The sequence below is a fragment of the Helobdella robusta genome (genome assembly GCF_000326865.2).
Source record: "Helobdella robusta unplaced genomic scaffold HELROscaffold_105, whole genome shotgun sequence".
Lineage (NCBI taxonomy): Eukaryota > Metazoa > Annelida > Clitellata > Rhynchobdellida > Glossiphoniidae > Helobdella > Helobdella robusta.
In genome coordinates this window covers 276357-334557 of record NW_008703595.1, presented here as the reverse complement: position 1 = coordinate 334557, position 58201 = coordinate 276357, and the positions used below count along the sequence as shown (strand labels likewise).

General features: G+C 33.4%; 7 protein-coding genes across 7 annotated transcripts; 5 read left to right on the top strand and 2 right to left on the bottom strand.

Annotated features, from left to right (window-relative positions):
- Positions 1-6424: 6424 nt before the first annotated feature.
- HELRODRAFT_183384 (hypothetical protein) lies at positions 6425-7443 on the bottom strand (the record flags this gene model as incomplete). Its single annotated transcript, XM_009012414.1, has 2 exons — positions 6425-6754; positions 7384-7443. 2 exons carry the CDS (start codon positions 7441-7443, stop codon positions 6425-6427), a joined length of 390 nt encoding a protein of 129 aa, XP_009010662.1.
- A 6749-nt stretch (positions 7444-14192) lies between these two features.
- On the top strand, positions 14193-20686 carry HELRODRAFT_183383 (hypothetical protein; the record flags this gene model as incomplete). The annotated part of the gene is made up of 5 exons (XM_009012413.1): positions 14193-14248; positions 15828-15972; positions 16232-16321; positions 19176-19320; positions 19632-20686. 5 exons carry the CDS (start codon positions 14193-14195, stop codon positions 20684-20686), a joined length of 1491 nt encoding a protein of 496 aa, XP_009010661.1.
- A 6082-nt stretch (positions 20687-26768) lies between these two features.
- HELRODRAFT_183382 (hypothetical protein) lies at positions 26769-27311 on the bottom strand (the record flags this gene model as incomplete). Its single annotated transcript, XM_009012412.1, has 1 exon — positions 26769-27311. The coding sequence occupies one exon, from the start codon at positions 27309-27311 to the stop codon at positions 26769-26771; it is 543 nt and encodes a 180-aa protein (XP_009010660.1).
- Positions 27312-32552: 5241 nt separating this feature from the next.
- Positions 32553-34202, top strand: HELRODRAFT_141185 (hypothetical protein; the record flags this gene model as incomplete). Its single annotated transcript, XM_009012411.1, has 5 exons — positions 32553-32740; positions 33023-33185; positions 33553-33624; positions 33837-33969; positions 34069-34202. Coding segments are annotated over 5 exons (690 nt in total), but the record flags the coding sequence as incomplete, so codon positions are not given.
- A 2693-nt stretch (positions 34203-36895) lies between these two features.
- HELRODRAFT_183380 (hypothetical protein) lies at positions 36896-44231 on the top strand (the record flags this gene model as incomplete). Its single annotated transcript, XM_009012410.1, has 7 exons — positions 36896-38362; positions 38539-39235; positions 39369-40955; positions 41119-41180; positions 41408-41656; positions 41845-43431; positions 43587-44231. The coding sequence occupies 7 exons, from the start codon at positions 36896-36898 to the stop codon at positions 44229-44231; spliced, it is 6294 nt and encodes a 2097-aa protein (XP_009010658.1).
- Positions 44232-47731: 3500 nt separating this feature from the next.
- Positions 47732-48326, top strand: HELRODRAFT_183379 (hypothetical protein; the record flags this gene model as incomplete). The annotated part of the gene is made up of 3 exons (XM_009012409.1): positions 47732-47983; positions 48046-48137; positions 48188-48326. The coding sequence occupies 3 exons, from the start codon at positions 47732-47734 to the stop codon at positions 48324-48326; spliced, it is 483 nt and encodes a 160-aa protein (XP_009010657.1).
- Positions 48327-50467: 2141 nt separating this feature from the next.
- HELRODRAFT_183378 (hypothetical protein) lies at positions 50468-55944 on the top strand (the record flags this gene model as incomplete). The annotated part of the gene is made up of 6 exons (XM_009012408.1): positions 50468-50609; positions 51821-51864; positions 53127-53239; positions 53383-53926; positions 54667-55014; positions 55681-55944. 6 exons carry the CDS (start codon positions 50468-50470, stop codon positions 55942-55944), a joined length of 1455 nt encoding a protein of 484 aa, XP_009010656.1.
- Between the last annotated feature and the right edge of the window lie 2257 nt (positions 55945-58201).

Genomic DNA, 58201 nt, shown 5'->3' with positions numbered 1-58201 from the left:
TTGATGGAGTTCATCATTTTTGCCAAATTTTTTTTGTAATTAATTAATCAGTTATATAATTAAGATTTAATAGAATTATACAAAAAATTAACAGATAAAATTATCTCTCTCCACTCTCTCTCTCTCCTCACTCTCTCTCACTCTTTCTTTCTCTCTCTCTCTCTCTCTCTCTTTTCTCTTTCTCTCTCTCTGAGTAAGCGTGTGTGTCAAGAAGGAATGAAAAAGGTTGAAAAAATTAATGGATGAATGAATGAAAAATGAATGAAAGTTGGATAATTTGTAGAGCATGGATGATTTAATGAGAGATGCAATTTAGGGGAAGGTATCGGTTTCAATGCATTTAGATGGAAGTGTTAATTGATTGTTGGCTGGATGGATGGGTGGTTGGATGGATGGATGGATGAATAAATAAATAAATAATTGATTGAATGAATGAATGATTGAATGAATGAATGAACGAACGAATGGACGAACGAACGAAAGAACAAACGAACAAACGAACGAACGAACAAATGAATAAATATTAAAGAATGAATGAATAGATGAATGAATAAATAATCGAATGGACGGATTGACGTTTTTGAAAAAAATATAAAAGATTGTAAATTTGTTTTTCCCCTAATTACAAACCGGAAATGCAAAAAATTTGGTCGAAAATATTCCATCGGAAGTACGAAATAATCAATTTCAAAATATGCAAAGTGGAAAAACCCAATAATTTGTGTACAAAACACGCACACCTAAATAAACAATATGTAGATATGTAATTGTGCTGGAAATAGAAACAACAGAGAAAAAGAAAAAGAGAGAGAAAGAGAGAGAGAGAAAGAGAGAAATAGAATGATTGGATAAACAATTAAATTAATAAATAAACGGAAGAATGAATGTATGTATGAGCGAATGAATGAATTTATATACAAATTGAACAGAAGAATGTACACAACTGAAATTGAAGGAATGACTGAATGAAAAAGTGAACGAATGATTCGTCCTTCCAGTTTTTCATCTTAAAATTAGACACGGAATAAGACAATTATTCTCCTTAATCTGCTGCTGAAACTTTTCAAAACTAATGATGACATCACTCCCTCTCTTGGAATTTTGTTGCTGTCGCTTGTTTTTCGTTTTATTTTGGTTTCAATTTTTCCACTCACTCATGTTTGATGTTTATTCCTATTTTGTTGTTGCTCATAGAGTTGCTGCTGTTGTTGTTGATGTTGTTGATGCTGTTGGTATTAATGATGATGTTGTTGTTGTTGTTGTTGTTGTTGTAGATGTTGTTGTTCATGTTATTGATGGAGTTGTTGTTGATGTTGTTGTTGATGATGTTGTTGTTGTTGATGATGGTGTTGTGGCTGTTAATGCTGTTGATGTTGTTGCTTTGAAAGTTGTGTTTGTTGAAGATAATGTCAATGTTCTATCATGCATTAAATAAACAAAAATTTTGGTTCTGAACTAAAGAAACTTGAAAATGATTTACAATCAACCGTTAGAAAAATCGAAAAACTAAATAGGAAGTTAACTAACGCCGAACATGCTGTGATTTGCATTAATAATAGCATTTCTGACAGTCTTAATCCAATTTAGTCCAATGCATATTAATCCAATGCATATTTAGATATATATGTAAATTAAAAAATAGCATCCGGGTTTGTTGTTAATCAGCTTCTGGATGATAACAATCTGGCTGGTTGTAGCGAGGTTTGATTGATCAGTCGGTGTCATTCCACAAGCCTCAACACGAATGACTGACTGAAACATCAGAGCCACACCGTGCATTAGCGTCTCCATAATAACAACAACAACAGTAATAATAATAATAATTATAATAACAGCATTAATAATAACAATAATAATAACCAAGCACCTCCCACCAACCAATCAATCATAGTTGAAGTTGCCATGACGACCGTTATTTATTAGGTCAGCTGAGCGATAATTAAAGGTTTCTAGTGGCGACGACGACGAGTAGCGATAATGCAGAGAAACAAAGAAACAGAGGCCCCACGATACGTTAATGTGTGCGCTATGATGTCTTTGCTCCTGGCTGGCGATTGATTGGCCGATTGCGTGTTTGATGTTTTTTAATGGTTCATTTTTGTATACTTTTTTGTTTGCTTGTATGTTTGTTTGCACTTTGGTATATATGTATGTATTCTTAATTGTATGTTTGAACGTTGTTTTGTATGTATATTTGTATATTCGTATGCTCGCGTATGTTTGTATGTGATTTTGTATATATATGTTTGTAAATGTTTATCAATTGTATGTGTTGTAATAATTTTGTATGCAAAATTAAATTATTTTTTTGTCTCGTTTGTATCAGCGTTTGTATAAAATATTCTGTTTAGTTCTTCATAGACCAAAATTATAATTATTAAGTTATGCACTTCTCGTTATTGTAAAATTTCAGTTACGTTCTAGTAATAATTTATGTCAAATTTTCAATACCTTCAAGTTATTTTAAAATTTTTCAGGCAAATTTTATGGATTCTACGCTTTACAAATGATTTGAATGGTTGTTATTGTTATGGCCTGCTTCTATTGCTGTCATTATCAGTATTGTTGTTGTTACTGATGTTATCAAATAAGTACTATTGCTGCTATGAGAACGACGCTGTAAGGGCAATTATGAATTTTATTGACCTACCATGCAATGAGATGCAATTTTATTATTTCCTATATATATACATACCCTTGATGCTCTGTTAATTTTGCATTAAGTCTTCGATTTTATGTAGACATGGATTTTATTTGGAAATTTTTTTAATATTTAAAAAAAAAATAAATATTTGATTGTTGTCTGCGGTGTATTAAGCTGACAAGGCAGACGTTGTGTTATTCGTGTTATTCTCACTTGGGTAATAATTATCTTCTTTTTAATTATTCTTTAAAAATCTTAATCACTTTAATCATCATTATAGTTGTAGTAGTCATCATCTTTATCATCGGCTCAATCATCTTAATCTCCGTGAACCTAATTGCAATCAGTATACAAACATACATTTTTTTGGTATTAAGTTGACAAGACAGACGTTGTGTTATTCGTTTTATTGTTCTTCGTGTTATTCGTTGTGTTAATCATCTCATTGCATACAATCATCGCAACCACCAACATTTACCACGGTCGTCACCATCGTCGGCGCTATTACCACTATTGATTTCAAATTAGGGGTGGGCTTTATTGCAGGAAGGCAGTGAAAAAGTCATTCAATGCATGTACCCTGACAACATCATAAGAAATCATACTTACACACACACAAACATGCAAACTTACATACAAACATACATATATACAAACATACATGATACATATATACATTGATACAAACATACATACATCAATACATACATATATATATATATATATATATATATATATATATATATATATATATTAATATATCAATATATAAAATTTACATACATATTACATACATACAATTTACATAAATATATAAAAACATACAAGCATACATTGATACACACACACACACACATAAATACACACATACATACATGCATACTGTTGGTCTGGTCTGTCGTTTGTGTGGCGGTCATCAGTTGCTCCATTCCGCATTAAATGATTACAACCCCCGGTTCTTCTCCAAGGCTTCAGTACCCGTTCTTAAAGAGCCCTCGGAAATTTCCGCACTGGATGGAAACGCCCGGATGGCTGCACATTGAATCCTTGGAGAACCGCTAGGTGCCTGGAGTGGGACGTTCCGGGCACGTGCGCTCAACCAGCAAGGAAGGTGGTTTGGCCGGATGAGAAGATTAAAAATATGAAGGTGCCCTGCCCTCGATGGATTTTTTACCTGTTTGCATCGAGGTTTTTGGCCCGATGGACAACAACACTTCCAAATTTTTTTTAAATATTTGCAAAATGATAAGTGTCAGGTCCGGCGACAACAGAGAGTTATTTTTCGCCATGGATCATATCTCTTGTTTGCTGCAAAGGTTCTTGCGCACCTGTGTTACCGAAATTGTTCAATTAAACGCCGACGTGAGCGAATGACGAGCGAATTTCGCTACGTCCAAATTATGAATAATTATATTATGAAAAAATATTCTTGTAAATTATTATGGACAATAGTATTATGCGTAATTAAGATAATTTATTTATATTCCGTGAGGTGTTGTTGTGTGAGCACGTGCGGACGTGTTAACATTTGATCAGCACGGGGCATATTTATGGTCAGACAACAAGCTGCGATTATTTTGATCTATATATGCATGTATATACGTGTGTGTGTGTGTGTGTTTTCATGTTTGCTTGTATGTGTATATTGTATGTCCGTTTTGTTGTGTTTTCTTTGCTTGTACGATTGTACTGTACGTTTTTATGATTGCTTGTATGTTTGTTTTGTTGCGTTTTGTTTGTATGTTTGTACGTACGCATGTATATGCGTGCGTGCATAATTCTTTCGCTTATATATATGTTTATATGTATGTGTGTGTGTGTGTGTCTCTGTTTGTTTTATGTATTTTTATAAAAATCTAGTTATTATTTGTTATTTTGATAAGATATTTGAACTAAGAAGTATGTGTGAGCGTTTGTGTGCAGGCTTATATACTTGTTTGTGTTTTTCATGTTAATTTTTGTGTGGTTATATCTACACGTACGTACATACTTTAAGAATGTTTAACTTCTCTTGTGTTGTTCATCTCGGCATAATGTTTTATGTGGTATAGTCTTTTGTTGCCAAAAGCAGCAGTGTATTGCATTTATGTATGTATATATGAATGTATGTTTGTTTGTATGTATGTTTGTTTGTTTGTATGTATGTATGTATGTATGTATGTATGTATGTATGTATGTATGTATGTATGTATGTATGTATGTAAGTATGTATGTATGTATGTATGTATGTATGTATGTATGTATGTATGTATGTATGTATGTATGTATGTATGTATGTATGTATGTATGTATGTATGTATGTATGTATGTATGTATGTTGTATGTGTGTGTTTGTGTGTATAATTCTTATTTTGCAGGTTTGTTTGTTTACATAAGGGTTATTTACCGGCTTCCGTTGCTGAACTTCAGAAATGTTGGACGATGTTTTTGCTAAAATGTAACTTGAGGCCATCAAACTAAGTTAAATTCGAAATGTTGGAAATAGAAGAATGAATGAATGGACAAATGGATAGATGAACATTTTAACAAATTTATGGATGTATTAACAAATAAAAATATGAATGAACGAACAGCAAAAAGATTGAATGAATGAATGAATAAATGAATGAATTAATTAATTAATTATTTAATGAATGAATGAATTAATTAATTAATCATTGAATTAATGAATGGCTGGATGAATGAATGAAAGAACGAACGAACGAACGAACAAAAGAACGAACGAACGAACGAATGAACGAATGAATAAATGAATGAATACTGTTGTTGTTGTTGTTGTTAATGTTATCATATATGGTGTAGCACACTAGATGTGAAAAAAATAATTTAATGGTCATTGTTAGTGTAGTATTTTTCCGTTGTTTATGTGCGATTTGTGACTGCTTGTTCATGTTTGTGTGTGTTTGTTTATGTCTGTGTGTGTTTGTGTGTCTGTTTATATTTGCTTGTGTTCTTGTCTGCTTGTTTATGCATTCAATTAAGTCCTTTGTTTATTCATTCATTCATTCATTCATTCATTCATTCATTCATTCATTCGTTCGTTCGTTCGTTCGTTCGTTCGTTCGTTCGTTCGTTCGTTCGTTCGTTCGTTCGTTCGTTCGTTCGTTCATTCATTCATTTATTCATTCATTCATTCAATAATTTTTTTTCATCCGTAAATATAATTCCATCATTAAATCATTAGTTACCTTATTGAAAAAACTATCTATATCTTAATTTTAGAAAGAAAACTAGATATATTTATTTGTATTATATATTCATATGTGTGAGTGTCTGTGCGTTCCTTTGTGGGTGTGTGTGTGTTACGTGTGTGTGTGTTTGTGTGTGTTTGTGTGTTTGAGATCCGTGCAGTTAGTTTTAAAACATTCAAAACCATCTCACAGAACTTTTCGTTCATTCGGTAGTTTGATAACACTGGGCAACAAAAAAAATATTTTTTTTTGTATCCTTAACTTTTTTAGTCAAATTATACTAATTTTGGGATAAGAAAAACAAAAATGCAAACGAAAATTTTTTATTAGCTCTAGTTTCTGAGATATACAACAACAAAAAAATTTTTGGTTTTGCTTATTCACAACATAGCAATATGACATATAATTTACTTATTTTAATAATATTTAAAGTGCATTTAGTTTTTTCAATAAAGATTACATTCCAACAGTTTTAAACAATGAAAAATAATATATATAAAGAATATTATGGAATATTTTCGCGCGATTGTGCCATTTTTGCTTTCCGCCTGTATGCGAGCTCTGGAGCATCCCTACATATAAACCAACATTAATCTGCAAGCATAGCTTCATTCCAACGACCCTCATATCTTTTTTCCATTACAGAAATATCTTGGTGGGACCTTTCTCTATGTTCATCACTAACAGCTCCACAAAGTGGAAAGAAGTCTAAATGTGAGTTGAGGAAGTGAATCTTCAAGGACATGTTACGTCTTAGTTGATGGCATTTTTGCAGAAGTACTGTTAACAATTGGATGTAGTTATCATCTCTTCTGTGGCCTAAAAATCCACAAATCATTCCCTTGAGAGATTCCCAAGTTTCTTTTTCTTGCCCCTTCAAAACTACATCAAATGCAGGATCTTTCACAAGTTCATGTATCTATGGTCCAACAAAAATACCCTCTTTTACTTTTGCATCACTTAGTTTTGGAAATTTGTTTCTTAAATACTTAAAAGCCTGTCCATCTTTGTTCCTTTGACAAAATTTTTCATTAAACCCAGCTTAATGTGTAAGGATGGAAGAAGTACATCTTTCAGCAACAAAATTTTTGTCACCTTTGTTGAGATTTCTTGCAGGCCAGTCCTTTTGTGTGTAATATGAAATTTTGTCTCTATGTCACACATACACAAGAAGCAGCAGTATTTGGTATAGCCTAATTGCATTCCTAAAAGTGTGGCAATACTTTTAGGAATACTTTTAGGTCACCACAAATTTTCCATTTGTGTTCGTTGTAATTGATTGGGTTAAGAAGAGTTTTCATATTTAGGTAAGTTTCTTTCTTGTGAGCTGCATGGCCAATAGGAACTGATAGAAAATGATTTTCATTGTGCAGTAATACAGCTTTCAAGCTTAGCTTTGATGAATCTATGAATAATCTCCATTCACTTGGATCATAGTTCAAATTGAGACAATACATTAATCCATAGATATCAACGCAAACAACAAGGTTATTTTTCTTCTCAAAAAAAACGAAAAAGATTTTGTTGCCGTTTCCTGAAATAGGAAACTTTAACATCAGATTGGAGAAGATTCCACTGTTTTAATCTAGACCCTAAAAGTTCTGCCATTTCCAGTGACAAGTCAAGATCTCGAACGAGGTCACTTAATTCTGCTTAACTCCATCTGTGTGGTGCATCATCTGTTGACACAAAATCAGAATCATTTGATGTGGAAGGCTGGCTTTCTTTTTCTTCTTCTATTTCATTTGTGCCTCCATAAATGAAGCATTATAGATAGCCAAGAGGCAAAATAAAAAAATTTTTCAAAAAAATAAAAATTTATACTCTCGAGGATAGAGTTTTGCTTTTATCTTTTGAACTAGAGCTAATATGTAATTTTTAATGTCATTTTCGGATTCAGCAGGTGGAAATACATAAGAAACAACTAATTTTGGTTCAGATACAAAAACACTGTTGAGCAGTGTAATCTGTCATGTTTGTTTAATTCATCAGACGCTTTTATGACCTCTATGTGTGACGATAGATGTGTTCTGTACAACATTAGCTAGGTTGATACAAACACCTAAACACACACACAGACCAGCATACAACATCCAACCGAAATGCAACAATACAATTGATACAACAGTTATATACACAGTATATACATACACAGACAAGCTTGCAGTAGCATGCATACATTGAAAAACTTACACAACTGTAATGCAAAAACATACAAACATACGTGGAACGCCGTACAGTATTATGTATACATACAGAAACATACAAACATACCTTAATACCAGACATACAAACATACATACAGTGACATAAAACATCATACAAACATTTGATACCATAGAGAAATGAAAAACACAAGCGCAGGTTATACACTAACGTACGGTAACATACAAACAAACATATATAAATATACAAAAATACGGTAACATACAAACAAACATATAAAAAATACAAACATACAGTAACATACAAACAAACATATATAAATATACAAACATACAGTAACATAAAAACAAACATATAAAAAATACAAACAAACATACAAAAACATACAAGCATACAAAAACATACAAACACACACACACGCCTGCATCCACTTTCATTTACACCATGCTGCAAGAACATCCGCTTAATACCACGTACATAATACTTAGGGTGTTGATAATGATGTTGTTGTTGTTGATGATCATGATGATGACGATGATGATAATGATGATGAAGACGATGATGGTGATGATGGTGATGATGGTGATGATGATGATGACGACCATGATGATGATGATGATGATGATGATGATGATGATGATGATGATGAGGATGATGAGGATGATGATGATGATAATGATGATGAAGACGATGACGATGATGATGATGATGACGATGACCATGATGATGATGATGACGATGATGATGATGGGTATAAAAAATCTCACGTTACATCAAGCTGATTTCTATAAACACAACAAAATCATATACATGTACAAACACACACACACACACATACATAAACACACACACAGACACAATAACAAACTCACACACGCATAAACACACACGCATAAACACACAACAACAACATCGAGCAGAACAAAAGTTACGACATCACGTACACACACACACACCCAGAACCATTATATCGGTGATAGATTTATTGTATTTTTGCTTTGTTTATTCGTTGTATTCTACGTTTGTATGTGTGTTTGTATGTGCGTGTATCTTTGTATTTTGTATGTTTTATGTATGTATAATGTATGTATGTTTGTATGTACGTCTGTATGTATGTTTGCTTATAAAACTATGTATTTGTATTTGTATGTGTGTATGTTTCGTGTGACTATTCTTATGTTAGTTATCTTATAAACGCATTTCAAGGGAAATTTTTTTGTTTCCTGTAACAATGTTTTGCTTTATTGTATATCAGATATACCCTTACCATTAAGCCTTTTATCATTTTAGATTTAATATAAATTATCATTTGTGATTTCATATCAATAAATTGCAATCTTTTTTTGTCATGTTTAGTTACATGTAAGTTTTTTTTACTTTTTTCCGATCTAAATATAAAGGTCTTTCTTCATATTTCATATTTTATTACATCACTCATCATTATTGTTATTGTTTTGTTGTTGCTGTTGTTGCTGTTGTCATTGTTGTTGTTGTTGTCAATTTTAAACTACATTATAGATAAATATATATATCCATGTATACATAAACTACTCCTGCTAACTTCAATTCAGTCCATGTCTAGGTATTGTTATAAAAATGAACAAGAAACGTGTTAAATTGTAGACAGATGAATTTCTTGATACATTTTTAAGTTGTTTGAGTGTTTCGCCTTTTTTAATTTTAAAATATGCCGTACGTACATTTTTTTGTGAATAAATTTGTATGTATGTGCACGTATGCTAATTTGTATGTATGTGTACATATGCTTATTTGTATGCATGTACGTACGTATGCAAATTGCCATATGAACAATTGAAACAGCATAACTCGAAGGAATCGCATTATAAATTAATCTTCTTTCTTTCTCGTGCCTTATCCTTTCAGGACATTGGCGACCATCGACCTCCGCAAAACCCGATCTTTGACACTTTGTAGCAGTTGAAATGTGGTGATATTCAACAAGTGAAACAAGGACTTCACGGATGTTGTTTGTTGTTGACCGCGGTCTCTTCTCTCTGCAATCTTTTCAGTAGTTGTTAGATTATCAATTCTTTTCTTCCGCATGACGTGATGAAAAAAACTTTGAAATATATGTTTATAAATCAATAAATTAACAAATTAAAATTAAAAAACTCACACAAAAATACATAACATACCGAAAACTGAAGGTGAATTACTCCAAAAAAGTTAATTAAAAAAAATTAACAAAAAAATGATCATAAAACATGAGAATATTAATGAATCTTTTAATGAAAACCACGCAAAAATATACATCATCAGTTCACACACACACACACACACACACACACACACACACACACACACACACACACACACACACACACACACACACATACACACACACACACACACACATAAAATTATACAAACAATCATACAAGCAAACATACAAACATCCATTTACAAACATACAAACCTTCATACAAAAACACTGAAGCACTTATACAAAAAACAAAAACATTAATACTAAAACCATAAAAATATTTTGACCGAACATTTATTAGAAACACATATAAACACTCATACAAAAATCATACAAACATTAATATCAAAAACATACAAGCTAAAAACACTAATACAAACATTAATACCAAAAACATACAAGCATACACACAAAAAAACATACAAACATTTATACAAAAAACATACAAACATGCGAATGATAATAACATTGATTTATTGCGGCAAGCCTTCAACCCTGACCAAGGCATTAATCACAATATTTAAGACATTTAATTGGAATGGCCCGCTCGAATTTTGATTAATTTGTTGCTCTTCTATCATTTTTTCCATTTTTCTGCTAAAATTTTAAAATTCATTTTGCGTCAGAATTAATTTTCTCATTCTTTTTAAATTTAAATTATTTTTTTCTTTATTTATTATCTTAAACGAAACTACTACTACTGCTGCTATTGTTGCTGCTACTGCTGCTACTACTACTACTACTGCTATTACTAATACTACTACTACTACTACCACTACTACTACTACTACTACTACTAACAATAATTCTACTACTACTACAACCGCCACTGTTCAGTAGCAGCCTATGTTTTTAATTAGGATGACACTTAACGCGTGGATTGTACGAATGTACGTGTTTGATCGTTGAATTGAAAGTCTATAGGCTTAACGTTGAACGTCTTACTTGAAGGCAACATTTATTTTATTATTTTGAAGTTATTACTATTAAATTACTATCAAATTTACCCTTGAGTTTGTTTTGGTCTAGTTTAGTGAACTTTTTTTATATGGTTTTTAGATGCTAAACCATTAACCTTTTTGTATATTTCAATTAAGAAGATAACGATAATGTTGATGAAGATAGTGAATGATTGTGATGACGAAAGATGATGACGACGACGATGATAACAAAGCCAATGCTGATAACAGTTATAACATAATGCACATCTTTAAAAAGTTTATACCGATGTCATTAACTTGGCTACATAAGTGGATCCAATTGTAAATCGTACTTGTGCTAATTGGAACCTTTTAAAAAAAATATATTTGTCGGAAATTGTCCCAAACTCAAACCTCAACCCACATGATGCAGTTAAAGAAGGACACCGATTATGACGATAATTTTGACGATTAGGTTTTAGTTTTTCATTTATTTTCTTCACATTTTCATTCACTCATATACTCGTCTACTCGGAGATATTTGTATATGAAAATTTATGATGATGAACCCGTGTCAATAATAATCGTCGGAACGATATTGCCACTGAATTAAGTTTCCTAAGTACACATACACTCAAGCACCAACTTTATATTTCTAACAAGTCAGGGCATATACATAAACAAATAAACCCAGAAAAAAAGGGAAAAAGAGAGAGAGAGAAAGAATGATAAAATGTTAGAAAAACAAAATCACTTCTAGAATGAAACTTAACAAACATAATATACACGCACAAACACGCACACATACACACACGCACACATACACACACGCACACATAAATGCACACGTACATCTATTACGAACATACATAACATACCTACCCACAAGCCAAGCCTGCGTCTGTAACATTCCAATACAAATCAATTGAATTGATCGCCAGTAGCATACGGTCATATCCGATCCGATTCGAGACGATACGATACAGAACGATTCTAGATTGATAACATGCAAGGCAGCCATAGACCTTTAACCAGTTATTTATCTACGCTGATTTATCTATGCCGAGGCAGTCGATTTATTCGTCTATGGTATGGTACGCCGAAACGCCGTCTAATGAACTCTGGGATTTATTATTTTGCATAACGAGTTTGGCTTTCTACATTTTTTTTCATCCGTTTTCTTCTAAAATAGAATAAAATTTTTGTTTAATTTTATCTTTTCATGAAATCATAAAAAAGTTGATAATATTTTTTGCAATGGAATAACTTCAGATAAATATTTTCAATAATAAATAGATAATTTCATTTTATTTGTGAACGAACGAACTCATCCAGACATTTAATTTTGCAAGCAATATTATCGATCCGTGATTTATTTTAGATATCTTGTTATAGGAATCAATAAATAATGTACAGTACACACTTCCAATTGACTATAAAGATGTTTTATGTTCACTTGTTGAGATAGGTATACGCATATGAAGATGATGCTGTTTGTACGCATTTGTACAAACACGTGCAAACCTGTTTGATATGTACTTCTTATTTGCTTGAACGCCTCAGTGAAATATTTTACACATCCGTGTGTATAGGTATTCAAGATTAAAAATTTCTTGTATAGTTTGGTTTTAAAATGAACATACCAACCACAGTTACTTCCTTCAGGTCTGAAAATGATCACATTCATATTTATTGATGTGATATTATACATGGAATTGGCACTATTTATGTAAGTGTTTATAAATAAACATCCCATCAGTTAGGTACTTATATCTGGACTACAGTTTATATTTACTATTAAAGTGTACAATACACACGCGTACCTCAAAGTTTGCGTATTTTGTGCCCACACACACCAGGATACTAACCGTATTTACAATAATTAATAGATGCAACGAGAATATATGTCTTCGTATATTTTTGTACACGTTAGCGTGAAAACTGGGTTTATTCTTATTATTAATACGCCAAAAATACGTATTTTGTACGTACATAGGCAGGCTAAACCGTACGCTCGTGTTGGTCGTTAGAGATGGAGATGCTATCTTAATGTTGAATTTATGATCTTGCACGAGTCTCTTCTATGCACGCCTCCGAGAATTATCTACTGTCCCTAAGATTCTGTGTGTATCTTTTTGTATTTTTAGGTTTGTTTATTTCGTCTGCTGTTTGTTTAACTTTTAATTTGTTTATATATTAGTACGTTTATTTGGATTTGACTAACAGTTTTTTGTGTAGCAAAGTTAGATGGAGTTTTCATTATGTTAATGTGGATGTGTGTCTGTTGTTCTCTCTCTCTCTCTCTCTCTCTCTCTCTCTCTCTCTCTCTCTTTCTTTTTCTGTGTTTGTGTGTGTCTTGCTTGGCATTGATCATTTAATTACTTGAATATATACCGGTAGAAAATTGTTTGTTTTTTTACCGTGTGAAAATTTTTATTTGATCGTTGGGTGCGTGATTGCAAACAACAAATTTTTGCTGATTACCAAAAGGAAAAAAGTTGTTGGTGTGTATACAAATACAATTTTTCATGTCAATTTTTGAAGTAAAAGATTCTTTTATAATTTTTTTTCAAATTTGCAAATTTTTGAAAAATAATTTTTCGACTTTGTTTCGTGCACTGTAGCATTGCATGCACGTAGTTTTGTCCATATTTCTAATCAATAGACATCTCCTTCCTTATCTGATTTCTCTAACTCCATAAACAACTTCATGTGCATATATGTTCACGTATACACGCCTGCACTAGATATACAAAAGTAGAAATACAAATACATGCATACACAATAAGCATACATATATATGTTTGTAAAATATTTTCATGATACATATTTAGGTCTATAATATCCAAATTGGTTTCCAGCTTGCGTACGAATCCAGCCACTGCAACACAGAAACGGGCGCCTCTAACCACTACACTATCTCACCGTGCTATACAGATGTGTATCATTGTGTATTCTACACACACACGTATGTTTTGTGCGGGCTCTGATCTGCTCGTCTCATTATCTCCAAAATAGAATTAAGTTTTAAGAAGAAATTCTCTGTGATGGCAGTGCGAATTAAATGTTGTTTATTCGACCTGCCTGGCATATCTGCTAGCAGGTTTATGGACTGTTTAGTTCTCTTGCTTTCCTTTTTTTATCACCTGCTTATAGCTATTAATATTGTTGTTAAAATTATTATTGTTAGTTGTAGTAGTAGTAGTTAGTAGTAGTAGTAGTAGTAGTAGCAGCAGCAACAGCAGCAGCAGTGGTAGTAGTAGTAGTAGAAGTAGTACTAGTAGTAGTAGTAGTAGTAGTAGTAGTAGTAGTAGTAGTAGTAGTAGTAGTAGTAGTAGTAGTAGTAGAAGTAGTAGTAGTAGTTAGTAGTAGTAGTAGTAGTAGTAGTAGTAGTAGTAAAAGTAAAGGGACTATTCAAAAAAAGATCTTCGCGTGTGATTAAAAATTTTTATTTTAAGATCCTAAAATCCGGACGAATGTTCATAGATATCCCATTAACATGAGCGTTAGAATTGGCAAAAAAGAAAGATAACTCACAACAATTAAAACTTTTTGGTCTTTCTCTCTCTTCTTTCTTTTTCTCACACTCTCTTTTTTATCACTCTCTTTTTCCTTCTTCTTCACATGTATTTCTTTTAGAAACATATATTTTTAAGCATATTTACAAATTGAATCGAACGAGCAACCACAAATGACAACACACACACACACACACACACGTACAAGCAGACATAGGCAATGCATATACACGTATTCACACAGAAACAAACAAACACAAATACACACACGCACACAAACACATGAGCACTTTAACGTAAGAAAAATGTGCGCTTGTCTTCCTAACAACATACGTGACGCAAAGTGTTTAAATTGCATTTAAGTAACAAAAACATCTACGTACGTAATTATATCCGTGTGTGTGTGTGTATGCGTGTGTGTATGTGTGCGTGTGTGTTGTTTGTGTGCGTGTGTTGTGTGTGTGTGTGTGGCTGTGTGTGTTGCATGATGTCTCGCTCTATAATAACGAGAAATAATGTAACATAGTGATATTCAATTATAGCATTTTGAGCAATTAAGCATTGAGTTTTTCCTAATGACAAGATGTAACGTTAGCCGTGAGAGGATTGAAGGATATATTTACGGTGGCGGTGTCTGTGTGTGTTTGTTTGTTTGTGACTGTGTGTGTTTGTTTGTGTTTGTGTGTGTTTGTTTGTGTCTGTGTGTGTGTTTCAGTCTGTGTGTTTGTTTGTTTGTTTGTGTGTATGTGTGTTTGTGTGTCTTTGTTTGTGTCATGTTGTTCGTGCTTGCCTCTATTTATTGTTCATTACAAGGAAGCTCTGAGATGTACAGAACTGCTTACATATCATTCTATACTCTACTCATATTTGAACTTTAAGAACACGAAGACTGGATCATCCACACCACACGATACGCACACGGCGCACACACAAATTCAGTTCGTATGCACACTTTGAGAGGATAATTATATATTTAGAAGACAACAAATTCTGAAGATCATGTAGTTAAATGACTAAACTTAATATGGTAGCAGTAAATTTAAATGAATATTATTATTCAATCAATTAGTTAATTAATCAATTAAATAGTTAATTGATTAATTAATTTATTTAATATATATTATTTTTATTAATTAATAAAATTTTACACCCGCCTTGCCACAGGAAGGGCTCAGAAAAGGGGGCAGGAGCTTGGTGCCCCAAGCAGCGGAACGAATCCGACATCGTGGACGACTGGCTGGAAGTTGACCTTCAAGAACTCAAGGTCGTGAACTTAATCGAGACTCAAGGACGATTCGGCAATGGGCAGGTAAGTGATGCTGTTACAAATGATGGCGATGATGTTGATTATGAGGATGATGGCGATGATGATTATGAGGATGATGGCGAGGATGATGATGAATATGTGATGATGATAATGACGATGAGGACGATAATGACAACAAAACAACAACAACATGATCATCATCGTCATCATCATCATCATCATCATGGTCGTCATCTTCACCATCATCGTCTTCATCATCATCATAATCATCATCATCATCGTCATCATCAAAACTTCATAGGGGAAAGAGTACACTGAGAATTACAGGGTTGAGTACAGGCGCATCAAAGGAGGGCCTTTCATAAGATACAAAGATAAGAGTAGGAGGGAGGTGAGTGAATGAATGAATAAATGAATGAGTGAATTGATGATGGAATAAATGAATGAATGAATGGCTAGGTGAATAGATGAATGAATGGATGAATGAATGAATGGATGGATGGATGGATGAATGGATGGGTGATGAATGGTTGGGTGGATGAATGGATGAATAAATTAATAAATAAACGAATGATGAATTATTGAATAAATAAATTGATAGAGAGAGTAGTTAATGAAACGGAGATGGATGAACATTGAATGGCGTATTGATAAACTAATGAATGATTGACTGAATGAATGAACCTGTGAATTTGTAAACAAATAAATAAAAAAATGAATAAATAAATGAATGATTGAATGAATGATTGAATGAATGAATAAATGAATAATGTTTATAAAACTATAAAATGAATAATTAACTAGTTGAACGAGCTTCTTAAAATTAAATTGATCTTACGTATTATTAGATAAAATTGCTTTCTATTCACACGTTTGTCATCATAATCACCATCGTCGCCATCATCATCACCATCATCATCACAACCATCATCATCAACATCATCATGAACATTATCATCAACATCATCATCATCACCATCAACATCATCATCAACATCATCATCACCATAAACATCATCATCAACATCATCATCATCACTATCTACATCATCATCAACATAACCATCATTATCATTTTTGAACACCTCCATTAGTCACTTAGATTAATGATCTCGCTGATGATTGAGCAGATGATTGGTGGAGGAGATGATGACGATGATGATGAAGACGACGGTGATGATGTTTATTATTTTATTATTATTATTGTGTTATTGTTGCTTACAATAATAATAATGATGTCAGCGATGATTATGATGAGGATCCTTGTTATGATGAGGATGATGATGATGATGACAATGATGATGATGAAAATGATGATGATGCTGATATTAGTGATGCTGCTTATCCTGATAATGATGTGAGCACAATGGTGGTAATTATAGTTAAGATGATAATGATAATGATGACGATGATGATGACAATGTAGTTTACAAAGATGTTGATGATGATGATACTTTTAAAGATGATGATGATGACGATGTTTTTGATGATGACCGTAAATAATTGAGCATTCGCATTATCTGGTCTTAATTTTCTAGTAGATAGATAGACGAACGGACTGATTGATTGATGAATGAATGAACGAATGAATGAAGGAATGAACGAACGAAAGAACGAACGAACGAATGAATGAATGAATGAATATGAGGAGGGGGAAAATAGTGAATGAATGAGTGAGTGATGGGTGGAGAATATGAGCTGAAGATGGATTGAATGTAGATAACTTAATACCATGAGGTGCAATGAAGCAGTAAATGAATGGATACAAAAATGAATAAAATAAACAGAACGAATGATTGAAGAAATGAATGAAAAATTGAATGAGTGAACGAACGAACAAACGAATGAATTAACGAGTGAATAAATGGATGAACAAATGTATGAACAAATAAATAAACGAAGAAATGAAAAAAAAATCATGAACGAAAGAACGAACGAATAGTATGAATTAATGAACAGACGACAAATTTGAAAAAAAATTATACCAGAGAAGCATTCAGATATCTTCAACAATCATTAATTACCAATTCTTACCCTAACACTAAGCTTCCATAATTTAAAAAATTGAGTTTATTTTAGACAAGGAAAAAATTTTAATTTAAAAAAATTGTCAAATTTATCTCGGAAAAATAATTAAAGTGAAGCCAAACAGGCAACCGAAACTCAAAATTGAAAAGAAAAAAATTAAATGCATCAGTAAAGCGTCGTAAAATGTCTTCCAATAAAATCGCCTTTCTGAAAAATTAATTAAAATAAAATAGAATTAGTACTTATTTGTGTGTGTGTGCTGTGTGCGTGCGTGCGTGTGTCTGTGTGTGTGCTTGTGTGTGTGTTTGTGAGAAAAATTTTGTGAGAGAAAATTATAATTCTTTTCTCTTACCCTGAAACTAGATAGGTAGGTAGGTAGGTAGGTAGGTAGGTAGGTAGGTAGGTAGGTAGGTAGGTAGGTAAGTAGAGATTGCTATGTTGCAACGATGAAATATTGCATCTGATAAATGCAGGCTGGGTTGTAAGGTCAGCTATAATTGATTAATATTCTGGTCTGCATATAAATCATACGTCATCTTGTGCGTATATACCATACGCATAGGTCCTACGTACAAACATTCTTATAGTCTATGTGATGCTACAATCTTCGCGAAAACAAACAACCACATTTGCATGAATGAAAAATTATCTTACAAACATAGCTACTCCTTACCTAAATACAGAGCTAGGTATTTAAAAGCTGGATCAACATACAAACATCAACATACACATGAAAAATTATCTTACAAAGATAGCTACTCCTTAGCTAAATACAGAGCTACGTATTTTATAGCTGGATCACCATAGCTATTTACAGAAGCAAAAGCTAAACAAAATAATGATTGTACATAAACATAGCCTTAGCTCTATTTTAAAAGATAGTCATAATGTGAAAATATTTGTGAAAGATTTTATAACTTAAAAATACTTACTCAAAATATATTAATTATATTAATAATATAAATATTATTGTAATTATTATATTATTATGTACAAATTATTCTGAGAAGGTATTCGAACCACGTCACCGCCATAATTGGAACAGGCCCCATTACCATTACACCACCATGCCAGCCATGTCTATCCGTTGTAATTGATAAAATATTTCTGGACATTAAACTCGAAATTTAATTTTTAAAAAATTCAAACAACTGAAATTTTTGTTATTTATAAAAATATCCTTAAAAAAACTTTCAAAAAAAATCCACATTCACCAGTTATTCAAAGGAAACAGGGACACACACACTGCGGAAATCAACGAGCTGGACCCCCCTATTATTGCCAGGTGGGTACGAATTCTGGTCGTCAAGACCCACATCACACCCTGCCTGCGATTGGAGTTGCATGGTTGCGTCTGGAGAGGTAGTGTCAAGCAGTTCATTATTATTTTTAAAATTTTTTTGTTTTTTTTTTGTTTTTGAGAATTATTTATATTTTCATTTGAAATGTGTTTTATTCATGAGAATTTATCTCTTCCATTATTTTCATTTCACTTTTTCATTCATGCAACATTTTCATTTTATGAAGCATTTAAAAAATTTGAAAAAGTTGACAAATTTGAAGTGTTGGACTATACCGCGTGGCGTGATTTTTTTTAGTAAATTATTTAACCTTTTTGTTATATTTTATATGGGCTCAATAGATTTACCATCAAGCACTTTTGAAATTTTCAGACGGCCTCCTCTCGTACAGTATGCCTCAGGGCGACAAGAGAAGCCCCGACAACGACTTTTCCGACCTCACTTACGACGGCAAACTGACGATGATTGTTGTCAACAATCTCAACAATAACAACAACAACAACATTAGCAGCAGCTACAACAGCAGCAGCAATAACAACAAACTCAACGTTGTACTTGGCAGCTGGAGTGCCGATGCAAAAAACAACATTTTGTTTATAAACAACAACAACAACAACAACAAACTGAACAGCAGTAACATCTACAACGAAGATTTTGCAGACGATTCCACACACAATCGCCACCATCACCATAACCAATATTTCAAACATCATCACCACAGCTCCCAGAAATCAAAACAAATGACAAACAACATCGTCTCAAGCAACAACGCACCATCAGCCACTACGACCAACAACAATAACGCGCAAAACAGCAGCGCCAGTTTTGTATACCTCTCTGGAGGGTTGGGCCAATTAACCGACGGAGCGGAGGGCCACACGAACTTCAGAGCGGACGTCGACAACAGCGGTCGCAAGGGTTACGAGTGGGTCGCCTGGCGCAACGACACCGCTTCCGCCATCATAGGCCAACTTGGTAGCCATGGTCGACCAGTCGTCACCCTAATATTCGAATTCGAGAAACCGAGAAATTTTACATCCGTTCGAATGCACTGCGGCAATAGATTCAACATGGACGTGCGAGTTTTCCAGAAGGCCATCCTGACATTCAGCTTCGACCGCTTCGACGATTTCACCACATCGGATTCGACTCAGAAGACGAGTTCCGTATCGAGTAATCCGTCTGATGGGAGTGCGGGAGAAGTGATTTTTGATAAGAGAGAATCGTTAACCTACATATACAACAGGGATATTCTACTAGATTTCCCGAGAAATGTTATCATCAATATCGGATGCAAGATCGGTCGGTTCGTCAAAGTGGAATTATTTTTCGACGCCAGGTGGATTATGATCAGTGAGATACGCTTTGAGTCAGGTTGGGGTTTTTTCCATTGCTTTTTACAAGCACTTTTCGAAGAGTTATTATGAATAAAAAGTTCTTCATGTTTTGTTTATTCCGTATTTTCTTATCTAGTAGTTTTTGTTCAATTTCATTTTGATCAAATTCACCAATTTTTATTGCAAAAAAGTAAAAGTTTATCATTTCTGATATGTATCTTGTTTGTTTAGACCAAGCATTAAAGAATATTTAAAAAAATATAATAGGATAGTACAAGGTAAGACGACAGAAATACCACTCATTATTAATTTTTATTTCGTAGCAGTTTTTCAGTTTTGCGAAAATAACTTTCTAGTATGAAACTGAAAGTCAAATTGGAGGAAATATTTCTAAAAAGTTAAAATTATTTTTGTGAAACACAACATGGAATTTGTTTTCTACCGCGAACATCCGCTTATACAAAATGAAAGTTTCACATTTAAATTTAACACTCTCATTAATCTCTTCTTCTTCTCTCTCTCTCTCTCTCTCTCTCTCCTTCTCTACTTCTTTAAGAAGATTACTTTGTTTTTTTAGTTTTTCAGTGTTAAATTTGTTTTTCTGTCATTTCGTTCGTGCAATTAAACGTTTTTTGTTTCCAATTTTAAAAAAATGTTTTCACAATTTTTCACGATAGCCGCGAGTTAAAGTATCAATACTAAAGTTTTAACAAATTTCAAATCCGAATAAACTACAACTTCATACGCATCTACATTTAGACCATTTTTTCAAACCAACTGGAAAAAAATTATCTGAAAAACATTTGGTCAAAAGAAAACTAGTAGTGATGCAATATTTTTTATTTCAGTGAAATATCACACGTACATTAGCGCTGGATTGTACATGCCAAGCAAGAAAGCTGGCATATTTAATGGGGCTATAAATGGAATGCCAATCACCCAACAAACAAACTTTAAATAAATCTTCTCGTTAGAGTGCGAAGAATGAATATCTAATGATACAAATGACACCACATTATTATTATTATTATTGGTGTGTTTGTAAGCACCCTTCAAAAAGATCTCAGAGGCGCTAACGATTATTGCAGTACAATGCGTAGCACATCACTAAAGCAATGCAATGAATGGAGAGAAAAAAACATTAGCACGGGTAAGCTCGGACAAAAGATGGAGCTTCAGCCTTTTAAGAAATTGAATAACAGACAACGCAAGATCACGGAGGTCTCAAGGCAAACCATTCCGGACAGCAGGACCCACTGCGGAGAAACTCCTTCGACCAAGAGCCAAGTTTGTGTCAGGTACAAACAGTAAACCTGAATTGTCAGAGCGCAATGTTTGACTTAACAGTGGCATTGTTCGAGGAATGACTCTGTCAGTTAGATATTTAGGGGCAACTCCCTTATTACATTTAAAAACCATTAAACATATCTTGAAAATAACTCTTTGATAAACCGGAAGCCAGTGAAGAGCAAACAGAATTGGCTTTTCAATTGCTGTCTAGTGCCAACTGGTAAAAACTGAGTTATTGAATAATTCAATTTAAGCCCATGTAGGGAACCAGAGGAACAGAGTAGACCGGGACTCCTACTAGAAATATGAAATTAAGATTTATCACACTAATTTAACTTAATGAAATGTTGGAAGATGTAGGTAGGATAACCAATGGCAAATGTTTGGAAAATATTTTTGGAGAGAAATATTTTCAAGCTTTTATTAATAAATCTGTAGAATTGAACTATAACATCATCAAGCAACACATACATTCTCATGCAGAAAAATTTTATTGGAATGTAATACATTTCAATTTGGCGGATAGAAAAAATGTACATTTAGAGAAAAAGTCAAAAAACAACACGCTAATTAAACGGGTTTTTACTTGAAAACTGGAAAAACTGACGAGATAGAGTCATAGAGATTTGATGTTCAGTTGGGACCAGGAAAGACGACAAGTGCTGTTGCATGGTTAGAAAAATATGAAAAAAAATTCCTCTTTGGAAAAAAAATTTGAGAAAAACAATTTCTAAAAGTTGTGTTAATTTACATGCGGCTGGGTTTTTTCGTTTGCATGCTGACATGCAAACGAATGTGCTCATCATAAGCACCTAAAATATTTTTAAACACTTAAGAGAAACTTCTTAAGTTACTTTAAAAAATGTTATTTCATCTATGCAGTCGTACGTTAGCAAGCTAAAACACACAGACGAATGAAAACTAAAAAGTAAACATAAAAACGAACGTATGAAAATGCGAAAACTGATGAACGTAAGATGATGAACATACATAACAAAGAACACAGGCAAGCATGCACCCTCACACGTATACAAACGAACAGACAAAGAACAAAGTGACGAACACACTTAGAAATTTTCCATTTGAACATTTCTTCAGAATAAAAACTTAATTTCGTGAGCTATCATTTGGATGAAATTATTACCACTAATGCGAAAATTTTTTTGAAGGAGGAAAAGAAATTTGAAGAAGAAAATACTTTTCCCCTTTGTCGTAAAATTCCACTATTTAGAGTTCTATATTATTTTGTTTGACAGCGATGTCGTTGATTGTCTGTCTCTCTCTCTCTCTCTCTCTCTCATGTTTTATGATTTTGTTAAATATTATTTTAATTATTTAATTTTAATTATAAATAAATTATAAAAAATTATTAATCATTTTAACTGTTCATTGAAATCTGTTATTGAAATTGATAAAATTCACTAATTACATTGAAATCAATGAATGAATGAATGAATGAACAAACGAACGAACAAACGAACGAACGAATAATTTAAGAAACGAGCGAACGAACGAACGAACAAACAAATGAATGAATGAACGAAAGCCGAAAGGAAGTGGATAAAAATTGAGAGCTGAATGGCAGAGTACATTGAAAGAATGACAAGAAAATTTGTTCATTTATTCATGTCAGATAAACGCCATCATTGTCTTAAAATCGAAACATTTGCTTGGCTGTTGTTTCTGCCGTTGGTTTTTCGTTTATATTTTTTGTGTTTCTTTCCGCTTTCTAATTCTTAAGATTAAAATTTTTCCCAGATTTATCTTCATTTTTTTGAAAGTCATTTTCTCGGCAAATAACTTTCGATTTAATTATTCATTAATAATTCAATTCCTTTGTTTAACTTAAATTTATTTCAAATTAATTCATTCATTTTCATTTAGTTATTCATTTTTTTCCTAAAAGCTACAAAACTCCCGTGCTTTATTGCGCAAATTCGTTTTTCATTACTCAAACCTCTAGTCGTAGATATATATACTTTTATTCTTTTATTTATTTACTTTTTCATTTTTTCTGTTATTCATTCACTTTCTCTCTCTCTCTCTCTCTCTCTCTCTCTCTCTCTCTCTCTCTCTCTCTCTCTTTCTGTCTATCTCTCTCTACTCATTCACTCAATCTTCTATTCATCCAGCGGTTGTAATTAAGATTTGTGGTTGCCATAGAAACGAGTGATGTTGCGTCACTTGTTTGATTTTTCTTTTTTTTTAACTTTTTTCTTCTTTTTTAAAATTATTTTTTTTATCTCGCCTGGTTCTCAATTCTAGAGAGGTTTTTATTTCAAAAAAATTTCAACCATTTTTTGTAAATTAAATTCAACAGGTGGGATCGTCTGTCTTCTTGTGTCTGAATGTCTTTCGTTGGTTCCTTCATTTTAGAAATTTGAAACACTCGTTTTGTCATGCATTCATTTAATTTTTCATTAATTTATTCGTTTGTTTGTTCGTTCGTTCACTCTGAAAACTTGTGCCGAGCTTAAAATATGGTACTTATAAACGTGTACACGTGTGCTTACATGTGTGTGTGTGTGTGTCCATATGTGTGAGTGTTTTGTGTGGGTTTGTATGCGTGCGTGTATGGGTTTGTGTTTGAGTGTTCGAGTAAGTTTTTCTTTCAAATTGTATAAAAAAAATAAAAAAAGAAATTGTATCAAAAATGTATGTTTTTTGATTAGAAACATGTTTTCTTCGGTGTACGCACAGTTTGGTCACGACATCCAAAGATGAGATCTAAACTCTTTTTCATTAATTTTTAATGGTCGTTAAAAAAAATATACACAAATGACCGCTGTTGATCAGTAGTTCGTACTTTCAAACATACAAATGAATGATGTACAAACAAATACAAACATACATACAAACAAACAAACAAATAAACATACAAACAAATAAACAAACAAACAAACCCAACTGACCAGCTATTATAAGCAAGGCTGGACATTAGAGTTTGAGGCGTTTCTCTTACATGGTATCAATAAGGCTTCAGGAAGATTTAATAAAATTCCATACAAACCTTTACAAATCATTCTCTCATTCATCATTCCTTCATTTATTTCTACTCTCTTTCTTTTGTTTTTATTCATTCAATCTTTAGATTACTCCTTCATTTTCTATCAGTTTTCCCTTCAGTCATTCATTCATTGCTTTTTTATTTTATTAATTCTGTTGTTCATAAGCTAAATTTTATTTGTCCATTCTTAAGTTTTTTTCGTTCGTTAATTCATTAATTTATTTATTTTGTACTCATTCATTCGTTCGTTCGTTCGTTCGTCGTTTGTTCGTTCATTCATTCATTTATTCATTCATTTAATTTTGTACTCATTACTCATTTTGTACTCACTCATTCATTCATTTGTTCGTTCATTAGTTTGTTCGTCCGTTCGTTCGTTCGTTCATTCGCTAGTCGTTCATTCAATTTTTCATTTGTTCAATCTGTTTTTCAGAACTAAATTCAATTTATCTAAAATTTTTAAGTCTTATTTTCAATTATTTTTTTAGACTACATACATTTAAGACGCTTTTCTCTGACGTGTGTAAAAAATTTCACTGCTACCATCAACCACTTTTGGTTTCCCTGTTTTACTCATTCATTCATTCAATTATTCATTCATTCGTTCATTTGTTCATGTAGATAACCATTCATGCATTCAGTCATTCATTCATTTATTCGTTCATGTATTCATTCAACAAAACTTTATTTTAGTCGCGCATTCACAGTTAATATTAAAAAAAATTTTTTCTGAATTTTTTCACTCATTCATCATTCATTCATTCATTCATTCATTCATTCATTCATTCATTCATTCATTCATTCATTCATTCATTCATTCATTCATTCATTCATTCATTCATTCATTCATTCATTCATTCATTCATTCATTCATTCATTCATTCATTCATTCATTCATTCATTCATTCATTCATTCATTCATTCATTCATTCATTCATTCATTCATTCATTCATTCATTCATTCATTCATTCATTCATTCATTCATTCATTCATTCATTCATTCATTCATTCATTCATTCATTCATTCATTCATTCATTCATTCATTCATTCATTCATTCATTCATTCATTCATTCATTCATTCATTCATTCATTCATTCATTCATTCATTCATTCATTCATTCATTCATTCATTCATTCATTCATTCATTCATTCATTCATTCATTCATTCATTCATTCATTCATTCGTCCATTCATGCGGTCACCTTGCATCTATCTTCCATTCAATCGCTCCACTGAGCATACAAAAGTAAACACAAACAGAACGTAACATACCAATTAATTTCTTCTTTTTTATCCTTTATTTTTGTCTTCCTTTTCTTCCTCTCTTTTTGTATATTTCTTCATCTCTCTCTTACTCTCTCGTTCTCTCTCTTTTTCGTCACATCGCATTGAAAATTCAAATCTTACTAGCTAGTTTTTTAGGAGACAAATTTTGAAGTTGAAGCATGCAAACAACGTCAAAAAATACATCATCAACATAACATCAACAGACCAGACCAACACCATCGTCACAACAACAACAACAACAACAACAACAACAACAACAACAACAACAACAACAACAACAACAACAACAACTACATTATTGGCAATATCGAAAAACACTATAAAAAATTACAACAACAACAGCACAACAACAAAATTGGACATCGTCTACAACATACAGCAACAAAACAACATCAACAACAACTAAAACAACAGTAACATAAACATCATTTAAAAATTTAACTTCTAAAACAACACCAGCAACTCTAACGACAACGACAACATCAATAACATTAACAAAAACAACAACTCTATCGATAGAAATAATAACAATAAAGCCTGACTTTCATGTTGGGTTCAATAGTTTCCTTGTGGTTCATTCAAATTTATGATGTAGAAGAGCGCTCATGCGTTGTTCTACGTTCGCTCGAGTTATTGTCGTTGCTGCTACTGCTGCTGCTGTTGTCGTTGTTGCAGCTGTTGTCGTTGCTGTTGTCGTTGTTGCAGCTGCTGTTGTTGCTGCTGTCATTGTTGCAGCTGTTGTCGTTGCTGCTGTCGCTGTTGCAGCTGCTGTCGCTGCTGTTGTTGTCGTTGCAGCTGCTGTCGCTGCTGTTGTCGTTGTTGCAGCTGCTGTCGTTGCGGCTGTCGCTGTTGCAGCTGCTGTCGCTGCTGTTGTTGTTGTTGCAGCTGCTGTCGTTGCTGTTGTCGCTGTTGCAGCTGTTGTCGCTGCTGTTGTTGTTGTTGCAGCTGCTGTCGCTGCTGTTGTTGTTGTTGCAGCTGCTGTCGCTGCTGTTGTCGTTGTTGATGCTATAGCTGTTGGTGTTATATGGTACTGTTGTAGATGTTGCTGTTTGTGGTGCTAGAAACGGCGCTTGTTTATGCTTCGGTTGTTGTTTGTTGTTGTTTGACACTGAAAACGTTATTGCCATTGTTGATGTTTTATTGGTTGTTGTTTTTACTGGGTTGGATTTTTCGCTGGCAAGTTTATGACATTAAGATCCACTTTGTTGTTTCATAGGTCGATAACGTTATTAACCCTTCTTCCCCAGTGCATTTACATACTTTAACTCTCATTCCATGTTGATACAATATGATACATAGACCACAACATGATACATAAATACGTCCAACAATATGATACACAGACCACAACATGATACATAGATACGTCCAACAATATGATACACAGACCACAACATGATACATAGATACGTCCAACAATATGATACACAGACCACAACATAATACATAGATACGTCTAACAGAATGATACACAGACCACAACATGATACATAGATACGTCCATTAATATGACACACAGACCACAACATGATTTCATTCATACGTTCGTTCATTCGTTTGTTCGTTCGTTTGTTTGTTCATTCATTCATTCATTCATTCATTCATTCATTCATTTGTATTTTTTGCAGAACCCTTGTCAGAAAATGTAACACAAGAGTACCTGAACTACTTACTAAGAAGTAGTATTTTACAGTATTTTTTCAATGTAGTTGTAGTTTTAGTATAAATAGTATTATTTTCATTTAGTTGTAGTATGAGTATGAAAAGTTATTAGTTGTGTTAGAGATCTCCGTCTAACAAATTATATGTTAGTGATGCGTGTGTTTCTTGTTGTAGTTGTGGTTGTTGTAGTCGCGAAAGTAGTTATAGTAAAAGTAGTAGTGATAGTGCTTGTAGTAACGATAGAAGCAGCAAAAATTAATCGTGTTATAATAATATACAGAATTTTAAATTTCACTAAAAGTTTTTATTAATTAATATTCTATTTTTTTTTTATAAAAATTTGACATTAGATGTTATTTGCAATGTTTTGTAAATAAGAGAATTCCAAACTCTCTCGACAGATGGACAGAGCCCAACGTCATCGTCGTCGTCATCATTTCTCTCAGATCAGCTGATCGGCATCATCGTCGGCGCCGTCGTCATCCCGGTCATCATCATCGTCGTCGTCATCACCCTCTTCATATCTTGCCGCTGGAAGGTGAGTGAGATGCTACTCGTTGGTTGTTGTTGTTGTTGTTGTTGTTGTTAGTGTTGGTGGTGTTGCTGGCGATGATGATGACGATGCTGATGACGATAATGATGACGATAATGATGATGGTGATGATGGTGGTGATAGTGATGATGAAGATGCTGATGGTGATAATGATGATGATGGTGGTGTGATGATGATGATGTGATGACGATAATGATGATGGTGGTGAGGATGATGATGACGATGCTGATGGTGATAATGATGATGATGGTGGTGGTGATGATGATGGAACTCACGAAATGTTGATTGACAAATAGCGATATTTATGATGACGACGACGACGATGATGGCACAGCCAAAGTGAAGTTTTTCTTTACTCAAAGCTTTCAGACGCGAGCAAATTAAATTCGAAAAGGCATTTGATTGTAATGCATCAAGATAATCACTTGCTCAGCCGACGACTCTCGTAAAATTACTCTTTCAAAATTAATTTTTTTCCTTTCCAAAAACAATTCAAAATCATTAATTATCAATTTTTTTCACTAGAAAATTGCTTTGAGAAAATTTTTTTAAATGAAAAATTTTAATACTTTTAAAAATATAGTTGTCACTTTGTTATATTCACACACACGCACAAACACAAACACACACACCAACACGCACACAAGCACACACACAAACAAACACACAGATATATATATATATATATATATAAATATATGTTAACATTTCTTTCTATAATACGTTGATACGTTATAATAAGATTACGACTACATGATAAAACATTATTGATAAAAGATGCGTCGTTCATCATTATGATACACATAAAAAATTTTAAACTTAAACGACATCTCATCGAAACCACAGCCGACAAAATCATAAACACATTATTAATGTCAACATCATGTTGTTCTAAATATAATTAATTAACTTATCGAAGTTGATGTAATTTTTTTCTCAATGTCATTCTTGTTCATTTGCTAATGGTGTAGTGAATCTGTCACCATATTCTTCATCATTATCTTCTTCATCATCTTCTTCTTCATCATCCTCTTCACCACCATCATCTTCATCATCATTGTCAACTTTAGTAGATTTTAATACTACAATGTATGAAGGAGGTTGAAACGTCAACTTTAATGTTATAATGTTAATGTGATTATTATTATTATTATTATTATTATTAGCAAGTAACATTGTCAACACACTTTTTCATGCGCTTCGTGGAATAAACTTGTTTAGAAAAAAAAATTATTAAAACATTAAATCGGTGTTGATGTAATCAGAGGATTGCCATCAAAGCCATAATATTGGTGTAATAAATCATTGTATCATCACAATCGACATCATTGCTATCATCCTATTAATCGTTCCTCAAAACTGCACATGTGATAAATAAAATTGCTGGAGCTTCTAAATGCGCAATTGAATTGCAAATTTTTCAATACACTCATGATCCATGCAGACCATTAGTTTGTCTACATGGCTCCAGAAACTTTTTGGTAATATTAATCCAAAGTAATTCGTGCACTTCTATCTTTTAAAGTACACTTTTAAGGTTTAAAGTCTGTACGTAAGTTGACGAAGATTTTTTGATCAATCGATCGATCGATCGACCGATCAATCAATCAATCAATCAATCAATCAATCAATCAATCAATCAATCAATCAATCAATCAATCAATCAATCAATCAATCAATCAATCAATCAATCAATCAATCAATCAATCAATCAATCAATCAATCAATCAATCAATCAATCAATCAATCAATCAATCAATCAATTTTTTTTCCATGTAACAAAAATGTTAAACACCTCAGAAACTTTTGTTAATTTAGCTAAAGTTACAGGTTAATTCACAATTTTTTTAATATAATTTTTCTAAAAGGGTCGCTGCCCTACAATCCTTCCACTCATTGCAAGTGGGAAAGCCTTCAATCCTCACACACACACATACACACACACACATGCACACATACAACACACACTTACACACAAACACACACATACACACACAAATTAACAAATATTCATACTCTGTCTGGAAAATAAGCACAATCCATCAAATAGTAAACTAACAATATAAAAATCAGCCAACCGACAAACCCAACAGCAAAGTAGCACATCATTCTGACATACACATATTCACAAACGCAGAATAAAAAAACGTCAGAAAAGTTATCAAACGAAGACGACCCAAAGCTGACCTTTAACCTCAAGGACGAAATCCCACTGACCAAGATGCACAGCAATGGCTACTTTACATACAACAACACCATCTTCAACAACAACAGCAACAGCACTTGCAACAACAACATAATGCGTTTCAGTAATAACAACTACACGACGACTTCATCAACCACATCGACCACCATCGCCACTACGCTCACCTTAAAAAAGTTTGACGACACAAATAGAATACTGAAATATACACTGACCAATCAGAAACCGGAAAATGGAACCAGTGACCCATATTCCATGAGATTGATTGGTCAGAGGGAGTTACCTGAAGTTCCGCTTATTCCCTTTAATGATACAGGTAACATTAATTACTGTCTTGTTGCTAATTGAAAGATGCTACATCAAATTAACTTCATCACGCATTACAACTACATTAATGATTATAATTGACTTGAGTAACAGAGAGAATTATGAAATTTTAACTAATTATTTTCGATGAATGAGTTTGGCTGAATAGACACACTTTCACAAATTAGTTATTGATCGGGTGGGTGTCTGAAATGAATGGATAAAAATGTAAAAATTATTTAATAAACATTATTATTTGATTATTCGGTCAAGTAGTTGTTCAATCAAAATCATCTTTTAAATCAATCAATCAATTTTTTAATCAGTCAATCAATCAATCAACCAAATAACTTTTAAATCAATCAACCAATCAATTATCAAGATTATCAGTCAGATACGAACACCTCCACGTACGCCGTACCAGAGCAATACAGAATTGCTCCACCCCCTTCCTTCTCGACAACCAATAAGAATCGATCCCCGCACCAGCTGACCGATCCGTCGACCAATCTAAGGACACAAAACTGGGTCGAATCGGGTGACGACCTCATGGGAATGGCGGTTCCTGGGGTGCGCCAGTTGGCTAGGAGTCAATTGAGATTGGTCGAGAAACTTGGAGAGGGCTTATTCGGAGAAGTACGTCAACTGATACTAATCAACTCAATTAATATTAATTAACTTAATTAATATTAATTAACCAATTAAACTTATTTTGAATTGTTAATTGAGAAAATTTAATAATGTTTAATTTTGAAACGTAAAGTTTGATCTAAAAAAAAATGTTGACAACACCATATGACGTTGTTTGCGATGGTGTAACGATCACATGATCGTTATAACTTTGAGGATAATTGCAGGATTTAAAAAACCTTCGAAAGATATAAACATAGGCAGATACGTAAACAAACTAACATTTGAATGAAGATAAATGGATTATATGTTTGTGATTTATCACTAGTTACAAGATTTGGTGTGATATAGTATCTCAAAAGTACACTTGTGATTAATTCGAAGGTTCATTTGTGTGACGTAGAGATATATGACCTATATCCAAGCAACCTGATTCGTCCGAAGAAATTAATTGGGGCAGTCAAGATTCTTTCTGGAAACGCATCCATCAAGATGAGGTGAGTCATACATACACTGGGTGGATAATTTGTATGGGTCATTATTTTGAATTTTGGGATTTTCAAGTTGCTAAAAATAACTATGGTTGCGTTTTTAAAATTCATTTTTATTGAATCTTTACACTGCCTCGAATGATAATGTTTAAGGGATGTTTAGAAGGTATTGAAGCGCTCTCTAGCGTTTACGGGCATTCTTCGCATTCAAATTTAAACGCTCTATTTATTAATTGTTGAAAGTGATTTTTTGTATGATAAAATTAATTGATTATTCTAATCAATTAATAAATCATTAAGTTATCAATCAATCAATGAGTTATTGATTAATTTTCTCAATCAACTAACTAACCAACCAATTAGTCACCAATTACTTTCACCAACCAGCCAATCAATACCAATTATTTTCACGGACCAACCAATCAACCAATAAGTCACCAATTTCACGAACCAACCAGGCAATCAATCACCAATTAATTTCACCAACCAACCAACCAATCAGTCACCCACCAACCAACCAATCAGAGACAACTTCCTACAAGAGATCCGCGTCCTTTCTCAGTTGACCAATCCGAACATCGCGGCCATCCTGGGATGCTCCTGCCACAGCGTGGACGACATGACCTACTTCGTTGTTATAGAGTACACGTGTCACGGGGTCATGAACCAATTTCTGAGGTCGCGATCCATCAGCGAATGTTCCCTCATGAAGTCAAAGGTTAAAGCCTGGGGCAGGAAGGGCGGAAGCAGAGGAAGAGGTAGTCGGCGGGTGAAGCCATTGAGGTTTGTTTGAAGTTTGTAAAAAAATTTATCAAAACATTTTTTCAATTTTTCTAATTAATAATGCGCATAAAAGTACTTACTTATGGGCATCATAATGAATAAAATATGAAAAAAAATGCTAATACAAGACAAGGTAATACTACAAGTATGGTACGATACTACGTTAAAACAACACAAACACCACCACCCCTACTACCCAATACCTCACAGCTACGGAAGTTTGATTTACATGGCGACGCAAGTCTCCTCCGGTATGAAGTACCTGGAACAGACGGGCATCGTTCATAGGGACCTTGCCACGAGAAATTGTTTGGTGGGCAGGCACTTGTCTGTTAAGATTTCTGACCTCGGCTCCTATTCTGACCTCTATAAGGTGGGGGTTTTTGTTGGTTATGTCGGTTGGGATGGTGATTTGGATAGTTTTGGTTACTGAGATTTTTATTGTTGCTATTATTACATTATATTTTATTATTATTTCTATTTATTAATTCATCTTTCAATATTTCTGCTCAACAACATTTATTTAATCGGAAATAACATTAATGTTTAGCATTAACTTTTTCAATATTAACATATTCATCATCAAGATTGAACATATTCAACTTTAACATATTCAACATTAACATATTCAACTTTAACATATTCAACATCAACATTTTCAACATTAACGTAATCAACATTAACATAATCAACATTATCATAATCAACATTAACATAATCAACATTAACATATTCAACAGTCCGATTATTACGGAGGCAAAGGTCAAACGCCAATGCCAATCCGTTGGATGGCTTGGGAATCAGTGCTCCTGGTACGACGATAGCTTTGAAATAATTTTTTTCTGATCAGCTAATGAAAAATTTTTTTAAATTGAAAAGAAAATGATCAAGAATAATTATTAATAATAAATTTAATTAAGATTTTTTGATAATATTAACAATTAACAATATAGAAACAAATTTAACCATGAAATTGCAATGAAAAAAAAATCGTATCTATTCACCTTTTCACAAATGCATTCAGGGAGAATTTACATCAAAAAGCGACGTCTGGTCTTTCGGAGTGACCCTCTGGGAGATATTGACCCTGGCAATGTCAAGGCCATTCAATGAACTGACCGACCAGCAAGTCATCGATAACCACGCTCTTCTGATGAGTCAGCCGGAAGTGAACTCGACGGAAAAGCAGGACATCAATCTCGGTCAGGGCGTGCCACACTTAAATGGGTCACAAAATTCAATATCTGCGTCGAGAGGATCCAATCACGTGACGTTGAGTCAGCCGCCATCTTGCCCCCGCGAAATATACGACATGATGGGCATGTGCTGGTGCAGGGACGGCCCTCTGAGGCCCTCCTTCAACGAGATCCACATGTTCCTCAGCCGCAAGAACATGGGCTACAACCCCGACGACGACGCCGACGACGACGATGATGGTGACGTCACGACAAGCGGCGATGATAATGACAGCGGATTTGGGGGTGGGGGTGTGGTTTATGGCACTAGAGTGGGTGGTACGTACAGCAACAGGCAGTCCCTGCAGTGTGTCCAGTACGTTGATGACGTCACGAAACCCAACAACAACAACAACAACAACAACATAGGTGTCGGTCAATCTAATAACAACAACAAAAATAACGATGACGATGATGAGGATGATGATGAGAGTGAAGATGATGAGGACGATGTGAATGGCGGTGCAGATAGTGATGATGCCGAATTGAAACTGAACAGCATGCCCGTGTGATTAGAACGATTGTCACCAACAACATAGCCATCTTCATCATTTTCGTTACGTTAAAATCATTCTGGAATTTTTTCAAACTGTTATCTTTAAATACGTCTGTAATTGGTTTCGTTCAATTTGGTTGAGATTACAAAAATGATAGAAAATCGTCGTCATACGTTTTGTTATTGCCATATCATATTGTTTTCTGAAAAAAAGCTCATCAAAGGCCACTATATATATACATATATATCGCCTGTATATAAAAATGTATCAAGTTAAATATGAATAGAATAATGAAGACACACACACACACACACGCACACTCTCACACAAACAAACACACACAAACAAACACATATTCATCGTCATTGTTCATGTTAATTATTGTCATCATCCAAACATCAGCACACTTAAAATTAACTTGTTCCTAATATATATATATATATATATATATATATATATATATATATATATATATAAATATATATGAATTTGATATTTTAAATGTAAATAAAAATAACAAGTTTTTATATTTTGAAATGTATAATATTATTAACATGTTTTATGTAAAATTTATAAACATGTATTATGTATAGACATTTTTGTTTATATGTGTATTATATATGTATGTCTATAATACATATACATTTTACTAAATTGTTGGCATTAATCAATTTAAAGTTTGTCTTTACGATTTTCCTTACTAGAATCTTCAAGAAATTGTTCAATTTATTGAAAATAGAATTATTATCCATCATCAGTTATCATTTAAGTTATCAGTTTAAATAGATGTAATGCCAACAATTCGGTAGAATTCATACAAAATTGTATAAAATATGGTACCCTTGCTACATTTACATGTGTATATAAATAAGAACAGTAATTTAAGATATCTACCGAATTCTTTGCGTTAAATTCGGTAGCTTTCATAAATTACTGCGTTAATTATGGTCTTATATAGCTATTTATATATCGTTTTGTACTTGTATGTATATGAATGAAAGCTTGTAATTATATATATATATATATATATATATTTGTGCTTAAAACAATTCGTCAGGCTTCAACAATTTAAATGTTTAATTTTTTTTCATTCATTCATACATTTGTTCGTTCTTTCGTTCATCCAGCCACCTATTCACTCATTCATTCATGTTTTCACTCATTCATTCATTCCTTCACTTACTGCATTTATTCATTCATTCATTCACCAATTCATTCATTCATCAATTCATTCATTCACCAATTCATTCATTCATCAATTCATTCATTCACCAATTCATTCATTCATCAATTCATTCGTTCATCAATTCATTCGTTCATCAATTCATTCGTTCATCAATTCATTCGTTCATAATTTTGAACGTTTAATGTATAATTATCGAGTTGTGTTTGTAAATTTGTTAACGCTTTGTGTTTCGAGTTTTTTTTATTTCGAACAGAGACAGACCCTGAGGTGAAACTTCATCTATGTCCTGACACATATTAACTACAATAACTTTTAAACATATAATGATATTAATAAAAATAATAATAATAATACTACATATAAAAATTACCGTTAATTATATTATTAATTTTATTTTAAATATATCATAATTATAATTAAATTTATAAAATTTTTAAATTTAATAATAATAAATATAATAAATTTATATTTTTGTCAACATTATAGTAATTACAAAACACACCACACACACACACACACACATATACGCACAAACACACATACAATCATTTGTATATATATATATATATATATATTTATTCATATAAACATATAATTTGTTTGTTGTAATATTGATGACGAAAGTAATAAATATATAAACAAGTGCTGTGAGAAAAGAGTCAGTAATATAAAGTTGAATTAAAAAAATCAATCCAATGTTGGTATTCATAAAAGAGATTTTTTTCATTCGTTTAATTAATTCATTAATTCATTCATTTAATCTACCAATCATTTATTCATTCACTGCATTTAGTCATTCATTGATTTAGATATTTATGCATTGTTTAACGACTTAACTAACATCTATCAATCTATCAATGATTTTCCTCAGTCTAAACATGTAAAAATATAAATATATAGGTATACAAACTTAAAACATCACGCATTTCGGCAGAGAAAAAATTTAAATGGTTTCTAATTCAATGCTTATGTGACGCAAATGCTAAACAAAACAATGTTTTGGCAAATTTGAAAAAAATTCAATATTTTTCCGTTAAGTTTGGTAGAGTGAAAGTTAAATTTTATACAATCAAATAATTTTCCTTAAAAATTAATTTTGTTAAAAACAATTTTAATAATAGAACTCGATTAAAAACGTTTGAATCGTTGTGAATCACGATCACAAATGACCGCATCCAATAAACTGAACTCGTCCTTTTTAGCTGCTTATGGTTATGACTCGAACGATATCAAAAGACTGTACGATAGTCTAAAAGAAGGTGACAACGATGATGACAGTGATTCACTGTCTGGAGTTGCCCCTGCTCTGATGAAAGTTAAGACATTTTCAAAAAAATGTTTGGTCGACGATCGTGATGAAGACAATGATGTTGGTGATGAAGGTGGTAAAAATGATGACAATGAATATGATTTCGATTTTGAAAAGGATGATGATGATCTGGAAAATGAAAATGACAGTAATGCTGATAAAAATAATGATAACAACAAGATATGTAATAATGAAAATAATGTTGAATATAAAGAAGTTAAAACCAACAATGGAGTCTATGAGAATGAATTTTTCAAACAAAAGAATATCAATAAAAGCGACAATTCTTGTTTCAAAAATGAGAAACACAAAAATTTCCCAATAAATACTAATACTTTCTATAATAATGATGAAAGAAAAAGCAAATCTCAGGCGAAATCTCACAAAAATTCTTTTTTCCAAGTGGAAACAAGTTACATGGGCAAATACAACGTGACTCTGAAAGAGTATAGAAATGTGAATGAGACAACTGAGATACCCAATGGCTACCGATATTATGAGGACAGGTACAACAGCCATCGAAGAATCAACCTCAACAGTAGAAATAAAAGTAACAACATTAACATTTCAAACAACAAGCAGGCCGTATTGAAGGATGTGTTTCGCGAGTACTACAAATTTTACTACAAGATTGATCCAGAACAGCACAGGCAAGAACCTAAAAATTTAAGAGTGAATAAACAGACTGAAGAAAAAAACGCAGTGATCAGTGCCCCACATGAACCTCTCCAAAAAAGTCCGCCTTTCGCTGATCAGTCAGAAATGAAAAAAATCGACATTATTGAAAAAGATTTGGAAACGAAAGAAAAATCCAAAGAGATGGTCGAAGAAGACCAAAAAAAAATTAGTGACCGAGTGAAATTAAGTGAATCGTACTTGAGAAGGAAACTTGCGAGAAGGATCAGCACTCGAACAAAAGGTGGCGAACGCAGTCAAAAAATCAGCAAAGTCAGGCTCGATTCCGTTGAAGCAAAGCATGAAATGGTCATTAAAACTTCCTACTTTCAAGATGATCTGAAAAATCCCTACGTAAGCAAACACTCGATTAAGTCGCATAAGTCGCAGCAGAAGACACATTCCGACTTGACTAAAAGCATAAAAAGTGAACCGAAGCTTATTGCACCAAGTAAGAAGTCCTTACCCGGCGTGAAATCTTCACAGCCACAAAGGGATGAAACGTTAAAGAAATTCTATCGAGACATGATGAACAAAAAATTTGACAAAAGTAAGGAAGAAAAAGTCTTCTATGATTTGTTTGTAGATTTGTTCACTAGGTTGGAAGCTTCGTTCATGCTTCACAAAAGTGATGTGCTAAATGAATTTGTAAGTATTAATATATACTTTTGTATACTTTCTATTCCATGAATATACTCAATATATATTTTTTATATAAACATTTCTAATATTTATTTGTAAATCTGTAACAAACTCAATTACAAACTAACAATCTTTCTACTTAATTTAAACTATTATCTGAAACTAACATAAAAACATTGCAGTCTAAAGCAAAATGGGAAAAACTCTTTAAGCACTGTCAGATCTTTCTGAATAGACTGGACTGCATGGTCAACCGACATGACGAGTGTCAGCCACAAAATTGTTTCCAAATGGCCAATAAGGAAAAAGATTCCAAAGTAGCCGAGCGTAACGTTCCAGAAAATACATCCAAAACGCCTGACCACATTAAACCTAATCCTATGAAATTTAAATATTTGAGATTGAAGCATCAAGCAATAAAAAATTTTTATCGAAGAAAAAAATCATCCAAGAAGATTAAACTGAACCTAAACGCTGAAAACTCAAAAGGTAAATTATTTGATATTCTCTATGCAAAAAGGCTAGAAGAATTGGAAATAAATAAAGGCTGTAGAAAGCGATTGCCACACGAGACACAATCAATAAGAAAACAGTCAAAAATTAAAAGCCTTTCCTATCCACAAACTTCTGTCAAAAGAAACTCAGTAGCAGTTTACAAAGATAACAAACTTCTAGAGCAGTTGGCTGTCCAAACCGTCAATTCATTGTCTCGCCTGTTAATTAAAAATGCCGTCTACGCTATGAACGATTATTTCAACGAGTTCACGAAAGAAGAGCCAGCTACTTATACAAAATATAAAAACGAGAAGTACACCAACCCGCACAGGGAACCCTACAATATGTTTAAACACATGAAACAGATGGATCTGCTTCAAAAAGGTTGAGTCGTTTTACTATTTTTTAAAAATTATTTTAATTGAATTGTTTCAATGATATTAAACAACTTTAACGTTGACAATTTAATTTAGATTAATAAAAATCATCTTCATTTATTTTGTTTTTTTTTCGAAAGGCCTCTCCTTAAAATTTGGGCATCTTGAAGAAGACTTGCTAGAGCTTGCGTATCGACCAAAAAGTGTGCTGGGACTTCTGGTCGACACTTCTGACAGCATATTGGAAGCTTATCCGAAGAAAAAAAATATGCTGGTACGTTTCTCAGATTCCAAGAGTCGAACTGTAGCTCGGCGAAAGCATAAACCATTGACTAATTTTAGTGTTACGCATCATAACCTGCAAATTAAAAATCAATTGGGGAGTGAGTTTCCCATGAAACTTATTTCTAATTTAATTAATATAAAACCACGCAACATGTCTATTGAAAGCACTTTTAAATCTTCACAATTTGAACACGGTCACGTCAATTATGAATTTAAAATTTTTAAATCAGTTCACGGGTTTTGTTCGTTTTTATTAACACATGCAGTTAGAGGAAACATCGATCACCTTCTTCTTTATATACACGACTTTGCGAACTTGGTTCTCAACGTTTCAAAACTACTCTACATATTTCTTGCTCTCAGAAATAAGTCAACAATTGAGGCTCTAATTTCAAAAAAACGTTTGAAGGTATACCCGCGTTTGGCCTGCGTACTGGCAATTCAAATTTTTTGTAAGACTTTTGCCGATTTGGTTTTTTGTTGGAAGGCCGCCGGTCTGAAAAACAACGAACGACACTTTATGCTGATTATGGCTGAAGAGTTTTCTACAAATTTATTTGTCTCCGAGGCTACTAACAACCAGCGCACGCGCGAAAGCGTGTTAAGTCTGCCCAGTTACAAACTACGCCGTCGGTCCAGCGGTCGAACCAACAAGTTCAAACTCTTGAAAAAAAATCACAATAATAACAGTCAAACTCGCGACGCCAACAATAACTCTCGACATGGAGATAACAACAACAAAAATTTTGCTAATGATGGGTTTGAAGATAAGAACGAAAATGTTAGGGTCTTTAAAAAAAAAATTGAAACCATTAACTGCCAAAACCCTTTCATTGAAACAATTTCAACAACTTCCGATAAAACTGATAAAATAGAAAAAAATGTTGATTGTCGTAAAAACTTACAGAAGACTGGCAGGGTTAGTTCATCCAACAAAATCAGAAATAACATTAGGTTGGCTGACAATAGGAAAACTTTAAATTTGAAAAAATCCGGTCAAACTAATGTGAACAACATCAACAATGCAAGAGATGAATATTTGTCAAACAAGAACATTGAACCCGTGAACATTTTTTCTAGATCATCTCAAATATACGAAAAATATTTTAAAGAGACAAACACAAATAGAAATAACGAGAGTTGGAGTAATCTGACTTTTAGCCCAAATCGAAAGCCATCAAGAGCGGACATCCAAAACGAAATAAGCAAAGTGATAGCACATCTTCGGTCAACCATAGCCAGCAGAATGAGTGTTCAGTCGTCAACTGTGAAAGTTTCGATTAACAAAAAAGTACCTACCCCAACTGTAATGTCTACAAATGTTAGCGTCAGACAAAGTTTCCTTCGCAGTTCCAACATGCACAGAAATAAAATTGATTACATGGGATGGAAAGGCCTGGAAGAGAAGATGCTGTCATTTTTTGAAGAGCTCCTTGGCCCAGGTGAATATTTTTATTATCAATCAATCAATCAAACAAACAAACAAATGCTTTATTAAAATTTTCATTAAAATCATTTGAATTTATTTATTACAATTATTTTTTTAAGGGCGACAATTGAATAATAATTTAAAATAAATAATTGTTAAATGTTATTTTCCAAAAGATTTTTCAAAAGCAAGTAATACGACGCTTGAATTTGTGAAAAACGCAAACGATAAAATAAAGGTTAGTTGGCATAAATAAAAGTTCAAGTTTGAGTATCGATATATTTTGTTAATAAATGTTAACAAGTTTTTAATAAATTGCCATCCAAGAATTGCTTTTTGAATAACTAGTAAATTTGTTTGTTCATAAAAGTTGTAGCATTACACTTCAGTCAAATATTCTGCATTCCTAAAGAATTCAAACGAAAAGCATCTTAAATTTAAAATTTTTTATAAATTATCTTACAGCTTGATTTGTCAAAAATAGGCTATCATTATTTGAAGAAGAACAAACACCAGATGCTCGAAGAGTTGGGCATCAAATGCAAACAGAGACACGACTCGCTGACCAACACTCCCGACATCCTGGACCTACAGGGAGAGGAAGCGGACGAAACTCGCTCCGTGTACATTCTGTGTGACGGATCCTACAGGAAGGTTTCTAAGGATGAACCTGCTACAAATAGTAGTGAAGAAAAACTTTCCTTCAATAAAAAAGTAAATATTATTGGATTATGTGTGTTTTTCAAATTTATCCAAAGTACCAAAGTAGTTGAATGAAACAAAATTAACAATGAAAGAAAAATGTTTCGCAACGTTTTATTGGCATTAAATTTAAAAATTAGACACATAGAATATAAAGGTGCTTATAAAAACTTATTTATTTCAAAAATAAATATCTACAGAAAAATGAAAGAGAGGAAGAAGAAATAGAAACTGTTACAAAACCAGAAGAGATAATACAATTTTCGAAGCCTTCAGAGTTTTTCAGAAGTAACTTGCAGCCCAGAGAGAAGCAAGGCAAATCAAGAATTAAATCATTAAAAATTTCAAAACGTTCAAAACAATCGAAGTTTGCAAAATCTTCAAGAGCGGACACAAAAAGCGTTTCACTTAAACATAAACTAAAGTCAGAACGAAAATCTCCTGCGGAAACAAAAACTCATTCAAAATCATCTAAACGTTCTAAAATTTCAAAAGTTTCAAAAACAGACAGTAAGGTAAAAAAAAATGAGAAAGCAAATAATGAAATGTCCGATCAAAAATTGAAGCAAGAGCCCTCAGGGCAACAAGATTTATTACATCAGCAACAGCAACCGCCTTTTCAGCAAGCAGTCTATCAGCCACCTTCTCAGCAGACACTTCAAGTCGATCCATCCACATCTCAGCAACACACGTCCAACAGCAAAATCTTACCATCTGTCTCCTCTTCCATATCACTGGCATCACACCTGGAAGTTTACCCAATACGCAGGCAGCGTCACCATCCTTCCATCGTCATTTTCAATGCGATTGAAGATGTATACAAGCTCTACACGGAAAAGTCCGTTGAAGAAATTTCAGAGAATGAACTGAACGAAATCAAAAATATCTTACAACAGTTGAATTACAATAAAATCAAACTTTTATTCTTGTCAAAGGGGTTTGAGAAAAACTACGTCGATGAAGTATTGAAAGAAAAAATGCGAAACGTTAGACCTTATATAGATTATTCAACATTTTCAAATATTTCCGTTGTGAGTAAGGCAGAAGTGAAAGAAATAGTTGAAGAAGATAATATATCCAGCACCTACAACAGAGATTACGTAAATCATCTATTCGAAACATACTGGATCCCGAAGCTCAAAGAAATAGCTAAGAAACAAAATTTCATTGAAAGCATTCTCAGGACACAATTGATTATGTACAAAGATAAAGTAAATTTACTTGATCTTCTCACCGATCTTAAAAAGATATTAAAAAATTATCTCTACGTTGATGAAATGTCTAAAATTTATGAAACAGACGCCATTACAACTTCCTTGCAAAAAATTACTTCCTTCAGGAACATGCCTCACATCGATCGTACGAGAAAAGTTTCGGAGCATCGAGAAGAAGAAATCTCCAAAAAGAATGACGATGAGAAGAATGTTAGGATCTCTATATCGGTAACTGAACCGGAAAAAAAAGGCGAATTATTGCCGGGTATGACTGATTTTGGAAAATTACCAGAGAGATTATCGTCTTCCCCAGATGGCACGATAATTCCCTCTGCCGTAGCCAGTTCAATAAGAACACCCAATCAAATTATGAAATTTCATAAGAATATTGAGCTTACAAACAAACAGCTAATCCCACTTTCCATTAGACCATTCTTTGAAAAAATTCCACTCACTATCGATCCGAATTTGGTGGCCCTTTCACTGCAGACGATATCCTTGAGAGATGCTAATGAATTGTTTCTTGGCAGAAGGATATCTTATAGGAATCTTTACAGGCCTGATTTATCAGCGGTCAGTGTTTGCAGTTTTGAAATCTAATTCAATCATAAATATAACATCAATAATGTTTAATTCTTTTTATTGTTTTTTTTTTATTTTTATAAATTGATTTGAAAGTTGATTGAGCGTCAAGATGTTAAAATATTAACATAAAAACAATTTCGTAGGTCCGAAAATTTACTACGGTGGACACAGACGCGGCTAAGTTTTTAGAGCAGCGGAGAAAAACGAGTTTGAAATTAAGTTTACTTTCGTCACACGTGGACAAACAGCAAATAAAAGCCGTATTTGATAAACATTACAAAAAATCAGGACGTAAACCGGATGCTCTACTTTTAAAACCGTCATACTCGCAAAAATATATGCCGACAAAATCAAAACAATCATCCATTCAGGATTACTTAACGATGGGGTCTTCATCCTCTTTGGCGACAATGACCAAATTCTCAGAAATGGACAAATCTCTAAATGAAGTTTCTGATAAAAAACCATGGTTGAGTAATCTATCGAAAGAAAACGAACTCAAATCACCGGCCGGAAGCTCAAATATTGCAAATCCATCTTTATTAGACAAAGTGGAAAGCTCGGAAATGATCCTGACTTTGATAGACCTTCACACTCCCGAGAAACTGGATCAATTGAAAATCCTAACAAAGGAGATGTACCCAACGGAATCCAAGTTGATTCTTCTCGATGAGATTGAAGCCAATGCCGGTGTAAGATTCTACGCTGATGACTATGATACAGATGAAACTACTTTACCCAACACACCCAGGCAAACGATTTCGTCAAAATTATTTAATAACTATTAAAAAAAAGGATAGTGCTTGCATAATTTAAAGTTGGCTCATCAGTTTTAAAATTACATGAAAGTTCGAGAAATTTTTTAATTTTTGGAAATATTTAAGATATCTAGTTACTTATAATTTAATTCAAAAAATAGTTTCTGCTTCTTAAACATTTAAAAAATTTTAGAAAATATGTTAACTATTTTATACTTTTTATATAATTTTAGTTAAAAATTAAAAAATTTCAATATAATAATTGCATTTTTTGTCGTTCATAATAAAATTTGAAAAGATTGAATTTAGAGGTGATACCATGAAATTGAAAATCAAAAATTCCACAAATGACGCCTAATTACCTTCATACTCCATAACCGCACTTTACAATGGTAAACATCAGCATTCCTATTGGACTGAGTACAAACACATCTACAAAATTATTAATAAAACACGAAAGTTACCATATTTAGAAAGCAAGCTGGCGAATCTTCATTCAACATTCTCTAACGGCTTTGCAACTTTAAAAATTTAAAATGGAAAAGAAATTTAATTGGCATTATTAACTTTATTAGGACAGTAGTAATAGCAGTAGCTGTCTGGTGTAGACAACAATGACCAAACCCGTGTTGCAGATGCAGTGTTGAAAATTGCAACAGAAAAAAAGGAGTCATAAAAAATACATAAACCATAAAAAAAATCCGACAAAACGAACGCAAATTACAGGACAACTTACACGTGCCTGCTCTGTTTGTCGCACTATCTTCTTATCTATTACGCTCCTCTCTTTCCTCTAATTTTTTGTTTTCTCCCTCTTTCCCTCTTTTTTTCTCTTTCTGTCTCATTTTTTTCAATTCTTTTATCTATTTATTTTGTTCGTAGCTTTTGTTCGTAGCAAGAAAGAAACGCCTTGAAAATTAATAATACATGATACCACCAAAAAACATTTGCGCTAACACATTCATACTTGCTACTTATAAGTGTGAGCTAAGCATGTTGCACGGAAAAATTACATGAAATGATAAACAGATGATGCAGGTGATTATATCATAATTTTTGCTATTTAAAATACTGGCAAGAACGCAAAAACTGAAAAAATACATTTTCCTCATTTAACTCACCAGCAAACCTCCAAAACATTTTCATTGAACGTAAAAAAATGCTCAATTGAAAGAAAAAAAACATAGAAGTAGCAAGCTTTTAAACGCGTTTTTTATCTATAGCAAATAAAGAAAGAAGCCAAAATACACATTGCAATTTTTTTTTCTTTGAAAGTCTGCCAGATTTCTTAATTTATTCAACTTTTTTCTGACATTAGAACAGTATTTTGTGTTTGTACTAAACTTGGTATTAGTATTTTTACAATCGATTCAAGTAGTGTCAATATAATTTTGTTAGTAGTACTATTGTGTTATCATAGATATATATATAATCATCCATGTGTGTTACTGTTGCAATTATCTTGAATACTCCTTATGCAATTTTGCTAACAATCAGCACTCTACATTACAATGTGTAATTTTGTAATATGGGAACATCCTTTTATTTACCGAAAAACAAAATCCAAATGGAATCCATCGAAAATTATTAATTATATATTAGAGTGTAAATATTGACAGATTGAGAGCTCTTTCTTGATTCGGTGGGTGGTGGTGCATGGCCGTTCTTAGTTGGTGGAGCGATTTGTCTGGTTAATTCCGATAACGAACGAGACTCTAGCCTGCTAAATAGTCCGCCGATCGTCTTGCGTCGGCGCAGACTTCTTAGAGGGACAAGCGGCGTTTAGTCGCACGAGATTGAGCAATATTATTCATTTAAGTCGTATTTCGGTGATGTTTGTTAGTATTAGTACTATAATATAAATAATAATATTATTAATAATAAATATTATAATATGAATAATAATATTAATATAGTTCTATCTGGAAAATGTTCTTTAATAAATTTTTTCTCGCAGGCCTACTGGCATTTCATTTCTCTGGGTCCCAACCCAACATACGTTGATGACTTTCATATCCGATTTAATGTAATGTTTGAACGTGGAATGACTTTATTATATAAAATTTTGAAATTTGAATTATATTTTTTAATCCGCCATCGAGAATTGAATGTTAAAAAATGAAAATCAATGATGGACGTATATCTAAATATGTGGAATATCTTAATGTAAGTATTTATATAACAAAATATTTTTTATTTTTACATACTTACATGCATACCTAGTTGTATTAGAGAGAGAGAGAGAGAGAGAGAGAGAGAGAGAGAGAGAGAGAGAGTGAAAGAAAAAAACTTAAAGAGACAGAGAGAAAGAAGTGAGTATTTAGTTGTATAATGCATACTTATGTTGTCGTTCGTATATTAGAGAGAGGTAACAAAAACCAAAAACGAGGGAGAAAGCGAGATTAAAAGAGAGAGAAAGAGAGAGAGAGAAAGAGAGAGAGAGAAAGGGAAAGAGAGAGTGAAAGAAAAGGTCCATGTTTTGCAAGCCAACTTTGAAAATACCGAAATTTATATATTTCCTTCAGCTCTTTTTTACTCTTTTCAGCCATGCATTCACATGCATTCTGTTGTCTCTCAACATCCAATCTTGTTCCTTCTCATTTAACTTTAACTTATTTTCAACAACCAATCCTATTATTTGTATAGCAAATGTATAAATAAAAAGATATTTTTGTGTATTCTGTGTCTTGGATGTCCATCAGAGTTGAAGAATCTGTAAAATAATTTACACTGGGCAAGCTTGTAATATTTATTTGTATAAAAATCTATGTTGCTGGATACAATTTCGTTTCGTTTAGTTTGATTTAAAAAAACAAAATGAATACAAAAAATAAAAAAAACTTTTATTCTATAAAAAAAATTAAAAGTTGTAGATTTCATGATCATTGTTACGTGTGCACTGAGGCAAGTTCATATTCATCGGACTCTCTATCTATTGGAAACCACCAGAGCAATCTCCAAAGCATAAAAGTTTGTTACGAAAAATTTTTTTTTTCTTAAACTTTTAACCCAATTTTTACAAATTGTTATCACACAATAAACATTTATTATTTAAAAATCTGTAACAATTATTGAAATGTTGATTCTGCATCATATCAAATTCATTTTCTAAATGAATTCGGTAAATCCAACCAATGAATTAAGGTAACAAAGTCTTTTTTTTAAATTATCAAAAAAAATAAATATAAAACATCAACATCTGCAGCATCACCGATCTAAAATACTGTTAATGTTTTTCCAACAAATTATAGCCCCACTAGAAGTACAAAAAACTGTGGGTGAATATTTTGAATGGCAAAAAGAAGTGTATGAGAATATAAAGTTACAACATCATCACAACAATTGAGGGTTGATTCAGGAAAAAATATAAAAATAAACTTAAAATCAAAATTCAACTAAGACCAGTAATAGTTGAACGACAATGATATCAGAGAATATGAACTTTACATTTCATTTATCTTCTCGTACAAGCGTAATTAACTTGTGATATCAACACTAACAACTACACACAAACAACAACAACAAACAACATGGCTGAAACTAAAGAGCAAAAAACTCGGAAAGCCCACGGACTCAGTAAATCATTCAGCACGGACGTACACTCAACAACGATGACGTCATCGTCTTCGCCAACATCGTCGTCGACAACGACACCGCTTAATTTTCAACGCAACAAACATTACTTCACGTCACGAGTTGCCGACAACGATGACGTCATTAGCGGAAGCTTCAAAAACAGAGATGTGCGAAATAAGCTGAAAAAATCGAGCAGACATCATCAGGTTACGTTCGAAGATGAGGAAGAGACAAAAACATTACTAAAAAACGACCCTGATAACGACAGCGCTGCAGCAGCAACTACAACAACCACAACAAAATCATCGGCTACAACAGCCACAACAGCAGCAACAACTTCAGAAACGACTCAACCAAGCAGTCCGACGAAACATGTTAAAACTTCAAAGTACAAACAACAACAACAACAGCAACTGTTTCAGCAACAATCGCAACATAAGCAGCAACGTCGTCAACAAAAGTTGCAGCAACATCGCCTGCAACATCAGGCAACATTTGATTGCTCATATCCTTCGAGCTGTTTGGATGCCTCAAAACCAATTATGTTGAGGAATAAACAGGTTCTGTCCACAAATGTTTTATGTATTTAGATTGTTGTCGTTGGTGTGGTCGGTGCAGTAGCAGTTATAGCAGTAGCAGCGACATTGAAAGTAGTAGAAGTAGTGGCAGTTGTGGTAGTAGTTGTAATGGTACTGTGGAAGTTTTGAAAGTTGCGTTTTGTTGTGGTGACGACGATGAACACAAGAACAACACAACAATGATGAGGACGACGACGACGACGACGACGATGATGATGATGATGATGGCAAAGATGATAATGATGATAATGATGATGATGATGGGAATGTCAAATTCGGTGGTGATAATGACGACGCTAATGATGATGACGATGATGACGACAATCTAAGAGCTGCAACAATGAAAGTAACGATATTATGCGCGATTGCGATGATGATGATGATGATGATGATGATGATGATGATGATGATGATGATGATGATGATGATACTGACGCTAGTGACGTCACAACGTATAATGACGTCACGGGGGACGCGAAAATTACGTTGGCGAAACAATTTGCATCATCCTTGATGACGAAATGAAACTATTTGAGGAAAAACAAATCGTTAACGACCACACAATAATAAGAACAACAACAACAAAAATGAAACTAATAAAATTATAAAATTATTATTAATTAATTAATATTAATATTATAATATAAAGAACATTAATATTAATATTATAATATTATTAATATTATAAAATTGTGACGTTGTTTCGAATGGAATGGATGAACAGTTTGAGAAGCATTAACAGGCGGATGACTTTTGTGTCATTTTTATCTCTAGGTTAGATGTAATTACAGCTGCCGTTTCTGCTACTGATGTCAGGAATGACGTTTTTGTTGTTGCTACTGTTGTTGTTGTTGACGTTGTTGTTGCTACTGTTGTTGTTGTTGATGTTGTTGTTGTTGTTGTTGTTGTTGTTGGAATTGTTAATGTTGGCAACAATATAGTTGATGATCCTATTTATAGTTGATGGCGTTGAATTTTCTTAAATTGAGATTGCTATGGTATTCATGTCACATGTTGTTGTTTTTTTAGTTTTTGTTGATTATATGTAGCAACAGTTTTGTTGAAAGTGTGCGTGTGTGTGTGTGTGTGGTGCGTGCGTGTGTGTGTGTGTGGTGCGTGCGTGTTTGTGTGTGTGGGGTGTGTGTGGTGTATGGAATGTTTGTGTGTGTGGTGTGTGTGGTGTGTTTATGTTTGTGTGTGGTGGGGTACGTGTGTATGCGTATCGTACGTGATTGTTTGGGGTGTGCATGGAGTGTGTGTGTGTGTGTGTGTGTGTGGTGTGTGTGTGTGTGTGAACGTTTGTACTTTAGACCGTGATTACTCTCGTTACGAAACACACAGAAACTCTTTGAGAACTAATGCTCTTATGCTAATGTCCGCCAGCACGCAAACACAATCGCAGGTTTTCGCAAACAAGCAAACAGAATACGCAAACGCGTATTTAAATACTTCTGATAAAATGTTTTCTTGGCTTGAAAATAAAACCCACGCACACACACACACACATACGTACACACACATGTACAAGCACATACATATACACATACACCCACATATGCATATACCAATACACATACACACTCCAAAACGCACGCACACACACATGCAGATACACATACACCCACACATACATATACAAATACAAATACACAAACAGACATACACAAACATACACAAACAGACACACAAAGAGACACTGGCACACTCATCAAGATAAACACATAGAGATATAAAACAGTTGATACATTAAAATTTTTTCAAATTTCAAATAATATCGTCATTGAAAAATTATTATAAATCCAATACCTATGCCGAGAATTTTTCACTCTCTTCTATAAAACATCAGAGAAAATATGTAAAAAGATCTCATATGTTCTGTGAAAAAAGCGCAAGTAAGAAAATGTGTTTTATCAATAGGAAAACCTATTCAGGAGAAATTTCTTTTAAATTATAAAATTCTATGTCTCCCTTTCTCTCTCTTTCTTTCTCTCTCTCATTTTCTCTCTCTCTCTCTCTCTCTTTCTCTCTCTCTCCAACTCAGACGGTTGAAGATAACATCAATATAGACCGTTCACAGTACAGCAATCAATCAATAAACAATTTGATACCCAAATGACTGGCACAACATGTAAGATGTCTGTAGCTGGTAGTGCAGTGGTCGGATTCGATCACACGAAGATCCTCACCTGTCACATGCTATTTGTGTGTGATGTGCGGTCTTACGTGTACTTAAATGCACTATGTCTTTGCTCTTGTTGGTATCTCTGATAAGTACTGATAATTACAAAGTGGAGGTTTGTAAAGTTTGTAAATATGTAAAAGTGGGTACAAAAATATCTGTAACTAAACCATCTCAACAGATTTAAACCTATGTACTTAAACATTTTGTTAGCATCATTTGCACCAAATGATCTTAAAAAGTTAAAACATATATACCTAAGCATTTGTTAGCATGAAAGAAGTTTTATAATTCGCACCAAGTGACTCATGTGGAACAAGTTTAGCAACGTTCAGGAACAAATTTCAGACCACGTATTTCTATAAAACTAAACCAAAGAATCAATTCCAAGTAGAGTTTAGTATCTTTATATAAACTTAAAAAACTACTCGTTAGGTTTTAAATGTCAAAATTTTTTTAAATTTATCAAAATTTAACGAGATTCTGAAAAATAATATGTGATGCACCTAAATTAGTCTTTGATAAGAGTTACAGAAAATCTTATTTGTCTGAACTTTGAACTCTGAAGTAATCTACGGATCCTATGGAGCGTTGCCCGGGGTGGTTCATTGAGATTGACCCCTACCGAAGTTCAAATTTCACATAATTTCACAAAATTTATAATTGAAATTGTTTATTTGAATAGTTATTGTGGCATTAAAAAAATAAATAGTCATGGTGTGAACAAACATAAGCTAAAGAGATTGTAATTCTTTTTGTAAAAATACAATCCTCCTCTGCAGATATTTACTTGCAATGCCTTTGTCGTTTGAAAGTAATCGCATAGGTAGTTTTCGTTTTGTTGAAACCACGGAACTTTGGAAAGAACTTTTTTAAAGTTATCAACTTTTCAAGTTCGCAAACAAATTAAATGTCGTTTTAACTGAAAAATCATTGGCTCCAAACCATGCACTCTCTTCAGGAGGCAATCACGATCATTAACGCGTGTAGATGTATGTATGTTCGTTTGCATGTGTTGAAACATTTGTATCATCATCATCATTATTATTTATATTATTTTCATTACTATTCATATTATTATTTTTATTATTTTTATTATTATTTATATTATTATTCTTATTTGTAGTAGTTGTAGTAATAATAGTAGTTGATTGATTGATTGATTGATCGTACTGGTAATATTACAAATATTATTTTTATTACTATTAGCAGTAGTAGTAGTAGTAGCAGCAGTAGTAGTAGTAGTAGTAATTTTTTATGCAAATTATGTTTGCACATTAACTCAGGTGGAAATATGGAAGTCTCTGGCTGTAGAGGAACTGATTCTGCAGTAAGCATTTGCTCTGGATAGATTATCAAGTGTGTGTGTGTGTGTGTGTGTGTGTGTGTGTGTGTGTGTGTGTGTGTGTGTGTGTGTGTGGTATGGAGTCAGTGTGGTGTCTGTCTGTCTGTCTGCTTGCGTGTGTGTGCGTATGTTTTGCTAATGTTCATATCATTGATTCAGCAACCATTGTAGCAAATGTTTATTCTGATAAAATACACGTACGTGTGTGTGTGTGTATTTGCGTATAAGTGGCTGAGTATGACGATGTATGTACGCTCATGTATGTGTGTGTTTGTATTGTATCTCGATGTACAGATGTATACACATACACACACATCCACTTTGTGTATTACGTTAGAGAAATAATGTTTACAATCATACGCAAACATATACACACACAAAAACGGTGGTAATAGACCATAATTTTACAATATCCTATAAATTCTACCGAGTGTTTGGCGTTAATATGTTTGTGGTTCGTTTTTTCGATTTTTATCACTAAAATTTTTTGGGAAGACGTTTAGTTTATTTAAATTCAAATTAACCTATTTTCCGAATTCATGCTGCAAATAATCATCATCAGTGCAATTTAGTTCACATAGGGAAATATTCACTTTGTCAAAGTGAACTTAGATGGAAATTAGGTGTCAGATTTCTTTTTTGGCTGGTCCATCTTTGTTGGTTTCCTTTTCTTCATCGATAGCATCATATTCTTCTTTGTCTTTATTTACGATGTTAGTTTTTAATTTTCCATGAATTCGGAAAATAAGTTTATTTTAAATTTTAATAAACTAAACGTTCTCCAAAAAACTTTAGTGAGAGAAATCGAAAAAACGAACTACAAACATATTAACGCCAAACATTCGATAAAATTTTTAGAATATTGTAAAAACATACAAAAACGCATACAAACTACACACACACATACGTACTTACTTACATACAAACATACATACATACATACATGTTTGACGGTTCAGTGTCACTCATCATGTTTTGGTTTTAACATACATACAAACATACATACATACATACATACATACATACATACATACATACATACATACATACATACATACATACATACATACATACATACATACATACATACATGCATGCATACATACATACATACATACATACATACATACATACATACATACATACATACATACATACATACATGCATGCATACATACATACATACATACATACATACATACATACATACATACATACATACATACATACTTCCGGGATCTTTGAAGCACCCACCTTCGAGCAGAAAACGAAGGTCGCTCAATGTCGTCAACGCCAACATCTCAAAGACGAGTGAAGACTCAAGGGTCCTTGATACCGCTGTCGATATGAAGAGTAAATCGTCACTGGCTGAAAAATTTTTTTGAAAAATTATCGGGCTGTCGGTTAGTTGACCATGTGCCCAAGCAATCACGTGGTAAGTTTGGCCGGATGTAGAAGGATATTTTGAAAAACATCTGTGATAACCCATCAAATGCCATTCAGGTTGCTATTCATTCCCCGCTTGATTCTCCGAAAGGATCTTCGAGGTGGAGAGAAAAAAAACATCAGCGCAAAAATTAATAGCAGATTAGATGCTTTTGGAGAGGGCTCATTGGAAGAGTTGATGAAATCTGTCGAACCAATTATAAAGGGGCAAGATGAAAGGGTTCGTAAACCAAAGCTTAGTGCTTTAGTCAAATGCAAAATAGAACAGGGAAACGTGAGACATGCTATGAGGATTTTAGCATCGACGGATACGATGGCTCCAGATTCGACAAACACTATCAACTCCCTAAAGAACAAACATCCTCCCGCTCCGTTAGACAGAAAACCAAGTCCCAACAAAGAATCGTCAAGCGTTACAGTTAATCCCCAACAAATTATGTTGTGCTTGAGGCAGTTTCCAAAAGGAACCTCAGGAGGTAGAGATGGCCTAACCCCACAGCATTTAAGGGATTTAACGCATGATAAAATAGAAACAGCAGAACTTATCAGTGCTGTGACCGGTTTTATCAATCTGCTGTTGAGTGGCGTTTGTCCACCCGAGGTAGTTCCATACTTGTTTGGCGGGATTGGTGGCCTTGTCAAAGAAGGATGGTGGTGTCAGACCTATTGCCATTGGATGTGTATGGAGACGCTGGGCTGCAAAATGTGCGTTATTGGTCATCAAGGACAGGGTGGGTCCAATTCTCCAGCCTCAGCAGGTCGGTGTCGGGATTAGCGGTGGAGCAGAAGGAGCGATACACGCTGTCAGGCGATTCGTCAATAATATGAAGGAAGATGAAGGCTTTCTAAAAACTTGATTTTTCAAATGCTTTCAATTCGATTCGTCGTGACCATATGCTTCAATGCATCAAATCTCGGCTCCCAGAAATTTTCAATTTTTGCTGGTTGGCGTACGATGCTGATTCATTCCTGTCACTTGGTAACAGCATCATATTTTCATCAGAAGGTGTGCAACAAGGGGATCCTTTGGGACCGTTGCTCTTTTTGCTGTCGATCGACCCACTGGTAAAGGCATTTCGATCTAAATTTGTTGTCGCATACTTGGACGATATTGCGTTGGGGGGATGTGTAAAGGACCTAATGGATGATGTGGAATTGATCAACAGTAATGGTCGTGAATATGGTCTCAAGTTGAATTTAAAAAAATGCGAAATCGCTACAAATTCAACAGCTTTATCTCTCGCCCAATCAAATATTAAAAGAATTGAGATGAATGGCCTAGAATTTTTGGGTTCGATAGTTTGTAAAGGAAAACGCCATGATAATTTTTGGGCTAAAAAGCTGGAGGATTTTAAACATATTATGTCAATGATGACGGAGATTGGCAAGCATGACGCCCTTGTCTTGTTGACGCAGGCAGCATTCATTCCAAGGCTGTCATACTTTTTACGTACATCTCCTGGCCCGTCTCAACAAAAGTCAGATGAATTAAACAACGAACTACGCATGGGTTTTCAGAAGATATTTAATGTGTTTTTTGATGATAAAGGTTGGAAGCAGGCTATATTACCGGTAAATATGGGTGGACTGGGTTTGTTTTCAGAACTTAAGTTCGCCCTCGACCGAGTGTCTCATCTTTCCGTCCACGACGCCCTGACTATTGTCCGAAGCGCCCTCAGTTTGCCCAAAGTGATGTATTTTCTTCGTACATCCAGCTACATTAACCCATCGTTGTTGGGCAAATTTGATGATGTTTTGTGTACTGCCTTGTCACCCATTTGCAATGTTCATTTGACTGACAGTGGCTGGTCCCAGGCTCAGCTGCCGGTGCGGTATGGTGGTCTGGAGTTACTCAGTGTGGTTCAGTTGGCACCAATCGTTTATAAATCTTCTGCCGCTGCCACCCTTGACCTCCAGTCCGCCTTGCTTTGCCGATTTTGTTGTTGCTGTGATATCCCACCACTGCCGACCACACCTGAAAGCCCTTCACAAGCTCAAATTTTAGATGAGCAATATAAGAAGACTTTTCATGAACTTCTGTCTTCTGGTGTCGGTGCTTCTTCCTCCGCCCGCTCATTGGCTGCAACTAGTGATGTTAGTTGTGGTTGGTTGAGGTCGTGGCCCAACACTTCCGTAAGCACCAGACTCGATGACGAGTCTGTTAGATTTGCCGTTGATTTCAGACTTGGCCTAAGTATACAAAATAAATATCTGTGTCGTTGCGGCGCGGAGGCGGACGAATTTGGTCATCATGGTTTGGTTTGCCGTTTAGGTGGAGGCCGTCAACTTCGTCATTCTGCTTTGAATGATTACATTTGCCGGCTTTTTTCTAAAGCTTCTATTCCTGTTTTAAAGGAACCATCTGGCATTTCAGTGCAAGATGGCAAGCGACCAGACGGTTGTACTCTTACTCCCTGGAGAGCCGGTAAATGTTTGGCTTGGGATGTTACGGTTCCTGGTACCTTGGCCGAGCGCTACGTTCACCTTACCAGCAAAGAATGTGGTTTGGCTGCAATCAAGGCATCGGACGAAAAAATTAAAAAATATGAACACGCCCTGCCTTCCTATATGTATCGAGGTCCTTGGACCCATGGACCCCAATACTTCAAAATTTATTAAGACATTGTGTAAAATGATTGGTGTTCGGTCAGGTGACAACAGAGAGTTCTTTTTTGCAATAAACCACATCTCGTGTTTGTTGCAGCGATTTTTGCGTGTTTGTGTGTCGGAAAATATTAATTTAAACGCCGACGGGTGAGACTAACGATACATTAAACCCTTTTAATCAGATGTTTGACTGTTTGGTGTCATTCATCACGATTTGGTTTTAACATACATACATACATACATACATACATACATACATACATACATACATACATACATACATACATACATACATACATACATACATACATACATACATACATACATACATACATACATACATACATACATACATACATACATACATACATACATACATACATACATACATACATACATACATACATACATACATACATACATACATACATACATACATACATACATACATACATACATACATACATACATACATACATACATACATACATACATACATACATACATACATACATACATACATACATACATACATACATACATACATACATACATACATACATACATACATACATACATACATACATACATACATACATACATACATACATACATACATACATACATACATACATACATACATACATACATACATACCTACAACATACCGTACGTTAAGTTTGTTCCACGTCTCAAATCACCAGAGTTACTAAACCCTTAACATCAGTCATTGTATAAAGAGCTGCTAATTAGGCACATTCATAAAGCTTAAATGCGTTATAATGTATACCACTTGACTATATATATATATATATATATATATATAATTGTCATGATTATTTTCATAATTAAATGTATAAATAAAGATTATACTACTTGAATATGGCAAATATTTCATAAATGGATGATTTTTTTTTCGTTTTATTCAATCATTATTCTGTTTTCACAAGCTAATAACACACATACAACACCATAAACACATACACACACATACATGTACACACCACACGCACACACACACACACACGGTAAATCCACGCATTAGACACACAAACATTGCATTGCATGTGATAGGCTGGGATCATTCTAAAATCGAACCTGGTTTCTGCAGCAGTCGGATCAGGCCCCTTAACCATTACACCATTACATCACCGTATACATCACATATATATTTAGTTATGTAATACTGAAAATGACCATGATGACCGTTCTAACCACGATGGCTTTCAAATGATGACGATGATGATGATGATGATGATGATGATGATTATGACGAGGATGACGATGACGATGATGATAATGATGACGATGATGATTATGACGATGATGATGATGATGATGATGACGATGACGACGATGATGATGATAGTCATGGTGATGATAACGATAAATGTTAGTTTGATGAGAGTATAAATCTTTACAATTAAAACCTTAGCTCAGGTATTTCAACGTCATGTTTATGGCGAAACTCCTCCTTCAATGACGTCATTAGTACGTTCATGTTTATGCAGATGTTTACTTTTTTGTCTTTGTTTTTTGTTCATAATTTTGTTCAATATTCTTTGTTTGCAATTAGGTTTGTTATTATTTTGTCCGTAATTAAATTTATTATTATTTGTTTATAATTATGTTTATTATTCCTGGTCTATATTTATGTTTATTATTCTTATTTATAACTATGTTTAGTTTTCTCTGCTTACAATTTTGTTAATTATTCTTTGTTTGTGTTAACTTTATTACAAATTATTGGTATTGTATTTTTTCTTATCGCCATTATAGTCTATGTATGTTGTCGTTAAATTGACAACTAATTTATATTTCTAGATATTTTTGCTAAATAGTTTTTATTATTTTATTTTCATAGAGTAACTCAATGACAGATCAAATTTTTAATCATTTTCAATTTTCAGTTAGCTAGCTCATTTCCTTTCAATGTTGAAGCTGAAATTGAAATTATAAATACAATTCCCATATTTGGCATTTAAAACCTCTATCTACTCTATCTAAACGTGTCGCTGATATTTGTGACTTTGTTGTGTGTGAAAGAAACTATTTTTATGTGTGTGTGTTCGTGTGTTTGTTTGTATGTGTGTGTTTGTGTGTTTTTAAGTGTGTGTGTGTGTGTTTGTATGTGTGTATGTGAACGTGTTTGTATGTGTGTGTAAACGTGTTTGTATGTGTAAATGTTTGCATTCGTAAAGGAAACGTCTATGTAGATATGTACTTATATAAAAAAACGTAAATGAGATTGGTTTGTGTGTCTGTTGTT